Raw genomic sequence first — 72,089 nt, 5'->3', positions numbered from 1 at the left:
GAAGGAGGAGACAGCCCGGGTACCGCCTGGAATTCTGGGATACAGCCTAGGTAATATTCTGTATCTCAGAATTCCAGGCAGTACCCGGGCTGTCTCCTCTTTCCCCACGAACCGGGAAGGCATCAGGAATCAAATGCAGAAGGTTCTTCAAGGTTCAAGTTCGATAGAACCTAACATTTTCCGCTGTTCGATCATCTCTACTCCCAATAACTCGGCATATGACTCCAGTGGCTGGAGAAGAGGGATACAGCCATAGGTTGTATCTATGTTTTCCAGGCAGTGCTCGGGCTGCATTTATCTTGTCCAGGAAGCCAAATGACAATAGTTTGAGAGGTCGCCAACCCAAACTTACTGTAAGTTTGCTCGTCCCCAAAAAAAAAAAACAGGATAGCAGGTAGAAAATTCATCTCCTTTCATCCCAAATATTATAATATATAGACACTTAGGTGCCCATGTGTCAGCATTAGAGATGAGCGAACCTCGAGCATGCTCGAGTCAATCCGAACCCGAACTTTCGGCATTTGATTAGTGGTGGCTGCTGAAGTTGGATAAAGCCCTAAGGCTATGTGGAAAACATGGATATAGTCATTGGCTGTATCCATGTTTTCCAGACAACCTTAGAGCTTTATCCAAGTTCAGCAGCCCCAGCTAATCAAATACCGAACATTTGGGTTCGGATCGACTCGAACCCGAACCCGGTTCGCTCATCTCTAGTCAGCATGTTAAATCATGTGGACAATGTGCCTTTTGAAGGCACATTGGCTACATTATATAGTTTTACTGTTTATAAATGCAAGTTGGAATGATGATGATGGTGATGATGGTGAACATTTAATATTTTGCTTGGTTACTATATGACTGAAGCTGTCATTAATAATTACTAGATTTTGAATTCTCATTTTTTTACCACATTAGAATGAATTATTTTTAGAATAGTAGTTAATAAAACAACTGAAGTCTACTCTAGCGATTTCCCAAATGCTTTAAAATGTACTATTTATTTTGGCAATATATTTGGAGAAGAATAATGAGTACAACTTCCCAACGGCTAAAGAAAAAAAGAGCATTAAATTAAGTTCTTCTCCTTTCAATATTCATACCATATTGAATAATTGAATAATAATGTAACATATATTTCTTATGTATTGTACGTTCATAGATTTTTTTCCTTATGTGAGTGGAGCCATAAAAGTAATAAACTGGTCATACTTACAGTACCTACCCCAGTCCACTGAAGCTCCCATCTCAGCGACTTCCAGATCCATGCTGGTCACCACTTGTTGCTTCTTCTGAGACAGGACCTGCCCTCTCAGCCAATCACTGCCTGCAGTAAGTTTTACTTTCTCTCCAGTATAATATAAAGATATAGGATATAAGATTATAAATATAATATCTAGATAAAGATAGCAGAAAGTCTAGGATTACCAGACTAGGTTGCTGAACCACCTAGTCAGGTGGCCTCCTCAATTTTGAATCTATCTTCATGGAGACTATGGGGGAGATTTATCAAACATGGAGTAAAGTGAAACTGGCCCCTAGCAACCAATCAGATTCCACCTTTCATTCCTCACAGACTCTTTGGAAAATGAAAGGTGGAATCTGATTGGTTGCTAAGGGCAACTGGGCCAGTTTCACTTTACACCATGTTTGATAAATTTCCACCTATATGACAAGATGTCTTAGAATACTGTCCGCTAATTCTCTACCTATAATTCCATTTTGCATGGAGAATGAGATTTTAACATAGTTTATTAATGTTATCTTTCACAAATTTGAGGGGCAATTACAATGCTAAACTGTATGCATTTGGTTGTAGAGAGAGGCTAGGTTTAGTTTGAAGTGCCCCTAGTTAGCCTCTGTATAACCTATAACTGTTAACCCCTTGCCTTTACAACCATTTTCGGTGTTAAGGACATGGTTGTATTTTTCAAATACGACCGTCTGGTTTTATGAGCCATTAACTATGTGACACTTTATCTTATTTCAGTGATTCTGAGATTGTTTTGTTGTGACAAAATGTACTTCACATTAAATTAACCCTTGAGAAAAAAATGTCTCTAAAATGTCACAAAAAATTAAATAATATGTATTTCTCTAGGTTTGCAACACAAATTAGATAATGCACATTCAATTGGGTACAGTAACAGGAGCTTTGCTTTCGAGCAGTAACAGGAGCAGCGATCGCTTACACTAACAGCGGTGACAATCACACTAACATCGCTGAAAATCAGGTACACCAACAGGAGATCAGATACAGCAACAAAGGACGGGGATGAATATCAGGTACAGTAACAGAGGCGCCTATAGGTACAGTAATGGAGGACAATGGATACTATCATGTAAAGCAACAGGGTACAGGGTAGATTATCAGGTACAGCAACAGGGGACAGAAATGACTATTAGTAACAGCAACAGGGGATAGTAATGACTATTAATTACAGCTACAGGAGACAGGGCCTACTATTAGGTACAGTAAGGCTGCATTCACACGTCCCGTAAAATTGTCCGTAGTTGCGGATCCGCGATCATGGACAATTTTAGGTACTATTAAAGTGAATGCAGCCATTTACATGATCCGTGCTGTGACCCTCACCGTAAAAAAAGGACATGTCCTAGTGTGGATTGACAATGGATACTATCATGTAAAGCAACAAGGTACAGGGTAGATTATCAGGTACAGCAACAGGGGACAGAAATGACTATTAGTAACAGCAACAGGGGATAGTGATGACTATTAATTACAGCTACAGGAGACAGGGCCTACTATTAGGTACAGTAAGGCTGCATTCACACGTCCCGTAAAATTGTCCGTAGTTGCGGATCCGCGATCATGGACAATTTTAGGTACTATTAAAGTGAATGCAGCCATTTACATGATCCGTGCCGTGACCCTCACCGTAAAAAAAGGACATGTCCTAGTGTGGATTGAGGCACGAATCACCCCCTGCCGCCTGGCAGCAGAGATGACAGGAGCGCATGATGTGTCATAGCATCTACTACCTCACCTACTCCCCCTTGCTGACTGGCTTCATGTTCACCAGAAGTGGCCTGGACTACACTGCCTTCTCCAGGGAGCGTAGTCCAGGCCACTTCCGGTGAGCATGTAAGTCAGTCAGCACGGGGGGAATAGGTGAGTAGTAGATGCGTTGACAGGAGCGCACATCATGCGCTCCTGTCGTCTCTGCTACCAGGTGGCGGGCGGGGGATCTGTGCCGGGCAGTGGGTAGGCTCTGGCCAGGTGCTCCTCCGGATTGTGGCACTGACTGTGTAAATAGGGCCTAACAGAGGTCAGGGGATGACTATCAGATATATCATCAGGGCAGGGGCAACAATCAGGATAAGAAGGGATTAATCTGTGCTTTATACTTTACATTGCTGTGCCAGCTCTGCTGTTTTCTCTTGACTCTGTGCTCCTCCCACACAGGAGGAGATCATTGGCAGGAGCAATGTCAGACTCCAGCCCCTCCTCTCATCTTTCTATTCATCTGCTATTCATCTGCCTGTAAAAATGGACCAATCACAGTGATACCCCCCTGGGCTGAGCTGGATGCCACCGATGAGGTGTTAAAGGGGTTATCCCACAAAAAACAGTATGTTTGAAATATAAAAATTATTATAAAAAGTTTTTTTTGTTGTTATACACGTTTTTAACCTAATAGAGATGAAGATGGATTGAAACAAAATTGCATTTTTTCTTTATGGCAGTTATCTCATGTTTTAAATTTTTTTACTGAATTTACAAAAAAGAAAAAGTATTCTTATTAATGTAATGCAATGATAGAACACTGAAAGCAACCTCAACATACCACAGACACCCACCACACTATAATTACATTGCAATGAAGATGATTGTGGCATTTTAAACACGAACTATAAGAAAATAACATTCTTTAAAGTTTTTTTTTGTTTAACTAGACTCTACTGTCTTGTGTTAGACGATGCTATTTATCACTACTATTGCCTATTAATTTCTATTATTAGTTCCATTTCTTTAGGGAGATTCTATATTCTGTATGTGAATTATTTTAGCACTGTTCGCGATTATGAACTTTTATGAATATTTATCATACAATCATTTTTCCAGCTAGATAAACAGAGCTGCGATTATCTGTCAATCACTCCAGTGCTAACAGATGTGAGTGAACAGGGAATGCTCTTTCCTGACACACGGGAGCAATTACAAAAGAAGATGATCCGTCTTTAAAATGTGTTTTTGCTTTGGATGGTTCAGAGCTGCATCACTAAGAAAACCCAATACAGTTTTAACAGAACATAAATATAAACAAAGAAAGGTGCAGCGTGTTGTTGGCTGAAATGTAATTATATGAGAAACTGATTGTAACCAGATGTGCAGAAGAACGTAATGAAAATCTTGTAATGGAGCAAGCATTTGATCACGTTGCTTAAAAACATCCAATTCATACTATATTTCCAAATTTTTGTACCATTAGGCCTCAGCTACATGTCAAGTAGAAGTCTAATTGTGGGGAAAATCAATTACAAAAGATTTTGGTACATAAAAGGATTGATTAACCGGAGCTATTCTATTGAATACCAAATAATTGTTAAAAGGTTGGCAGTTAAATACCTGGGAAATGTGTGCACCTTAACAAAAAGTAGAGAAGAGGGTGGAATCCGCTCGTTGAAATAGAATAGAGATGATCGAACAGGGGTTCAAGTTCGTATGAATCCAAACCATTGGCATTTGACTCCCGCTGACATTCCGTTGCGTGGCCTAGGTCTCCACCTTCCCCACGGAACGGGAAGGCAGCGGGAGTCAAATGCCGATGGTTGGGGTTCGTACAAACCTGAACCTCGGCCCTGTTCTATCATCTCTAAAATAGAAAGAGAAAATAGAGAGGTGAACTATGGCTTCTCACTGGAAGATGCGGGAACTAGGTGTGGTGAGTACCCCCCTTTTGGATCCCTTGCTTTAGGTATTTTGTGTGGCTTAAAGGAGAAGTCTGTCTGTTTGAAAAATCTGGCAGCCGACAGGGTAGAATATGATAACAAGAATGATCTTACTTCTCCCCATGCCGGTGGGAATGGCCTCAGGACCCCCACCAGGCACCAAGATCTCCCAGATGATGACCCAGATGACTCAGCTGATAGAACGGCTGCTCAGCCAGTCAGTGACTGGGGTAAAACGTCGCTGATTGGCTGAGTAGCCAGTCCATCATCTCGGGGGAAAATGCCTTCAGGCTGGCACGGGGAGAGGTAAGTTCCTACTTGTTAACAGATTGCCCCTCCAAGCTGCCAGATTTTCAAAACGGCCGAACTTCACCTTTTAGTGGAACATGGTATATAGGTTTTCCACTGAATTTCTTGCAATGCTGACTTTTTTTAGTTTTAAAACTATCCAAAGATGATAGAGAAGAGGTAGAAAATGTCTTGCTAAAGAGACTGTAGAGAAGATGTCAACTTTTATTTGCCTCAACACTAGAAAAAAAAAAAAAAAAGTGTGCCACAAGCATAAAAGATGGAAACAATATTAATTTTTTTTCATTAGAATTCTAAACCGGGATGAGTTTGGGGACCTGGTCATTGAAACTTCTCATCATTGTTCCTGGCAGAAGTGACTTTTAAATTCTTGTGAACCTCTGTCCAAATGTCTCTGATATTCTGTCAGATATTTATAAAAAAAAAAGGCCATTGAGGTTGACCAGGGTTTGGCAGAGGCATATCCTTTATAGGCTGCCTCAAAATTTACTGGAGAAATCAGGAATATGAATGTTGCAATGAGGTAAAAGTAAAACAAATTCTTCTAGTCGCTCAGCTCAGTGAGTAAATACAGTATTTACAAGATGGTCCACCACTATCTAGATAAAAACCTGAAAAGGCAAATTTGTGATGAAATCCATAAAGATCTTGGTCTAAAGCTCAGTATGATAAGAAAATGTTTGACAGCAACCCAACTGTGCCAGTCTGAAGGTTTGGTATGAAGAAAAAACTGTGCAAGAGTGTCCAATGTTCTGTTAAATTGATTGAGGTGTTTACAGGTGCACTTGAGTAGTTGTCCAATATTTGTACTATCTACCAGCCTTGATAAAATTGCTATATTTTGCAGGTAGAGAATCATGGGATTATTAAAAGAGATTGCCTTTATTGCCAGGGGCTTTTAGACATTTTGGACCTTTGATAGCCAGGGAAATGTTCATACTTTTGACATGTACAAATAAAACAAAATATAAAAACTCACTAAACAACCAGACCCATATATTTTCTGAATGTAGGCACCTGCCACATTGTCTCGATGCCCCTCATCTCTTTAGACACATGAGCACCTTATGCTTTTTAATAGAAAATACATAAAACTGTATATTTGTGGGTAAAATTATAACACACAATACACAATACCTCCTAAAAGAAAAATAAGGTGTATAGACTTCATACATGCTACGTACACTATCTGTATAGAACTGTAGATACCAAAAATATGGTTTTTAAGAGGCACCAGTATTTTCTGTCCACCAGTACTGTACATAATATAAAATAGCTGTGCTGGTAATTACTTTATGATTATGTTCACGTAATGCTTTCTTCTGTCCGACATTCTGAGTAGCAAATGATGTCAGTCATTTCGCGGTTTTGGCACACATAATTACAATGACCGACCCTGGTACATTATTCTGGTTCAGGCCCTTTTGGGTGTGGTTGATTTTTGAAGGTCCATTGAATTTAGTAGTAAAGATGGTGATAGGACGGGTGCTGAAAAACTTCGGACCTGGACTGAAGAATCTGCAGTTGCCGTATATACGGGGGGAGCTCAAAAGAGGCCGCATCCCGCCATATGTGGCGACCATATTAAGGTCAGACCAAGCTGCAGGCGTCCAGGGTATGGAAAATGGTAGAGATATGGGGGGGGGGGGGTTATAAAACATGTTATAAAGTGAAACTGGCCCGGTTGCCCCTAGCAACCAATCAGATTTCACCTTTTATTCCTCACAGACTCTTTGGGAGGTGGAATCTGATTGGTTGCTAGGGGCAACTGAGCCAGTTTCACTTTACACCATGGTTGATAAATCTCCCTCATGGTGTGAAAAACACACCTCTGTCACCCATCTAGCCCGTCTTTGTATTCTACCGTTATTACTGTACCTTCTTTCCTGACTTTCAGATCTCCCTGCTGTCTGATGTTTTTATAAATTTTTATTTGGTGTGCTTTGGAAGAGGGGTAGTCTTATACGGGGAGTACATCCCAAACACTATAGTTTAACTGGAAAAGTCGGGGGTTGTCTTATACGAGCAGTCGTCTTATACGCCCAGTTGTCTTATAAGCCGGGAAATACAGCATGCAAAAAACTAAAAGTAATGTCTATTGTTTGCAAAATAATATCCTTGATTAATTGTCATGAACATTAATTTGACATTTGTGCAAAAAAAAAAAATATGTTATTAAATACATTATATGTATTTAACAGCCCTCATTCCTTTGACTTCAATGTGTTCCATTGTCTTTACATTATAAAAAAAAAAAAAAAGCTGGCACCTTTTCTCTTTTTTTATACAGTGTAAACATTGACTATTAGTGGCTTTCTTTTCAACATATGATCCCATTCCAGTGTCTTTCACCAAATGACTATGTTCACAATATGTCAAAAGAAAAAGAAGAGAGAAAGAGAGAGTGAGAAAATAGGCATCAGCTTTTTTAAATAGAGTCCGTTATTACCAAATTATAATTGAATGGAATGCGTTGAAGTCAATGGAATGACAGCTGCCCAATACACAGTGTATTAAATAACGGACGTTGTTTGCGTGGGCATCAAATTAATAATCATGACATTCATGACCACGCTATTTTTAGTTGTTCGCACACTTCTTTTTACTTTCCCTTTACCCTCTTTACTACCAAATTCAATGGACCTCCAAAAATGAACCATACCTAAAAGGGCCTGAACTAGAATAACGTACCGTCTTGTAATGTTGTGTGCCAAAAATGCCAAATGATGGGCGTCATTTTGAGAAAGAAAGAACTGACAGAAAAAAAAAGTCATGTGAATATATCCCATGTCTCATAGAACTAAATAAAGAAAATGACTTCCAGTCCAACCAGCAGGCACTTGGATTCTGCAAGATGGCTCGGCAGTCCCTTTGTGTCAGAACCAGATGAGAAAAGAACCAAAATCAATAATTTACATTAGGCACAAGGCATGAAAAAACATACTAAAGTGCTATCTTATGTTGGAAATTTTGAAAAAAAAAAAACACTATAATGCTTGTATACAGGAAATGCATGAAAATATACATTTTGCCTAAACTTCACACATACAAGCAAAGGTTTACACACAAAACTGTTAACAGTGTCTAAAATTCATGTATACTGAAGTCATCTACATCAACAAGAGCCTTAGCTCTCCAAAATGTTGAAATGGAGACTATTTGGCCTTCATCCACAAATGTGTTAAAAATATATACTGCAGACAGCTTTTACATTGGCAAAATCTACATACTTTGAGACCACACAGCATGTTGCGTATAAAATACAACTTAATTTATATATACATCAATGCAACTTTATATCAGTTCAAGCAAATAATGCAGAAATATTTGACTTTGTGACTAAAATGCATGCTTGGAACAATTATTCAAAATTTAAAAATAAAAAAATTCTAAATTCAAAAAATGTAAGGTGTGAGGACTCCATATATATAACAAACCTACATTAAGAGGGACAAGTGTTAAAGAAACTCTCATATTGCAAGAATGTGCCGACCAATTGTTGCCTTTAAATTAAATTGGGGATCATATATAGGACATGTTTCCACATAGTCTTTCCGTCAGTCTTTTTTCAACCAAAATGAGTAGTGGGTTAAAAACACAAATAAATGTTAAACAATATCCATTATAATTTTGCCCTGTCAGTTCCATGCCTGGTTTTGGTTGAAAAAATACTGACCAAAATATATTCGAAAATACTGTGTGAACATAGCCATAGATATAATATTCCATCTCCCATATGAACTTCAATCGTAATTAATCTTTACAAATCTCTAAAACTAGTCAAATGCAGTAAGGTAATTTAAAGGGGAAGTCTGGCTAGACCCATTTTTTAGCAAGTGCTGGGGAGGGGGAGGATAAAAATTAATAACATGCTTTTACTTCCCCCACTCTAGTTCTGGTGGCCACATACTACTGCTCCAGTGCCCAGGTCCTTGGCTACTTCTAGTTTGAGTGGTGACCCGGGTCGTGACGTGTGAGGTCTGCTCAGCCAGTCAGCGGCCGTAGTGATGTCCCACCTCGGCCGTTGACTGGCTGAACAGACCTCACATGCCACAACCCAGGTCCCTGCTCAGACCAGGAAGCGCCCAGCGACTGGAGGACTGAAGTGATGGTATGTGGCCACCTGCGCTGGATCGGGGGAAGTAAGAGCATGTTATTTCTTTAATTCTGCCCCTCCTATCTTGCTCAGACCAGGGACCAGAGTGGGGGAGGTAAGAACATATTATTTCTTTTATCCTCCCCAGCACTTGCTAAAAAAATGGGTCTGGCTGGACTTCTCCTTTAATAGACTGGGTATGGAAAAGATAGGAAAAGTATATGTATGAAGTTTATTGATGTGTGTATCCTGCAAGTGTTTGGTGAATTCTTTAAGTGTAAGGGTATGTTCACGCTGAGCAAATACGTCAGAATTCCGCGACTGATCTCTCCGCCGCAGTATCCCGCCATGCTCAGTGTCCCGCTGTAAGTGAATGAGAGGGCGCATGCTCCTCCGCTGCTGCCGCTCTCCGCTCAAAGAAGAGACATGTCACTGGAGAGCAGAGGCTGCAGAGGAGCGCGCGCTCTCCCATTAAGATGATATGACACACTGAGGCAGGCGTAATTATACCTATTTTACTCAGTGTGAACATACTCTAATAATCCATACGCTGGTAATAGCTGGGTTGTGGAGTCGAAAAAATGGCCTAATTCAGTCAAAAAAGGTGATTAGTTAAGCACAAGCAAATCTAAAAATAATTACCGTAAAAGCAGAAAATATATGCAGCTCTCATCTTATCTAACTGCCTTTCTAACTGCAATATAGCCTGTGCTTCAGCCTTTAGTAACATGGGCAGAATAGAAGGCTATTGTAGGCTAATGGAAAATCAAAACAGTTAGAACTGAAATGAAGAAACTTGGCAAGGAATAGGGCACACGTGAGAAGGGATCCATTTTTAGTAGTAGTACAGTAATATGTGTAGGGTGGATTTAAAGGGGTTATTCACTGATCACTGTTACAATGTACTGCACTACTACTGTAGTGCAGTGTATTGCCTATGTCAGCAACGAGCTGACAGGCAATCTACACAGCCATGCCTCTCATATGACTGTGTAGAGGATTCACCCTGGCCTTTTGATGGCCCCCGGGATAGCCATGAGAACAATCAGAGGCCCAGACCTCGCCCCAGGACTTTCGATCAGGCGAGTATAGTACCGCAGCTGATTGTAACCCGTTAAATGCCGCTGTCATGACTTGACAGTGGCATATAATGAGTTAAAACTACTCAGAGCGGTAAATTACCGCTCCAGGTAGTTGCAGCAGGAGATCAGTTGTCATGCTGATAGCTGATCTCCTGCGAGCGCCGGTACCATTTATTCTGTCCCCGCCGTAAAAAGCCGTCGGGGACAGAATAAAGCCCAGTAGCGACCATCGTAAAAAGCCGATGCGGCGCTCACTAAGGGCTTAAGAAAGATTATGGCCTTGTAAAGATGTAGGAAACAGTCCTGAAATACTCCACTAAAAAAATCTGAGCAGTAGTTTCCACTACAATATGTGGGTCTTTAAGAAAATGTTACGCAACGGAATCTGCGTGGAGAACTTGTCAATTCTTTGGGTGGACGGTGAAATCTGCCTGAGCATAGATTGGGGTCTATGGGACATAGGGAGATTAAAGTGGGAGCCCGCAGTGTGAACACACCCTAAGATGTCATTCATTTCACAGACCAGAATTCTCTTGACAATGTTTGATATCCCTTTAGATAAGACTTGAAGATTCACCAGATTGTCCATGTAGTCCTGCGTATGGATTGAGGCCTAACTATGGAGGTGAGGAGACTGAGCACTCTTCACGCCTACTTATTTTACATTACTCATCTGGTCTAAATCAAATTCCTGTCCTTTATCTATGAGGGATCCACACACTTTATTATATTCTATAATATGAAGTATATATACCAGTGTTAGTACATGAATCTCTCACTCATGCGCTTACAGGTTCTAACACAAAAAGTCAGCAAAGTAGACAATGCAATAAAAACACAGTAACAGCACTTAAACCATACAACAACCAACATATACTTTAGAAGCATGGTCTGCACTGGTCTTCATTTAAAGCCAGAACTGGGAACCTTCGGTGATAAGTATGCATTAGATGATTCATCTAAAACAAATTTAGTGTTTAGAATTCTTGAATTACAACTGCTGCAATACCAACTTTTGAAAGTTACCAAGGATCATATGTCGTACTAACCCAAACCTTCAGCATTTGAATCCTACTGTCTTCCCGTTCCATGGGGAAGGTGGAGACAGCCTGAGTCCCGCCTGGAAAAAAGGATACAGCCTATGACCTAGGCTCTATTCCTGTTTTCCTAGTGGGACTCGGGCTGTCTCTACCTTTCCCATGGAATGGGAAGACAGTGGGATTCAAATGCTGATGGAGCGGGTTCGGCCTGTTTCACTCATCTCTACTACTTAGAAGCATCTAATCTGCTGTATGTGTCTATAATGTACGGGCCGGTAAGAATGAAGGTGATTTTCTTACATACTACATTGTAGTTTATTAGATAAGAAAATGAAGCGGTTTGGTGCACTGGGGGTGGGACTACCGGCCTCAGTGCACCAATCCGATCTTGCCGACCCACCCTCCTAATGAATATGCATCCTCCATTCTGTAGTGATAAGTGCCTGAGTGATATCACCGCAGAGCTTTGCCCTAGATATTCATTAGGAGGGTGGGCTGGCCATGTAAGACTGATGCACAGACAGTCGGTAGTCCCACCTCCAGTGCACATTTATAATAGGTAATAAACTACAAAGTTCCTGAAAGTGACACTGATTGTTGCATTTTAGCCTATGGGACACAAGGTGGGATGTATGCAACAAATCATGTATGCATCCAAGAGCTCCCATCTGGAACAGTTCTGGGTCATGGGACATATGTGTGCAGACCCTAAGAGATGATGATAAAAAACAGTGGACCCCATCTGGTAACTCAAAAATCCCAAATAGGGTGTGTAGACTGGCTTTTCTAGACAACTCTTATTTTCCCCTTTATTTAAGAGTTTTAAATAATGAACAGAGAGAAAATTACTAAAACAAGGGAAACAATCCAGCGCCAAATAAATATGAAATCATATTACATAAGACAAACATTTCAGTTCAGGCTGACCCTAACATGGGAAGACCACACAACTACAGAGACCATGCTTACCTATAACCCCCCCAAATTTAACTCTTTTAATTAAAGGAGAAGTCCGGAAATTTTTTTTAGTAAAGTATTGTATTGACTCCCAAAGTTATACAAATCACCAATATACACTTATTACGGGAAATGCACATAAAGTGTTTTTTCCCCTGCACCTACTACTGCATCAAGGCTTCACTTCCTGGATAAAATGGTGATGTCACGACCCGACTCCCAGAGCTGTGTGGGCTGTGGCTGCTGGAGAGGATGATGGCAGGGGGAGACTGAGGGACACAGGGCACTGGAGGGACACTGAGCATCATTCTGCCATCATCCTCTTCAGCAGCCACAGCCCGCACAGCTCTGGGAGTCGGGTCGTGACATTACCATTTTATCCAGGAAGTGACATCACCATTTTATCCAGGAAGTGACATCACCATGTTATCCAGGAAGTGAAGCCTAGATGCAGTAGTAAGTGCAGGGAAAAAGCACTTTATGAGCATTTCCCGTAATAAGTGTATAATTGGGGATTTGTATACCTTTTGGGGGTCAATAGAATAATTTAATAAACATTTTCGCCGGACTTCTCCTTTAACTCACTTTATTTCAGAAAAAAATATATTTCATGTATTTTTGTTTTTTGTTTTCTAGAATCAGTCACGTAACTAAAGCATTACGTAAAACGTGTTATGCCTGCAATTAGCTACTTCATTCAGATGCGTACGTTTTAATTTGGGCTCCTTCATTCATCTTCGGAATTTGTTTCTATGTCTTGGGCGTAAAAAGCAGATGTCATCAATAACTGCTTTCCTTCCGTGCTGCGATTAGGCATGTGAATTATATACGCCTTTCAGTTAAAAAAAAAAAAAAATTAGGGAAATATCCCAGCCTATCCTGGACAATATCTGTTATTTAAAACAAACATTAAAACACCTCTTATTGAGTTGTTTAATTTGGGGAATTTGTGAAAACACAGCTCAAAACAGCTGTTCCAAACAATTCCGCTTTTTTTTTCTTCTTTTTTTTTAAGGACCTTGCAGACTACACAGAAAGTTATGAAAATAATCCTTCCAATTAGTGTGTGGTCAGTGCACCTGCAACAAAGATTGGTCCAAGGGAATGTGGCAGCTAATGTCACAGAGAACAATTCGTGAATTCATCAGAATGGTCTTGTTACAATATTACATTTACACAGATGTTAATCCCTAGGGTGCAAACAGCATACGAATAACCCCACTAAAATCTGAAGAGCATGAGAAACAAGAGTTCAGATCAGGAAAGCTGTTAATTTTCACGTATTACTGGTTTCACTGTTGAAGCTCCATTTTTACATGTGCAATAAATTTAATATTGCCTATCTCTCCATCTCTATGACATACGGCCCTGAGACTAACATCTCATTATTCTGATGAAAAATGACATCAGTCATTGAACGTGGAACTTGAAGTCGTATCCAGATGTAATTAAATGTATCACCTGCTTTTTTTTTTTGTTGCACTCATTAGCTAGTAGCCTAACACTTCCACTTGACTTTGTATGTCTTACAATCTATTCCTATGGGGGAATTGCTGTGGTTCAAATAGGACTACAGTACTTTAACAAGAGAAAAAAAAAAACTAACCAGATCAAGGATCTAGTGGGCCTCATTTTCAAAGAGTTCACTTCTCAGCATGTGTCTGTGGGGAAATGCTTTTGAAGAAATATCCTTAAGAGCTCACTTCATCTATACCTCTGGAACCTCGAAGATTTGATCTAATCTATGGTAGGACGTGAACATTATTTACCAAATTATTTGTAGCTGTGCTCAACATATAAGAGCAACATATACATAGGTGAATTTAACCCCTTAATGACATCGGGCGTAAATTTACGCCCCCGCGCCCTGGTACTTAGCGCAAATTTACGTAAATTTACGCCCGATGTTTCCCCGATCGCTGTTTGTTCACACACAGCGATCGGGGAAGAGGGCCTGCTATAATGTATAGCAGGCCATCTCTGCTCGTCGGCACGGGGGTTGATTAACCCCTCCAGTGCCGACAATCGCTGCTATAGGCTGATCAATACAGATCAGCATATAGCAGCTGAAAACAGCTTTCCGGGTCATCGGTGACCCGGTGACCCGGAAAGCACTGGCGATTGGTGTTGTCTGAGAAAGCACCAATCGCCATTAGTGTCCGGGGAAAAGATGGCGCCGATGCCACCCCCACGATCGCCGTGATAGGCCGGCCAGTACCGGCCGGCCCATCACGGCGATCAAAGCGTTATAAAACAATGTCCCCGGGTTCTGCACCCCACAGCTAGGTAGCTGAGGGGTGCAGTACAGGTGTGCATAGTGTAGGTGCACTATATTCACCAGATCTGGGCGTCCGGAGCGGCGATCGGGTCCCGCGCGTCCTCTTCTCTTCACTTCCGGGTTCGGTCGGGTCCCGTCGCCAATTTCCGACTCTTCGGGCTTTTCCGTGGCCCCTTTCTTCAGCAGTCTTCGGCAGCTTTTTTTTTTCCAATTTTTTTTTTTTTTTTACTTTTTATGCGCCCTAATGCCGCTGAGTGCTGATCAGCAACTCCTCCTTTTTGGCGTAGGGGCGTTTTTCCCCCCGATATCCTACCGCAACTGTCTGCTGATAAATGCCGCACATAAGTACGGCATTTATCAGCAACTACTTTCGTGGCGTAGGGATATTTTTTTCTTACTGTCAAAAAAAGTAAAAAACTCTACATTACACCACACTACATGGAATAAAGTTTTACACTACACCAGTACACATTTACATACCCCATATACTAGTCCCCATATAAAGATGGCCCCCAGGGTGTTTTCGGTGTCGGACGCATACGTTATTATTGCCTCCGACACCAAAACAGCCAATGAGGATGAATGGGGGGGATCCTTCTTTCCTCCATTCATCCTCATCATCCAGTGATGTGTCTGGGGGTAGCGTAGCGTACGCTGCCCCCCAGACACGTCTTTTCCACCAGTACCGTCCCCATAAGAGATGATGGTATGGCGTGAAATTCTCCAAACCCTTACAGATTTAGGGTACGTGCACACTGCGGAATGGCGAAGGATAACCCTTTGTGCATTCCGCAGCTGGCACCCGCTGGCGGACTGATGCAGACACGTGCGTCTCCATCCGTGTCATAGACTCCATTCTATGCATGGGCGGATTCCGTTGTCCGTCCAAAGAATGAACACGTTTATTCTTTGGACGGAGGGCAGAATCTGCCCGTGCATAGAATGGAGTGTGACACGAGCAGAGACGCGTGCCTGCATCAGTCTGCTGGTGGGTGCCAGCTGTGGAATGCACAAAGGGTTATCCTTCTCCATTCTACAGTGTGCACGTACCCTTAGAGTGTATGATGGAAGGGACACCCGAATCCAGCCCCCAGATGAACACCCCTCCAATCCTCGGAGTTAGTGGGAAGATCGTTCGGGAACTGATCTTCCCACTGCTGGATAAAGTTTACCACCCGTACGGGGATGACTTTTATACCAGCACCCCCTCTTCCGGTCCCTCGCTGCCCGAGCTACTGTAGCTTGCGGCACAATCCAAAAATATCAGAAGCAGTAATAAAGCCCTAATATTTAGCAGCCATGGAGCGGACCCAGCGCTTCTGGATATGAAGGACCCCGTATCGCACAAGGACAACATTTTCCAGGTGACGCCCCCCACACTGGAAAACAGGAGACCCCAGAAGAAGTGCAGGGTGTGGCAGAACAGGGCGATCAAGAAGGACACCATTTGTCAGTGTGGTACCTGTCCTGATCACCCGGCCTCTGCATACTGGATCGCTTCAAGGCGTACCACACGTCATTGGGGTTCTACATTTTCTAAATTCTGTCCCTTATTCCTATTTCAGGGGTCACTTTGATCCAGGGATTATTCTGATTGCCATTATGGAGTCAGGAAGATATTTTTCCCCTGTAATGAGGCTTCTGTTGTCTGCCTCACAAGGGTTTTTTTTGCCTTCCTCTGGATCAACACAGGTTGAATTTGATGGACACCTGTCATTTTCAACCTTATAAACTAATAATTGGCCTAATACCCCCAAATAAATTAGAATTGTCCCTTTTCTTCAGCTAAATAGGTATGGCCCCCATTCCCATTAGAGGCATGCCATGATGCAATTACAAAGCCTCTGTGCGGCGAGGACAGTAGAAACCCCCCACAAGTGACCCCATTCTGGAAACTACACCCCATAAGGAATCTAACGAGGGGGGCAGCGGGGATATGGCCCCCTGGTGACGGGCACATTTGTGCCATGAAATTCAAAAAAATTTTATTTTTTATTTTCACGGCACATGTTCTACACATGTGCCCATCACCAGTGGGGTCCATATGCTCACTGTACCCCTTGTTAGATTCCTTATGGGGTGTAGTTTCCAGAATGGGGTCACTTGTGGGGGATTTCTACTGTCCCGGCAGCACAGGAGCTTTGTAATTGCGACATGGCCTCCATCCTCCATTCCAGCCTCTAAATGGCGCTCTGTCCCTTTGGTGGCTTGCCCTGTGCCCATATGGCACATTATGTCCACATGTGGGGTATTTTCGTACTCAGGGAAAATTACCCTACACGTTTTGTGTTCATTTTCTTTTTTAACCCCTTGTGGAAATAGAAAAAATCAAGGCTAGACCAACATTTAGTGTAAAAAATTTTTAATTTTTACACTAAAATCATTGATCTTGTCTTGATTTTTTAATTTTCACAAGGGGTTAAAAGATAAAAAAAAAAAAATGTGTAGAGCGATTTCCCCTGAGTACGAAAATACCCCACATGTAGACATAAAGTGCCATGCGGGTGCAGGGTAAGCCTCCAAAGGGAAGGAGCGCCATTTGGCTTTTGGAGGCTGGATTTGGCTGGATTTGGAATGGATTTCGAGGGCCTTGTTGCATTTAAAAAGCCCTTGTGTTGCCAAGACAGTTGAAACCCCCCACAAGTGACCCCATTATGGAAACTACACCCCTCAGGGAATGTAACAAGGGGTGTAGTGAGCATATGGACCCCACTGGTGACGGGCACAAATGTGGAACAATGTGGCGTGAAAATGAAATATTAGATTTTTTACACTATAATGTTGGTCTAGCCTTGAATTTTTCATTTTCACAAGGGATTAAAAGAGAAAAAAAGCCACAAAATGTATAGAGCAATTTCCCCCGAGTCCGTAAATACCCCACATGTGGACATAAAGCGCCATGTGGGCGCAGGGCAAGCCTCCGAAGGGAAGGAGCGCCATTTGGATTTTGGAGGTTGGATTTGGCCAGAATGGATGATGAACGCCATGTCGCATTTACAGAGCCCTCGTGCTACCAAAACACTGGAAACTTCCCACAAGTGACCCCATTCTGAAAACAACACTACTCAAGGAATCTAACAAGGGGTGCAGTGAGGATATTTACCCCTGGATGACGGGCACATATGTGCCGTGAAAGTGAAAAAATGAAAATTTTCACTTTCAGGTCACATTTTTCTACATTTGTGCCCGTCACCAGTGGGGTCCATATCCTCACTGCACCCCTTGTTAGATTCCTTGAGGGGTGTAGTTTCCAGAATGGGGTCACTTGTGGGGGGTTTCCAGTGTTTTGGCAGCACGAGGGCTCTGTAAATGCCACATGGCCCTTGAAATCCATTCCAGTGAAATCCAGCTTCCAAAAGCCAATTGGCGCTCCTTCCCTTTGGAGGCTTGCCCTGCACCCAAATTGCGCTTTATGTCCACATGTTGGGTATTTCCGTACTCGGGAGAAACTGCTCTACACATTTTGTGGGTTTTTTTCCCTTTCATCCCTTTGTGAAAATAAAAAATTGAAGGCTAGAACAACGTTTTATTGTAAAAAATAAATTTTTCTTTTTTCACGCCATATTGTTAGGAAAATCTGTGAAGCACCTATGGGGTCCAGATGCTCACCGCACCCCTTGTTACATTCCTTGAGGGGTGTAGTTTTCTAAATGGTGTCCCTTTAGGGGTGTTTTTTACGTTTTGGCACCCCAGAGCCTCTGCCAACCTGAAGTGGTAAAGTCAGAAATGACCAAATATAATGGAGCCATTGAAATTCACTAGGCGCTCCTTTGTATCTGAGGCTTGTGGTTGTGTCAAATAGCGCAATGGGGCCACATATGGGGTATTTCTATAAACTGCAATGGGGCAGAAACGGGGCAATCAATATTGGGGTGAATTTTTCTGGTAATAATAATAAAGTTTATAAATATGAAAAATATTGGATTACAATAAAATCTCTGCACAGAAAATTAAAGTTTTCAAATTTCCTACACACTTAGATTTTATTTCTGTGACTCCCCTAAAGGGTTAAAAAACTTTCTGGGTGTGCTTTTGCAGAGTGTGGGGGTTGCAGTTTCTGAAATGGGGTGCTTTTTGGGGCTTTCTAACATACAGGCCCCTCAAATACACTTTAAACTTGAACAGGTCCCTAAAAATATCTGATTTTGAAATTTTACTGAAAATTTGGAAATTTGCTGCTTATATTTTAAACTTTCTATTGTCTAAAAAAAATGAAAGATCATTTAATAAATACAGCCATCATAAAGTAGACATGTTGCTAATGCTATTTAATATATAATTTATGTGGTATAACCACTTTCTGTATAAGCAAAAAAGTTTCAAAGTTGGAAAAATGCATTTTTTCACAATTTTTCACGTTATTTGGTTTTTTTTTCATAAAGATTCGTTATAAGTATCGACTCCAATTTACCAGAAATGTAAAGTACAATATGTCACGAGAAAACAATCTCAGAATCAGCCAGATAGGTAAAAGCATCCCGAAGTTATTAATGAATAAAGTGACACAGGTCATATTCATAAAATTTGTCTCTGTCATTAAGGCCATTTCAGGCTCTGTCCTTAAGGGGTTAAAGAACCCCTTCCCAACACTTACATTTTTAGGGACAGTGTTTTTGTTTTCTCCAATCTTGCTTTCCATGATCTTGTTCATTGCAGTGAGATTTTTTTAAGATATTAAAAAATGTTCAAGAATATTAAGTGGGGTAGGAGTAAAAATATTAAATCCCACCACTTAAAGGGTTGTTTTTTTTTTCTATTAAAGCGAATGTACCACTAGTTACAACACTTTGGGGGAGATTTATCAAAGGGTGTAAAATTTAGACTGGTGCAAACTACCCTCAAAAACCAATCACAGCTCAGCTTTAGGCAGTGCTGAAAGGAAAGAGGAACTGTGATTGGTTGCTGTGGGCAGTTTGCACTAGTCTAAATTTTACACCCTTTGATAAATCTCCCCCTTTGTTTTTTCTACATGAAGAGACCAGGGATGCTGATGTCGAAGCCTTTTTTTTTTAACCGCTGCTTGGTTCCCGCATACGTCGCTGATCTATTCCCGAGCACCAGCGTGGCGTACAGCATTGGGAGTGGGACATAACCCCTCCCCTCTGTGACGCGGCTTTATTAGAATCAAAGGAGCTACGTCATAGAGGGGAGGGGAAATTATCACACTAGAGACTGTTGGGCCCGCATGTGTCTGGGATCCAGGGAGGGCATATGCCACTCAGGCCCAATGAAGCGGTACACTTGCCCTAGTTAACACGACCTGGCTGCCCTGGGTTACTACCTTCCTACTACCAAGTAAAGGTTTGGGCCAAGCTGTTTTAATGGGGTAGGGAATCAAATGAAGATGACCCATTTTTAGGACGATCTGTTAAAGGGTCTTCAAAGGAAATTGTGCTATAAAGTGGTGGCCATAATTTGGAAAAAATTGCAGACCAAAGTCAATGTTACAACTTATGGATTAGGCATTTCAGTTGGCAGAAATATTCATGATGTCAAATGTTAACCCAGTGAAGGTCATGAATTTTTATGGCGGAGAAAAAAATCATGTCATCAGCAAATTAGCCAAGAGAAATTAGACATGCTTACAGAAAAACCAGGAGACTTCTATTAATGAATTGTTACAGGTGAAATCCACTAACACTGTGGATTTTAGCCACAGCAGTGTGCAACCTGAAGTGTTAGTGGAGTGCTTTTTGTGTTACACGTGGGGGTGTGGCTACCTCCTTTTAGCTTGCACTCCACCCATCTCCATATCCTGTATTCATAGTTTTGTAGACTTATAGTCCGAGAGAGGCTAGTATAGGCGCAATCTCTCTGAGGTTCACCTTAACGTAGTGAGAAGGTACATTCTGGTTGATCAAATGGTTTGCTATGAACTTTTAAAAAAAAAAAAATTTTTAATCTTTAGAACAGGGTTTTATTATGTGTACGACAGAGGATGTTCTGACACTTGCAGGTTGCTGCAGCCCTTTTTCTGTTTCTGTGTTTAAAACACAAAATACTGGCCCGCAAATTTCATAATTGTATATATTTTTTTATATTTTGCCCTACAAATAATTTTTTTTCTGGGTTTGTAATATAGTCTATGCAAAAATTATCCCCAAAAAAACATTAAGGAGAGGGGATTTATGAAGACATGCATGTTATACGCCAGAGCAGCAGCATGCAGGACTTATTTAGTTACACACCTAACTACATAAGTCTATGCAATCTGGAGCTCCCTGGGCACACTTGGTGAAATCTACACTAGAGATGGCAGCCATACTTATTTATAATTTACCCTGGCACAAATATTTACCATTATCTAGTGGACATGTATGCAATAGTTTAGGCCTCAATCACACGATCCGTGGTCCATATAAATTCATCCGTATTGCTTCCGTATCTGTTTCTGTATCCGTTTCCGTATCCGTTTCCGTATCCGTTTCCGTATCCGTAAAATGTGAATAGTACTAGTTCGCATATATCTGATCCGTGTTTTTCAAGGAAGGGCACGGATGTGACTTTCATGAAACAGAAAAAAACAGATCCCATAGACTTCTATTGGTAATCTGTACCGCAATGACAGTCTGCACTAGAGCATGTCCTTTTTTTTACAGAACGGAATACGGATCAAAATTAAAACGGACTGTGTGAATAGCTTCTCCTGGCAGCTATTTTAACAAGTGACTTCCCACTTTTATGCATTTGCAAAAAATGCAGAATATGGCCATGTTCACATTTAGTATAACACTGGCCGTTCTGTGACCCAGACTGACCACAGAACAGCTGGTGACACTGAAGATCATTCTGGCCGGTGCTGCAGTACCGGCCAGAATGATCTCCACTTCTGCTGAAATCGTCTGTGGGCGCACCAGTGTGCGCCCGCATCTGAATTCACCGCTGCACACAATGGAGCATGTGGCCAGAACCACACGCTCCATAGTGTGCACTGACATGTCTTCTGCAACCTCTATTTAATGAATAGCGGCCGAAAAAAACTGACATGTCAGTTTATACTATGTCTATACACTCCGGCCATGATTCCCTTTAGCTGCAGCACAATGTAAGTTAAGTATTAATCACGGCCGTTGTTGCAAATCGGCAACAACGGCCTCAATTAATACTTAACTTACCATGTGTGAACATGGCCTATGGATGCATTATGTATTTAATTTTTGTGGATTGATAAAAGGATCATGGATATGATAACAGCAGGATGATCACAGGAGTGTAAGGACAAAGTAATCATGGTGGGTGATGGTGGGGGTAACTCAAGGGAGGGGATCACAGGGAGAAGGTGGGGTAATAAGAGGTAAGGGAAGAATTACACTGATTAAAAAAGTATTTCAGTGACCTTCCAACACAACAGAGGATGTAATGTTGTGGGGTATAAGTATTGGAGGTAATCAGTGGATGGTGGTAAGGGTAGTATGCAGTATTTCTGTGCCTTGTAATCCAATGGAGTTTACGTGCATTTTCGTGACTTTTGGTGCATTTCCAAGAACTCAAACCTCCACATTAGAAGTTGATGCTGCTGCTAGTCCGGCAGTGACTGTGCTGACAGGTACCCATTCAATTCTGTAATTGATCTTCCAGCACTTAGAGGGTTATTGGCTAATGTTAGAGATGAGCGAACCAGGTTCGGGTTCGAGTCCATCCGAACCCGAACGTTCAGCATTTGATTAGCGGGGGCTGCTGAACTTGGATAAAGCTCTAAGGTTGTCTGGAAAACATGGATACAGCCAATGATTATATCCATGTTTTCCACATAGCCTTAGGGCTTTATCCAACTTTAGCAGCCACCGCTAATCAAATGCCGAATGTTCGGGTTCAGATCAACTCGAGCATGCTCGAGGTTTGCTCATCTCTAGCTAATGTCTATGAAAGCAATCACTGTGCCGTAGTGACGTCTTCATGCAATGCCGTAAGGGTGGCTTGCGTTAAGGACTTCCTTCCGTCAGGGTATATGTATGGCACAGCATATGAATGGGTTAAATAAACGTTTATGTAGGAAACTTAATAGATTGTTCGGATGTACATATGAAGCCTGTAAATGTAACCTCAATGCAAGATAAATTGTCTGAAGATTTACAATATTTTATCGTAACGTAGCTCAGCAAACACAATAAGAGAATAGTCGTATTGAACACATCACAAAGGTTTTTGTGTGGATGCCAAAGTGCTAAAGTGCTAAAGTGAATCCTGATTAGATTCTTTGTGTGCATCAAGATTTTTTAAAAACTTTTTTTGTTTTTCACATAACAAGTGAAAAAATAGAATACTGGGGTTAGGGGAGCATACTTGTTCTTCTCAGATGTTTGGTGAGCAGTAAAATCAATTTAGCCAGGCAGATATTTTCAGGTCAAGTGAGATTATATGAGGCTACCCTCATATAAATTTGGTAAAGTAATTAGGTGGAATGCAGCCCCCCAAAAAAGATTAGCAAGATTGGAGCTATTTAGTTTGGAGAAATGAAGGCTTTGTGGTTAATTAAATGCAACAGCGTCCACAGCATACTACGCCTCCCCCACTTTTCAGGGAAACACTGAAATGCAATAGTTAGCAAGTAGATTTAGTAAGCAGTGATATACTGAAATTAATTTCATATATAGGCACATAGGAGCTTCAGCAAAGTGATGCGTAATACAATGTACTCCAAAGCATCGGGATGCTTATATTTGGTTACTACTTTCAGAGAGGGTTAACTATCAGGAGGGGTTTCTTATGGGGAATGTTATGGGGGGGGATTCAAGTACTATATGGGTGCATAGAGGGGGCCTAACTGCTACATGGGGACACAGAGGGATCTAACTTCAATATGGGAGCAAAGAGGGGCTTAACTACAGCAGGGCGGCCTAATTACTATATGGAGAAAACAGAGGAGTACAACTACTATATGGAGATAAATGGACCTAAATGCTATATGGGGGCACAGAGGCCTAACTACTATATGGATTTCACAGAGGAAGCCTTACTACTATATGGAGACGTAGAGGAGGCAAAGTGAGGCCTAACTACTATATGCAGGTACAACAGGCCTTACTTCTTTACAGAGAGAGGAGCAAAAAACTTTTTAGGAACTGTCCAGAGTAGGAGAGGCTTTCTATAGGAATCCCTAAAAAAAAAATCTCCAGCTCTGGACAGTTCCTGTCTCGGCCAGAGATGTCAGCAGAGAGCACTGTGTCAGACTGAAAATAAAACATTTCCTACACGACATATAGTAGCTGATAAGAACGGGAAGACTTGAGATTTTTTAGTAGAAGTTAATTACAAATCTATAGAACCTTCTGACACTAGTTGATTTGAAAGAAAAAGATTTTTCCTCGACAACTCTTTTAAGGGCTCATTGTTGCAACCCACAACTCCCAGCATACCCTGAAAGCTTCATAAGTGTAAGGCATTCTGAAAGCTATAGTTTAAGTAAAAGCTTGTTCTTCTCAAGGGAGTTATGGACACAAATACAGATCAATCCAGGATTGGACCAGATCAGCATGTTGTGTCTTACTGTTTCTTCATTGTTGGTCCCAAAAATCTATTCCCCTTTTGGGTCTTAAGTTCTTCCATGTTCTTCGGAACACCGAAAAGCAACCAATTACAGCTTAGCCTTCATTTCTCAAAATGAGACGTATTAATAAATCTGGGCCATTATGAGCCTATATATGCAATTATTTTGAGTATATTACTGCTTACTAATGCAACTTTTTACCTGCATTTTGTATCTAGTATTTATGACCTTTTGACTGCTACCACTTATTCCTCCTTACTCTGCTCTCTGTTTGTAGTTGATAGTCAATAAAGCTGATTTGTCTATTGGGCTTTGTTCACACAACATTTTTTTAAGGTGCAAAAATGAAAAAAAACATGGCCATTTTTTAACTTTTGTATTCTGGTATGTTGAAATACTATACAGTTGACTGTGTATTCTAACATAGCTGGGGCTGTTAGGTCTAACGCTAAATACATTCTAAGCCCATGTTCCCAAAATGTCTTTTTAGGTAAAATATCATTTGTTATTTTATAATAGTGGCCATAGATAATGATCATAATAATTATAAACAACTGTCATTATCAATCAACGGACATTTTTTGCCTAAAAAGATGCTATGGGAACATAGCCTTATGTTTTCTTGTGTTAATTAGCCAACTAGCTAACTAATAGTGTTAAAGGGCATGCATTACCTGAATTTTCTTAACCTGATTAGAGCGAGATACTAAAAATAGTTCCTAAATTCAAATCTGTTTCTATTTTCTGCCTGTATTTTTTTTTTTATTTCACTTTTTGCACATTGTTATGTGAGCTGCCATCTTACCAGAGCTGTTTTAACAGCATTTAGTGACATGCTTTACCGCAAGATTCATGGACATAGACGACAAAATACATAGGGGGACATTTATCAAACTAATTGCGTCTGTTTTTAGTCTAATATATCTAGTTTGTGCTCAAAATAAATCTAATATGAATTTATGAAGCTTTTTTAGACAAGACTATCCAAATTAGATGCGACTTTTTGAATTAGATTTTTTGTTGTTAATTAGATTGAAAGTGCGCCAGAATTCTTTTTTAGCTAAATTTATTAACTGCGCAATTTTTAAAAAAGTTGCATATATTGGCGCATTGCTACGTCTGCTCCGAAACAGGTGAATTTATTAGACTAATTAAAAGACCCTTATTTTTAAGACACATTTACTATGCTATTAGACAATTTACATAAATTTGACTAAACACATTAGATTGGAAATTATGCTAAAACATCTTTGACAAAATTGTGTTTTTAGATTTGTTAGTAAATATCCTCCATAGTCTGTCCCCTTGAGATCAATGTGAAACATTATTGAGCGTAGTCTGTGTGAAGAGGTCATTCCACAGGGAGCTGCTATTGTCTCCAATTGGTGTCACATGTCGCTGCAATGCTGTGCAGATCACCTTACAGCAGCCTCCCCTTATCACCACAGACAAAGCAGGAAGTCTCAACGTAGTTTTAACCTCAGTGGTGAGAATGAAAACTTATCAGGATCATTTTAATAATATAGATAGAAAAATGGGAAATTTGAAAACATGTCACTAAAAATTCTTTTTAAAATATGTTTAACATAAAAACAGAAACATGTTTAACATAAAAAAGTAAGTCATTTTCTGATGACACATTCCCTTTTAAGCAGAGAGGCCAGTGTCAAAAGCAGAGTGTTCGGGGTTAGAGAACTTTGCCAAAATGTTTGGTTTCTCCGCTCAACGCTACTAACTAGATCTGGTGGGATGTTTTACTTTGTTAGGGTATGTTCACACTGAGCAAATTAGGCTGAATTCCGCAGCGTAACTTTTCGCCGCAGATCCCACCGTGCTCAGTGCGTCATTGCCCATCTCTGGGATAGCGTGCGCTCCTCCGCTGCCGCGGCTCTCCTCTCAAAGAAGTGACATGTCACCTCTTTGAGGGGAGAGCGGCAGCAGCAGAGGAGTGTGCGCCCTCTCATTCACTCACAGCAGGACACTGAGCAGGGCGGGATTCTGCGGCAGAGAATTCCGCTGTATTTGCTCAGTGTGAACATACCCCAAATGTGACCAATAATATTTCTATTCACAAGCAGCAAACATTCATCCTGAAATAGTGACTAATCCCAGCTAGAATTAGAATTTGCCTCTACTGTTTATTTTTACATTACATTCATAATCTCTTTAAAAAATTATGTGCTTTAAACCATTATTTTTTCAAAAAAAATTAGGCATTATTATTTTACTATTTGTCAGTGTTAAAATCTATAAATGATACCCATATATGTTGCTTCTATTTCAGAATACATATTAGCATCTAAGAAGAATGTTATAGCTGGATATGAAGCCATAGCAGCCTTTTCATCATTAATCAAGTAAGATTTTGGTGAATAATATCAGTTGCCTCAAACAATAACATTTGATGACAAGCATCATTAAATAAAACATTAGTGATGAAAAGCTCAGCATGTTTTACTGAGGTAGTCCAGACAGCTAGTTATTAACTGTTAACTAAACATTGTCTTGGCAGAGATTATACAATATTAGACTACTGTGGAAATGGCTAATCAAAGATATGACTGTTAAATCTTGATGAGATAGATTTAGTGTTCTTGTTCTGTGCAGCCAGGGTGAGAAAAGAAATAAATAGAATTACAGGTTTACATTTTTGGGATGAATCCCTCAACTATTTTTGATTCCATAAGACCTGGAAACAAACTCTATTAAAGGAGAACATTAACCTTTTGAGTGCCATTATAAGTCATGAACTGGATTTTACATGGACATTTAGAAATGAAACGTATCAAAAGTTTACATGGGTCCGTTCAACAGGTGAGGCAGTTATTGTCCTAAAAAAATAACTTTTAAACTTGCAGCCCTGTGTCAAACTGGCATGGCCTAGAGTGTCTGTGCATTAGGCTGGCACAACCTCTCTGTCCCTCCTCCCCGCCCTCCTCATCATTAGGAATGCTCCAGGCAGGTATACTTCTATTCATCACCTGTGTGAGCACTGCACATGGGCTGGACTCTTAAGGCACCTGTGCAGTGTTCACTACAGAGGAATAGGAAAAATCCTGCCAGTGGCATTCCTAATGATGAAGAGGTTGGGGAGGAGGGAGGGAGAGGTGGTGCAAAGTGAGAGCACAGACACTTTAGGCCACGCCAGTTTGGCACAGAGCTGCAAGTTTAAAAGTTGTTTTTTTAAGACAATAACTGCATCACCTGCCGAATGGACCCCAGGACAGATCTTGGATTATAACTATAAATAAAGTCCAACCGCATCCAGTTGTAGTGTCTAAATGTAACAATGCTTGGCGCCTCATGGTGGCGATCAGTTACTTACCCCCAGAGGTGCCGTCTGGGTCCTGCTCCTGTCTGCTTCTCTGTTGTGCTCCATCTTGATACTTGGCTGCTTGCTCGTGTTCCAGCTTCCAGCATCTTCTTTATCCTTCTGATCCCTGCTACAATAACACCTCCGGCCACTAGGGTGTGCACACAGGCACTGGATTTATTTCCACTAGCCACTGCTGTTTATATGCAGCAGTGAGGGCACCTTCCCACAATCCCTCTTGCTTGCATGTGAAGTGAAAACCAACTGCCAATACAAATGGCACAGATCATGTGACTGGGATTTAACTGAGCATGAGTGACCCAACCTAGTGTATGCCTAGCGGGACTTAATCAAGAGCAACAGTTTATGAAACAAAGCACCGATTGAGGGGATTCATGAGTCTATATCCCACAAAAAATATGTTTGATGACATGCTTGTAAACTTGAAAAATGTTTCATTTAACATAATGAATTCGTAAAGGACCCAGTAGTTTTCTTTGTGACACTGCCCCTTTAAGTCACATGATATTTTTGACTTTACGTCTTAAGGGGGAAAAAAGTTTTTAATATTTAAACACCATCTTCAGACTTTTTATATATACAGGCCAGCACGATTTTGCATGACGCAACATCATAGTGGTCTATACATTTCTACCACACAAAAACACACAGCAATGGCAAGATACAGACCCACTACAGACATGAAAATAGTTAAAAGCAGCCCCCCCAACTGCCAAAAAAAAACTTCCTCAAAAATAATGAGGCTCTTGGTTACCATTTGCAAATGGTGTAAATTACCCCACCACGTTACGGTGGCCTCATACCAGGGCAGATCCTACACTGTACTGTGGCCTCTCCATGGCATGAAATACGCCTATGCTCTGGGCATGGAAGATCCATCTTATACCGGCAAAAGTAATTACACCACCTGGGTGGGATGGGTGGAGTGCACAACCAAGTAGAGGCAGCCACTCCCCCCCATTTGTCCTTTTTTCTATACATTTCTACTACATATTGAAATAGGTAGAAATATCCCAAGAAACCTCTGTCTTTGCAAAATCAAAATAATTATTAAAATAATGAAGTACAATTTCTCATAGCTGCGCCATTTAAAAAACTGCTGCTCAGGTCCTGTTCACTTTAAAAAAAAACTCTGCTTAAGATAGAAAGGTGGCACTCACCGAGGTAGCAAAAAATATATAGTACTTTATTCCATCACCAAACAGGTTACATGTAGCAGATGAACTGAATAGACGACAGCTGTTTCGCACGTCACGCGCTTTCTCTCAGCCCTGATATCATCACGTACTACCACCCTTAAATAAGTAACCAAACATAATATATATTAAAAACATCAAAATATACAAATAGTAGTACAAAATAGTCATCATTACACAACGTAATACAGATATTACTTCTTGCTTAACCCTTTGAGGACCAGGCCCAAAATGACCCAGTGGACCGCGCAAATTTTGATCGTAGTGTTTCTGTTTTTCCCTCCTCCCCTTCTAAGAGCTCCAGCACTTTCAGTTTTTTATCTACACGGCCATTTAAGGGCTTATTTGTTACAGGAATAGTTGTACTGTGTAATGGCGTCTTTCATTTTACCATAACATGTATGATGGAATTCCAAATATATTATTTATGAAGATATAAATTGGTGAAATCGTAAATAAGAATGCAATATGGTATCGTTTGGGGGGTTCCTGTGTCTACGTAATGCACTATATGGTAACAGCGACATGACACTATTATTCTATAGGTCAGTCTGAACACAACCATATGCAGGTCTCACAGATTCTCTAATGTTATATATATTTTTTTTAAATGAAATCCTTTTTTTTGGCAATTAATTATAAATAAAATGGGACTATTGTGACGCTTATAACGGTTTTATTTTTTCACCTACGGGGCTGTATGGGGCGTCATTTTTTCCGCCATGATCTCTAGTTTTTATTAATACCATATTTGTGGAGATCGGACGTTTTGATCACTTTTTATTAATTTTTTTATATATATAATGTAACATAAAATCTGTAATCCGCACACTTTTTTCCCTCTTTTCGTCTACGCCGTTTACCGTTCGCAATGACGCTTGTTATATTTTAATAGATCGGACAATTACACACGCTACGGTATATTATATGTTTATCTATTTATTTATTTTTATATGTTTTATTTATATAATGGGAAAGGGGGGTGATTTCAACTTTTATTGGGGGAGGGGTTTTGGGGTAGTGTGTTAGTGTTTTTAACTTTTTTTTTTTTACACATTTGAAGTCCCTTTGGGGGACTTTTACATTCACTACTTGGATTTTTACACTGATGAATGCTATGCCATAGGCATAGCATTGATCAGTGTTATCGGCGCTCTGCTCATTGAGCCTGCCTGTGCAGGCTCAGTGACCAGAGCGCCGATCGGACCGCGCGGAGGCAGGTGAGAGACCTCCTGCAGTCCGTTTTACCGATCGGGACCCCCGCAGTCACACTGCGGGGGTCCCGATCGGTAAGTGACAGGGGACTACCCATGTCACTTACACTTAAACGCCGCGGTCGCGCCGCGATCGCGGCGTTTAAGGAGTTAATGACACGCGGCAGCGCGATCGCTGCAGCGTGTCATTACCGGTGAGGTCCCGGCTGCTGATTGCAGCCGGCCCCCACCTGCTGTGAAGCGCGCTCCGCTCCGGAGCACGCTTCATAGCCGGAGAAACACCCAGGGCGTACAGTTACGCCCTAGGTCGTCTGGGGACAGACTTCCATGGCGTAACTATACGCCCTGGGTCGTCTAAGGGTTAACACATTACCAGCAAGTACCATGTATGCCAGATCTATCATTTAGACCTAAAGGACCTAAAGCTTCTGATTTTATTATAAGTTCTGTCTCCTTCTGTAACAAACTTACTTCCCGGCCTCCACCTCTTGGTGATCGCTTAATCTGAATTAGACCCATAAAGCACAAGTCCGATACTTTTCCTTTATGCACTGTCTGGACATGTGAGATCAATCGTGGACAGCCTTTTCCAGTTCTTATTGACCAGAGATGTTCAGTAAAGCGCACATGCATGGGGCGAATCGTTTTAGCTAATAGAAACCGCAAGTTCAAATTATCGCATACACAACGTACTGCGTTCTACACGTAATAAAATTCCTAACTTCCCATTTTAAGCTACCCAGCTGTACATTTTTCCCATCATTTAAATATTCACAAAATTTACAATTGCGGCATTTAAAATTACTCATCTTACCTAACCACAGTTTAGATTTAATTTGTGTATCGGAAAGTCTTCCTCTTATAATCTCATTGCGCAAATTCTTGCTACGACGAAATGAAATTAGGGGGCGCTGTTCATTGAGCCCTCGCAAATCAGTGTCACTTTCTAATAAACGCCAGTGTTTCTGCACAGGTGATTTTATCACTGAATCCATAGGTGTATGTCTGAACGAGAAGACGAATCTGAACATTTTATCTTTTCTTTTTTATTTTAACAAGTTTATGTGGGGTATATTGCGAGCTTTCTCTCTAGCTTTATTTATCATTGCGGTTGGGTAGCCACAATCTAACAGACGTTGCCCTAGAGCCTCTGCTTGAGCTTTAAATAGGGAATCATTATTATTTATATGCCGCAACCTGAGAAACTGACCATACGACACAGACCTCTTTTCATGTGTTGGATGGTAGCTGTCATAACTAAGCAACAGATTTGTAGCCATAGGCTTCCGATAGCCACTTGTTTGTAAATTACCATCTACCACCTCCAAATGTACATCTAAAAGATTAATTTGTGTATATCCAAACTCTGATGTAAAGGTCATATTGTATGTATTCATATTCATGTATTGCATAAACATCTGAAAATCCTCTTTCATACCAGACCATACGATTAGCACATCATCGATATACCTGAGATATATTTTTATTAAAAAAAGTCCAGACATTAAAAATAATTACATCCTCCAACTCTTCTAAATAAAGATTTGCAAAAGTTGGGGCGACTGGCGTCCCCATCGCTGTACCAATTCGCTGATGTTACCACCAATCAGCAAACTGGAAGGCATTATGTTGCAGGACAAAAGCAAGTAACTCACAGGTATAACATACGTGCATCTTGTCTAGTGAGCCAATCCTCAGCAACTGACGCCGAATAGCCTGCACACCCGCATCCTGAGGTCTGCGGGTGTATAGGCTCTCGACGTCTATGCTGGCAAGTCTGAAATCCTCCCTACACTCAAAATCATTAAGGATACTTAATAGCTGTTTTGTATCTCTTAAGTAAGAAGGAACAGTATTTAAAAGGGGTCTCAGTATCCAATCTAAGTATTTGGAAATAGTTTCTGTAACAGACCCCCTACCTGCTACAATTTGACGATCTGGGGGTCTATCTTTTTTGTGTGTGTGTGTGTAGTTTTGGTATCCAGTACCAATATGGCTTTGATGAATTTTCCATTAAAAAATTTCTGCAAACTTCCTAGATATAATACCAAGCTCCACCCCTTTTCGCAACAGTGATCTAATTTTAGATGTGTACTCAAAGGTAGGATCCTTACTTAATCTCTCATAAGTTGCACTGTCTCCCAATTGTTGATCTGCCTCCTCTTTATAGTAGTCCTTCATAAGGAGGACAATGTTCCCTCCCTTATCTGCTGGCTTCACAATAATATCATCTCTAGACTTTAGCCATTTTAACTCTTTAAAGGGGTTGTGTGGCATTTAACATTTATTCACTAAATAACACACATTACAAAGTTATACAACTTTGTAATGTGTGTTATTTAAGTGAATGGCCCCCTTCGCCGTCCGTTGGCAGCCCATTGATCAGATAGTGATGGCCTATCCTGAGAATAGAGCATCAATGTGTGTGACTGGAAAACTCCTTTAAGATTTTATATTACAAAAAAAAGAGCAGGGTGCTAGCTAAATCGGAGGGGGCTTAGCTTGCAGTCATACGTGGGTCCTGGTGCTAGATGAAGCCTAAAGGCCCCTCTTTTATATCCCTTCTTTTGACATACGGCGGAATCTGCCTGTGCATAGAATGGAGTCTATGACGGAGATGCGTGTGGCCGTGAGCGGGGTAGATCTGTGGAATCCGCGATGGATGGTCTGCCTGGTTCCATAGTATGCACATACCCTTACAAAACAAGGCAGCAGTATTATGTCTATCATGTGCATTCATATTTTCAAGTACAATAAAAATTCTAATGAATGGATTATTTTAAATAGAAATTTAAAAAGAAATCAAGAAGCCTGTGCCAATAATCGGTATAAACCCCAAAAGCACTGTAATAAAAACAACATGTTGGTGACTTTAAATACTTCTAACGTAAATTCATACTTTTTTGGCTTCCACACTTAAGTTTGTTCTGCACAGACAACAATCGCCTGTTTTTCTCTAATTAAAACCAGTAATTACGCCTTTAACTATTTAGACTATAATCCTCTTTCACACTTAAAGTGGAAAACATTTGCCAGTAGATGAGTGCTGATTTCATGTTATATTTCAATTTCAATTAACATAAAGCTTCTTTACGCTCTATATGAGTAAAGCCATACTTTCAGAAGTGAGAAGTCAAAACTGTGGAGCTGTTTGTTGAAATGTACAAATGCTACAAGTATAATATTCAGCTACTGATTAAAAAAAAAAAAAAAAACCTCACACACGTCCATGGTACATTAGCCTCGCAATGGAAATCGGTCTGTTTGCTTATGGCACCTTTCCATCATTAACACTTTTGCAGTCACACTTAAAGGAGATCCAAGGGCAATAGGTACAGTCTGGATGTCTGCCTTGCTGAACTCTCAATATTCAAGTCACTTAGAGACAATATGTCTTTGTGAAGGTAAATGAGTTTGCACTTTAACCTTCAAGGTGGCATAGATGACTTCAGACAACTTACCCAATGTTTTTTTTTTAATACCCCAAATTAAGACATAATTATTAAGGGTTAATTTAATACCGAGAAATCACTCTACACGTGAATACAAGCAAATGGTTACATAATCTTTTTTTTTTCTTTCTAATATTAGTGTTATCATGTTTTGGGCTATTCAAGCTTGTCTGCAATTATAGCTGATCTTGTAACATCTCGTCAAGATTTTATTTCACATCGTAAATTTTTATGAACGTAATGTTTTTTGTTTTCTTTTCAAAATGAAATTTGATATTGGTACTTCTGAAATGCCTTAAAGGGGAACTATCAGTAGGTGCGTGATCCGGCCCACCCCTTCTAATGATAATCAATGGAGTGATCCCAAGGGTGCTCCGGAGAGGAGTTTACCCCAACTAACAGTGCAGAACCGCCACTGAGGAGGAAGGTAAGACACATACCTTCCTTCTCAGCATCTCCAGCACTCTAGGGGGCTATTAACAGGTTAGAATCGTCTAACCTGCTGATAGTTCCCTTTTAACTCTACTTTTGGGGGTGTCTCACAGGTAAGAAGTTGTTACCGACATAGAAGATTTAATACTAACCAAAAAAAATTATCCATTTAATCTTATCTCAACCCCTAGACAACCTAGGATGTACCTGTACACCCTGGCCGCCTGTCACCAGACGACCCTGGGCGTACTGGTACGTCCTGGGTGTTTATCCGGCTATGTAGCGCGCTCCGAAGCGGAGCACGCTTCATAGCAGGTGGGGGCTGGCTGCAAACAGCAGCCAGGCCCTCACTGTTAAAAACAGGCTGCAGCAATCGCACTGCAGCCTGTCATTAACCCCTTAAACGCCACAGCATAATCGTGGCATTTAAGTGTAATCAGTGTAATAGGCGCTGGGAGCTCCTCCTGTCACTTACCGCACAGCAAGAGCTCCGGACCGCCAGAGGTTTCTTACCTTCCTCCGTGCGGTCCGATCGGCAATCTGCTGTTAGAGTCTGCCACAGGCAGGCTCAATGAGCAGAGCGCCTATTACACTGATCAATGCTATGCCTATGGCATAGCTATGATCAGTTTATGCAATCTAATGATTGCATTTAAAAGTCCCTCAAAGCCCCTCCCCCAATAAAGATTAAATATTAATCTTTAATGATAATGATAAATTATTATATACCATAGCATGTGTAATTGTCCGATCTATTAAAATAAAATTGTGCTCCCGCACAGCAAACTTATACCCCATACAGCTCCTTAGTGAAAAAATAAAACCGTTATAGAGTCACAATAGGGCCATTTTATTAAAGATTAATTGGGGGGGGGGGGATTTTAATAAAAAAACAAAACATTAGAGAATCTTTGTAATTCTGCATATTGTTGTGTTTAAACTGACCTATAGAATAACAGTGTCATGTCACTTTTAGCGTATAGTGCATTACATGGACACAGGAACCACCCAAAAGTTACAATATTGCATTCTTTTGCCATTACAAAGTACGCCTATTCCTGAAAAAAATAAGCCTTTACATGGCCCTGTAGATAGAAAAATGAAAGTGCTGGAGCTCTTAGAATGGGAGTAGAAAAAAAATGAAAGCGCAAAAATGAAAATTGTCCCGATGCACCTGGTCATTTTGGGCTTGGTCCTTAAAGGGTTAATTTTTAGTAAATAGTGCCCACAGTGGCAGAATCCCAACACTCTTGTGTCAAGCCAGGTATGTGCTGCCACAACAGCAACCAGCAACAGCAGCCTCCTGCCAGATAAAATGTGCGGTAACTGGTGGGCTACACCAGTCTCAGAAGTAGAGGTGAGCTGGAACAAAGTGGTGGGGGCCATTGTCGGAGCTCACTACCTCCACTTCCTCACATGAAGGTGCTGGAACCTGAAGTAGAAATTTTTTTCTTAACACCCACCCCTGGACACACGGCAACTAGACCCTGGTTAGGAATAAGGCTATTACAGTGGAGACAATCCTGACAAATTTATCAACCTCCAGTCCATGTAATTTAAAATATGTGAGGTTAACATCTTAAGAATTAAAGAGTCTTTCCAGGGAACATGTAGAAGACATTACAGCTACATACAGATAAGACTGACGTTATATCCCTAACAAATTCCCAGACATTTCATAACACTGTTTCATAACAGTGACACATCAATATTGAAGGTCTGAAGTATGGATCCCATATTGATCAGTTTAAGAAGGGGTCAGTGGTAGAAGGATTTAGCTCGGAGGAAGGTAGATTTACAGGTTGAAAACCTATGGCATCCCACTCTTCTTGAAGGCCGGTCCCTAAGTTCATTGAGGTTCTGAGGTACAGAGTTACAAACCTCTACATGTCTTTTTATGGGATTAAGGTCTGGAGAAAGTAGTATGGGCTTGTCACTGTACCATTCACAAAGTGTATGGCAGCTCTGTATTGACTAGATACACCTGTCCACACTGTAAGGCTAGGTTCACACTGCAATTTTGCAATCTGTTTTTTTCATCCGTTTTTTTGCAAAAAACTGATGAAAAAAACGGATGCATTTGTGTGCATCGGTTTTGATCCGTTTTTCCATTGACTTCCATTGTAAAAAAAAAAAAAAAACGGATCCATTTTTTCCTACAGACACAAAAACGTAGCTGACACTACTTTTGTGTCCGTTAGAAAAATCCGTTTTTTTACAATGAAAGTCAATGGAAAAACAGATCAAAACGGATGCACGCAAATGCATCTGTTTTTTACATCCGCTTTTTGCAAAAAACGGATGAAAAATACGGATTGCAAAAACGCAGTGTGAACCTAGCCTAACACCATTAAAAATAAAAAATAAGCCCACATATAAAAATAAAGGTGTTTTGGTTCTTAGAAAGGAAGGAGGAAAAAAAAAAGAAAGCAGATACAATCTCTTTCAAAGCATTTTTTGTTTTTATTATGCTGTTTTATATATATTATTTTATTATATGTTGAATTAAAAAAGTATTTGTCAAATCTGCTTTCTCGTATAAGCATTTAGGGTTAGTTTATTGTTTTATTGGGAGGAGGATTACATATCATTATTTTTCTACTAAATATGATAATAGTAAGACATGAACTTTTTGCATGTAGTTCTTTGTCAGATGATAAATTCTGTTTTGTTAAGAGGGATGGGCCCATGTGAATACAGGAAAAGCAACAGCCTAGGGCATATCTTTTACAAGTTTTATCACTCAACACACTGCTGAAAGGAGTATGTGTTTTTATTTGGCCCATATTTTACAAAACCACACCTCAGGTTTTTAATTAAACTCAATTTACTGTAGGTAACAACATGTATCATGTATACATGATTAAAGCTCAAATCATTCTTATTACAAAACCACTGCCTGTGTGATGTACAGGTTCTTTATCACCAGGCTATTAGGAAGCTATGCTGACATATACCGCCCTGTACTGACAGCAGGCCTATTTAGTTTAATGATTGGTACATGGTCAACTAGTTTCTACATTCTGCCCAATTCCCATACAGTACATATGAATTTGCTTTACAAGACTCAAAAGTGCATAAAACTATGTGTGTAATAATAAAAATAAAAAAATTATAAATAAAAAAAATAAAAAAAACTGTGTAATAGGACATGTGTTACTGATGGCTAATAGCAAAAAAAAAGGCTGCACAATTGCGCATCTAGTGATTGTGCCTGGTAAATGGCCATTAAACTGAATGGGCCAGCTGCCAGTATGTCTTAGTATATATCAGAATCAGTGGGATCGCAGCTTAAATAGAAAAAGTCACACGTTATAGTGACATTAAAGTGATCAGGGTGCAGTTACATCCAGTAACTCACAGGGGATGTCTTCTCTCATCAGAGTCGTTCACGTTCTCCTTTCTTCTGCATTCAGTCTGGGCCATCATGAAGACTTCAGTTGTCCATGACTTGTCCCCACAGCATCTATCTGACAAATATTTTAGGCTACACACTTTTCAAGCACCCTCATCACCCCTATTCAATACCCCATCCATGGCACCCCAACATGAATGGAGCCCCCTATTTGACACCAAAACACAAAAAATGAGTGCCTCTAGGGATTACACTAGGTGGACAAGTATCCACACACCCAAAAGAAGGGCCAAAAGCCCAAAAACACACCTACATGGTCCCCAGATCTAAAATGTAACTTTTAATTGGCTTCTATTAAAATGTTGACAACTGTATATAACTGCTCGTTAAAAACACACACACAAAACTGTCCCTGATTAGTAATCGATACGTCCCTAGTAGGGATAAAGTGAATCAGATAGCTGCAGACTATTAACTGTTCACTACTAAATATATATATGTAAACGCTGGGACAGATTGAGGTATATTAAAACAAAAACCACATAGCCCCTCAACTACTTTCACCCAGTCATGGGCGTCATCAGGAGGAGGGCTTATGACATATGACATAAGCCTTCCTCCTGATGATGTCCCCCATCTCATAATCCCCTGTATCCCCCATCTCTTCATAATCCCACCTCCTGTCTCCCCATCTCCTCATAATTCCCCCCTTCCCCCCCATGTCCCCATCTCCTCTTAATCCACCCCTATTGTGTCCCCCATCTCCTGGATGGACATTTCCCAGTTCTGTGCCTCCTGTGTCCTTATTAGGACTGAGACCAGTCACATGTCAAAGAGGAGTCTAATGCTTCTCTGTTGTTGGAAAAGTTTTCTAAGGGTCCTTTTACACTATGCAATTTATCGGCCACAGGCAGCCGCAAACTAGTGCCAATCAGCAAGATCAGTGCTCATTTGCTGTGCCTTAACATAGCACGACAAATTGGCCACCTGGGCTTCATGAACGATCCTTGTATTGTTTGTCCAGTCCCAGAAACTGACAGCACTGCTCCAGCTGTCAATCATTCTGAAGGAGGAGGGGCCTGAAGATACAGCATTGGCCAGAGGAGAATAGCTGTTGTCAAATACTGATACAGATGATAAATGATAAATAGCTGCAATGGCAGTTTTAAAAAAAAACTGCTATTTGTCACGGAAGAATAAAGGGAGCTCTTTAAGACATTAAAGTATTTTCTGAGCAGGTAAAAATGATGTTAATTCATCCCAATCTCTGCCCTCCTGGATCTTTATTTATTTTTTATTTTTTTGCAGCCCACAAAATCATGGAACCATTGTCCACAAAAAGAATCCTCTGCAATGACAATCTGTATGTCATTCACAGTTGTAGATGCCCCCCCCCCCCAAAAAAAAAACAACAAAAGCAAATACTATACTATATATTGTCTTTAGTGAGACACACATATACAGAAATAGGAGAGAGGGTGCAGGGATGTCTTACATCTGCACATTAAAGCAAATCTTTCATTAGACATAAGAAATGAAAATTTGAACCCTTCCTGATCAGCTCCACCACACTGAATCCAAGAAGGTGCTTCTTTTTCAAATCCACTGCACCTTTCCCAAGATAATGTTGTTTTTTGTTAATATGCTAATTAGCCAGTTTGGTGCCCTAGAGGCGAGCCCAGCACCCCCAGTGCACCAATGTCCCCTCCTACAGACACAGCTATTCCTCTGCTTCTAAGAGGGATTGAGGGGTCCTGATTTTCTAACTGCTGTATATTAGTATGTGCCACATAGTAATACTGTTTCACACATTTGTGAAAATAAACATAAGGGGGTCCGTCAGAGGTGTACACTACGGAGAAGGCTCAGATTCGCCCCTTCTCCCTGACATACGCCTGCCGTATCCCGTGCTCACCTGGTGGGCTGCGGGAGGGCTGGGGGGGGGGGGGTCGCGGCAATGTGGCCTCCTCCCACGCTCTCGTTTATCATGATTTACGCCCGGGTTGCTGGAAGCAGGTTTAGATTTGGCACCCTGCCGTCCGGATTGACTTGGAGGCGTGCTCCTCTTAGTGAATTCGGCCAGAAAAATGGGACGGGGCCTAATTCAAGAGCGGCATACGAGTACACCAGTCTTCAGAACTCCCCCCCCCCCCATGGGATTATATTTGAATATTGAAGATCACATTATATTTAACACCATCGTTATATTCGTCTCTAAGACATTCCATTTATAGTAGAATTATATTGTTACAAGTAAGGATCCCAGCAGTTATCTGCCAACGGAAGGTTACTGTATCATCTCGTGTTTCACAATCATTGAAAAGGAACCGTTTTAATATAGCTTTATCGGGTTTGTTTTTTGTTACTGAACTAAGAAAGTAGCAACGCACATAAAAATAGCAAGTACTTTTGAAATATAAAACTAACACTGAGGTTCAAACCTTGGTGCCACAAGTCTTTCACCCACTACTATAAAAATATTCCGTACTATTTTCTAAACACAGCTCTTACCCTCACACAGTAAAACATAGAACTTGCAATCTTTTCTCGTTTTGCATATGATTGGTAGCATACCTTTAAGCTGCTGTAAGTAATAAAAATATATCTGTGCAAGTTGGCTGTAAGAAATGCCAAAGTTTCACCTAATAAAATTTTGGTATGCCTCAATTTTCAAAGTAAATTTGATTTATTTGAGCCACCAGCCATCTGATGACAGCTCTGTGTTTTTTATATGAGTCATGTCCCAAGGGGACTGGAGTATGCCAATAGTATACATTGGACTCAGTCCAGCGTCCGCAAACAGGTTTTCATTAGTCTTTGGTGCCATTCGCATTGGTTTGTAGAGAGGCTGCTGAAAACCAGCCTTAGTTTAGGATCACTCCTTTTATTTAAGAAGAAAAAAAAATAACAAAGATCTTTTTCTGGAGAATTTTAACGCCTCTACATTGTAGGTACAAGGTAATATTTAAAGCAACAGTAATCTGTTATTGCAGGTGGCCCTGCTTCAAGCACTTCCGTATTTTGAGAATGGATCAGACAAAGTGCAACAACTTTTATTGAAAAATTGCCGAATTTGTAAATTAGAAACACATTTCATTGGGACTTTGTTTAAGTTAGCTCGCCTCTCGTACATTCCCTTTTACTGTACATGTGATGTTCACATCCCTATCCATATAGAGCTGATTATACTTAGTGTAGTGTATTGTGTGTGTTTAGTATCCATTCATATATTCCCAAGGTATTAGTGTTCTATTTTAGTAATGCCTTAGCAAAGATAGAATAATAATAATAATAATAATAATAATAATAATAATAATAATTATTATTATTTTTACTAATACCATAATTTCTTATACTCCATCACTGCAGCATACATCTTATTTAAACTAGAGATGAGTAAATCACTCGGAAATTTGTTTCATGAATTCTCCAATATTCGCTAATCGCATACAAATTTTATTAAAACAGACAAGCTATAGTAGCTACAATACTGGGACTGTTACAGAGAAGGGATTTTTTTCAACAGCTGTTGCTGTGACAGTGTCAAAATTGGAAAAAGTCCATTCTTTTTAAAATGTCAGTCAGCCTGTCAATATTTCAATTTCCGCAATGAACAGTAGTGGACGTTGGTAGATCCGCAGCATAATATCAATGCTCTCCCAGGACAGCAGTGGACATTGGTAAATGAGCACCCAGTGAGGTATTAAGATAGACACTGTGATCACTGGGACTTCCTATAATGCACACCCAGCACCCAGTGACTTCCTATAATACACACCCAGCACCCAGTGACTCCCTATAATACACACCCAGCACCCAGTGACTTCCTATAATGCACACCCAGCACCCAGTGACTTGGTATAATGCACACCCAGCACCCAGTGACTTCCTAGAATGCACACCCAGCACCCAGTGACTTCCTATGATGCACACCCAGCACCCAGTGACTTCCTATAATGCACACCCAGCACCCAGTGACTTCCTATGATGCACACCCAGCACCCAGTGATTTCCTATAATGCACACCCAGCACCCAGTGACTTCCTATAATGCACACCTAGCACCCAGTGACTTCCTATAATGCACACCCAGCACCCAGTGATTTCCTATTATGCACACCCAGCACCCAGTGATTTCCTATAATGCACACCCAGCACCCAGTGACTTGGTATAATACACACCCAGCACCCAGTGACGGTATAATACACACCCAGCACCTAGTGACTTGGTATAATGCACACCCAGCACCCAGTGACTTGGTATAATACACACCCAGCACCTAGTGACTTGGTATAATGCACACCCAGCACCCAGTGATTTCCTATAATGCACACCCAGCACCCAGTGACTTCCTATAATGCACACCCAGCACCCAGTGACTTCCTATAATGCACACCCAGCACCCAGTGACTTCCTATAATGCACACCCAGCACCTAGTGACTTGGTATAATGCACACCCAGCACCCAGTGACTTGGTATAATGCACACCCAGCACCCAGTGACTTCCTATAATGCACACCCAGCACCTAGTGACTTGGTATAATGCACACCCAGCACCCAGTGACTTCCTATAATGCACACCCAGCACCCAGTGACTTGGTATAATACACACCCAGCACCCAGTGACTTCCTATAATGCACACCCAGCACCCAGTGACGGTATAATACACACCCAGCACCCAGTGACTTGGTATAATACACACCCAGCACCCAGTGACTTGGTATAATACACACCCAGCACCCAGTGACTTGGTATAATGCACACCCAGCACCCAGTGACTTGGTATAATACACACCCAGCACTCAGTGATTTCCTATAATGCACACCCAGCACCCAGTGATTTCCTATAATGCACACCCAGCACCTAGTGACTTGGTATAATGCACACCCAGCACCCAGTGACTTGGTATAATGCACACCCAGCACCCAGTGATTTCCTATAATGCACACCCAGCACCCAGTGATTTCCTATAATGCACACCCAGCACCTAGTGACTTGGTATAATGCACACCCAGCACCCAGTGACTTGGTATAATGCACACCCAGCACCCAGTGACTTGGTATAATACACACCCAGCACCCAGTGACTTGGTATAATACACACCCAGCACCCAGTGACTTGGTATAATACACACCCAGCACCTAGTGACTTGGTATAATGAACAACAATCACCCAGTTACTTGGGATACTGGACAATGGCTTCACTGCTCCCACAGAAAACCAACCACAATCCACCCTCCTCTCCGTCCCTCTCTCTGTATTTCTCTCCCTGCTCTAACTGCCTGCCGCAACCTACTCTTCAATATACACAGCCGACTGGCCGCCTCCAGGAAGCCAATCACCTTATAAAGAGGGGGAGGTGCTGACATTAAAGTGGGGTTTGCAGCTGATTGGATGGGTGCAAGGGATTATGGATAATCCCTTGCTCCCACTAAAAGACATGTGCGGCTGTCATTGTGGCCGCCATGTTTAGTGAATTTGCAAAGCGAATCTGGCAAATTTGCAAATCACTACGAAGCGAATGTAATGCGAAACAGAATTTTTTTTTTAATTATTGTGGCCAGGATAGTGTTATAGAGGTATAACCTTAAGGTGCCTTAAACTCTAGAGTTGCATTACCTGTGTGTTCTGCATGCCTGCTCCCTGCATAATGAGGAACACATAGAGTTTGGTTAAAGCCCGGCCCAAATCTCACACTACTATGCCACAGTGAGGTGATGAAGCACTGAGTTATCTTTCTTGTGGCAGTAGCTTGATGGGCCACAGCTTCATGCCATAAGGGTATGTTCACACTGAGTAATAAAGGCGAAATTCTGCAGCGCCTACCTCATTGTCTCTGTGGGATGGCTTATGCGCCTCAGCTCCCGCCGCTCTCCACTCAAAGAATTGCTCCATCCCATAGAGACACCGTGCGACACTGAGGCAGGCGATATTCCGCCTGTTTTACTCAGTGTGAACAGGCCCTTACTATGCCTGCACCATTATTGTATAGCACAGCACTGGTGTAAGAGTTGGCTAGGAGTAACATTAACCAAGCCCTGCATGTACCTCTTTATGGCACAGAGAGGCGGTACAGTCCTAGGACACCGTGCACCATAGGCCATGCCTTTATGACACTATCATGGCCCCAATAAATGCGTTTTGATTTTTAATAATGTATATTGTAATGCATCCTGTTTAATATCAAGCTTGGGGTTGACAGATTTGCTTTAAGGTTATACAGTCTACAACACATTTCTGAAATGCCATACAAATTTTTCAAATATTTTGTCATTTTCGGTTTCTTTTTGCTTGTTTGTGTGTTTAATTTCCTATATATGTCACTGCATTGAAATGTCATCCACTACATTCAAAAAATTCTATAGCTGCACCCTTTCATCAGCAGGGGGCGCACAGACTATGCCAGTCAAAGGAATCATTTTTATTTTCCCTGTGAACCGACCAACCACAAGCAATACAAAACACAAACTAAAGGAACATACAAATCCATACCCTGTGACATACATTTCATTGGCATGATAGACTATGCGAATGGAGCTCCACTGGTTTAGGCTTTATTATAAAGCTGGGCCACTAAGTGTACAAACAGTGCTCTGTGTCCTACACAAGGTACATTGACCCAGACTTACCAAAGATTTGTTTTAGACAGATAACAACCAACCACGTCCATTTTACGAAAGGATATCTGAGCTGTGATTGGTTGTCTGAGATGTGTCCAATTGATAAATTGACAGATTGATAAATCTCTAAGTGTTTTCCTAAAACCTCCAGTTCCTATTGCAATTGTTTTTTTGTTTTTGTTTTTTTCACTACTTAGCTGCCTTTTGGTCCTTTATTAGGCAACATCTGTCATGTGGCTTCAACACTACATATTGTACAGTCTGTTGTAGTCTGGAATCTACTTCTATTGTGCTTAGTAATTATACTAAGGGAATGTATCCTGAGGCTATGTTCTCACACAGTAAAATAAAATAAAAATGCGTCTGTAATTTTGAGGTTAAAATACAGGTGCATTTTCAACATAATAATGCGCTCCATTCAAGTCAATGAGAAATTTAAATTGGCCAACATTGCATCCAATATATTGAACATGCTCATTATTAGCCCCTGCTTTTGCAAAATACACCTGTTCTTTTTTTGTTTTTTTGTCGTTTTTGTTTTTCATCTGTTCACACATTGTTTTATTTTTACTCAAAGTTAAATCCGTATTTAGCTTTGATTTTACATTTATTTAGTTTATTTTTCCATTTTAGCCTTAAAATGAATGATCACAATAACGTAGGGAAATGTCTGGAAATGTTTTGTAAAATGAAAGTCAAGATTAACAATGGAATAAAATCATATTGAACAAAACCTTGCTCCAAATAATTTGAAATACCTTCCAAAAAATCAACGGTGGATTCAATTTTGTAAGGAAAGCTGCAGAGGTCAATCTCAGAGATAACAACTTGTTTGAAGCACACTATGATGACAAGTTCAAGGCCTCTTGCTAAACAATACGAGTTGAAAATTCTCTGAGAAACATCTGCTTTTTCAAAGATGGAGAAAGGAAAAATTGCAGTATTGAAGAGTATAATTTTTAACCAAAATCATGTTTTTTGTATGTTTAGCAGTGCGTAAAGAGTATCTATTGTTTCAGGTGACTTTTCAGAATCAGTGATTGTGGTTGTGTTGATAAATAAGACTGGGTTCACACTACGTTTTTCTTCATACTTTTTTGTAAAATGGAGTGAAAAATGGATGCATTTATGTGCATCCGTTTTTCCATTGACTTCCATTATAAAAATAAAAAAAAAAGATCAAAACGCATTAAACGCATGTACATTGAAAAATCAGATGCTTTTTGATCTTTTTTTTTTTATAATGGAAGTCAATAGAAAAACAGATCAAAACGAATGCACACACATGTTTGCAAAAAACTGATGGAAAAAAAAACATTGTTTGAACCCAGCCTAACACTATTCCTGACCAATACTAATTAGTATCTAGTATTTTTAACAGTTTTTCCCTATGAAGGCTTCATACCTAATTGTCAATTTTCCCTCAACTTGGCCCCAGATGGGGCAGAGATGATGGTGTCATCTGGGTCTGCTATTTAGGGACCCCTCCATCACACTCCAGTGCACGGTTACAGTACGGCACGGATAACTGGGAGAAGATTTGCTGGCCTCCAGTGTGATGATCTCCCCTCTGTGGGGGTTTTGTCACACTTGGGGTCGGTGGCCCAGCCCCCAGTTCTCTGGGGTGGGCCGGTGCTTGGTAATAGACCACTCCTATGCGTGAGAATCAGCCGAAGGTTCAAAAAAAGGACCGCAGCACTGGCATCCCCGCGCCGGCGCAGGTCTGTTTTTGTAATAAACCCAAAGCGATGTACCTAGTGGTACATTCGCTTTAAAAAAAATATACAAATTCTCTATTGCTGTAATTATACTAATTCAGAAAATAAGTAATTTTTTTTTTACATTGAGACAAAAATACATTTTTGTTCATTACCCTGCTAAAAAGTATACAATATAAACCCCAAAGTGCCATTAAACTTGCAACTCACAAACATTTAAACTCACAGAAAAGCAAGCCCTTATATGTCTGTTATAGCTCTTAGACTGTGGTGATGACGAAGAAAATGAAGATAAATGGTTGGGAAATGTTGGGAAAGGTAGATGTTGTCCTGGACTTTTTAGTGATTTTTTTTATTGTACATTTTACTATCGATATTTTAATGACCAGGGTCATTAATGACCGGATGTCTATGTCACAATGAAGCAGTGTCACCTCCTCGCCTTCTAAGAGCCATAATGCTTTTATTCTTCCCCCCACAGGGCTGGTTGGGGGCTTATTTTTTTGCGCCATGATCTCTAGGTTTTATTGGTATCATAACAGTGTAAAAGAAAAAATTTTGATCACTCTATATAAATTTTTTCCATGCGGGAAAATATTTTAATAGATCTGACAATTCCACGCGCTACGATATATAATATGTTTATTTTTTTATTTTAACATGTTTTTTTTTTGTAATGGGCAAGGAGGTTATTCAAATTTTTATTGGAGTATATTTTATAAAGGATTTTTTAAAAAAGGTATTTTTAAAGTTTAGATTTTTTGTTTTTACACTTTTTTTTTAAACAGTTTTCCTTTACAGTTAAACATGCAATCATTAGATTGATCTATGCTATGCCATAGCATAGCATAGATCAGTACCATGGGCGATCTGTACATAGAGTCTGCCTGAAAGCAGACTCTATCTACAGATTGACCATACGACAGGACAGAGGTAGGTGGCTTACCCCTGCCTGTGGGTACAAGTAATTGGGACCGTCCCAATCAGTCAGTGACATATTCTTAACTTGTTTAACCCCTTAGCGACCCATGACGTATCTGATACGTCATGGTGCCGCTCGGGGTGTTCAGAGCGGGGTCCCGCCGGGACCGCGCTCTGAACGGCGCTGATCCCAGCTGACACGTGCAGCCGGGCAGTGCCTCTATTAGCCGGCGCGGGTCCCGTTGCCGCGCCGGCTAATTAAGCCTCTAAGTGCAGCTGTCAAACCTGACAGCTGCACTTAGAGGCACTGCGCCGCACGTCCCTGGTGTCTAGTGGGACGGATCTCCCCCCCGCGATGCGATCGCGGGGGGGAGATCCGTTCTTCTGCCCGTGCCGGGCCTCAGCGTCGGAATGACGCTGATCCCGGCTCGGCAATAGATTGCTATGGCCTGCAGCAGGCCATAGTAATCTATGACCGATCTAATCGATCTTTGCTGTGTATATACACAGCATTGATCTCTATGAGAGATCAGTGCTGTCTATATACAAGTCCCCCAGGGGGGCTTCTAGTTACAGTAAAAAAAAAAGTAAAAAAGTGTTTTTATTAATAAAAAAATCCCCTCCCCTAATAAAAGTCCAAATCACCCCCTTTTCCCATTTTATAAATATAAATTAATAAATCAATAAATAAATAAACATATTTAGTATCGCCGCGAGCGTAATTGCCCGAACTATTAATTAATCACATTCCTGATCTCGCACGGTAAACGGCGTCAGCGCAAAAAAATTCCAAAGTGCAAAATTGCGCATTTTTGGTCGCATCAAATCCAGAAAAAATGTAATAAAAAACAATCAAAAAGTCGTATATGTGCAATCAAGGTACCGATAGAAAGAACACATCATGGCGCAAAAACTGACACCTGACACAGCCATAGACCAAAGGATAAAAGCGCTATAAGCCTGGGAATGGAGCGATTTTAAGGAACGTATATTTGTTAACAATGGTTTGAATTTTTTACAGGCCATCCGATACAATATAAGTTATACATGTTATATATCATAGTAATCGTAACGACTTGAGGAACATGCGTAACAAGTCAGTTTTACCATAGGACGGACGGCGTAAATGCAAAACTCCCCGAAATCAAAACAAATTCGTTTTTTTTTTTTCAATTTGACAGCGCAAATGATTTTTTTCCGGTTTCGCAGCATATGTTATGGAAAAATAATGCCTGTCATTGCAAAGTACAATTGGTTTCGCAAAAAATAAGCGCTCATATACGTCTCTAGGTGAAAAAATGCAAGCGCTATGGACTTTTAAACTTAAAATGGAATAAGCAAAAGCGCAAAAACGAAAATAGGCTTTGACCTTAAGGGGTTAAACGCAGTGATCGCTATGCATTCAGCATTTGAGGGGTTAATGACAGGCAGCTGTGAAACCGCATTATCTCCATCCCCACAATCGAGCGGCCCCGCACACATTTACTGTATATCCCCATCAGTGCAGGAACGTAAAAATACGTCCCTACTGCACAAGGTATGTGCAGTAGAAACCTATATATACATATTACTGACGTTATGGGGGGGTAAAAGAATTCTGTATTCTTGCTGCTTAAGCCTAAAGCTAAGCTGACACTTCCTGCTTTATATGTAGTGATAAGGTGGAGACTCCTGGAAAATTAATAGAGACAAGAGCTAAAGCTTACAGCTCAGTCTTCCCCTTCCTGTGGAATAACCTCTTCAAGGGTCACAAAGTGACAAGTCCTGTCTATTGTTGTCTATGTCCATGGGGCTTACTGTTAAGCAAATCACTAAATGCTGTTAAAAACAGCTCGGAAAAGTTGACTGGCCCCAAGATATTGTACAAAAATAGAAAGTAAAAAAAATAAATAGAGAAAATAGATACAGATTAGTAAAAAAAAAAAAAAAAGAACTTGTTTCAGTATCTGGCTCTTATCAGTAAAAGAAAAATCTAGGTGATGCATTCCATTTAAGAAAAGCTCTTTGGTGCTGAAATGTTGCATATTAGATGCGATCTCAGAAACAGAGTGCTCCTGCTCTCTCTTTTTTCTACTTGCAAGACTAAGGACTAAGATGAGGTATGCACCATATAATTTCAAGCATCTAATACATTTGCTGTGTAGCTATATTACCTCACATTATTCAGCATTTGTTTACCAGGGCCTTGGTACTGGCATCTTGGGACAGTTTTTGTGTGGTTTTCATCCTGTTTTTGACCCCAGCCTGGCTATTTTTTCTACTTACAACTTCCTATACCCCAATTTGCTACATCTATTACCTGTAAGACTACTGTTGGTTCCGACTCCCGGCTATACCATTAGCCTTTGCCAAACTTATGGCAGCATGAAGAGTACACTATAACGAACACGACCATAACAGTAACCATGTGGGGTCTGTAGGGTGGGGTCCAAGAAAGATTTCATCTAGTGACCCCAAGGTCCTCCAGTCTGACACTAAATCTACGCTGGCATTCTTCATACACATCCATTGTTCCTTTAGCCTTATATTCTTGTTATTTGTACAACCTTGGAAAACAGATGAAATTATCTACATGTCTGTTCATCATCCTTATCTATGAACGGTTCAACAAAAATTAAACTGTAAGCCTCATTCACACGTGTAGTGATTTTTTTCTGGGCCGCAAAAACTCCTGCTATTTTTTCTCCACGATCCATGGAAAATTGGCCATATTTACATCCGTAATTGCATCTGTTTCCGAAAAATTGGAACAGTACTAGTTTGCATAGATTTGATCCATGTTTTTTGCGAACGTCAAAGATGCGAGATCCTTGACGTCCGTAAAAAAGTATGGATCCCATAGACTTCTATTGGTAATCCGTACCGCAATCACAATCCGCACTAGGACATGTCCTTTTTTTTTTACGGAACGGATTACAGATCAAAATTTACACAGACTGTGTGAATAGCCCAATATAAATCGATGTGCTCTAAGTTGAACCGTGATTACGGATCCAAAATTAGAGATAACTTTATGTGATGTGTGAATAAGGATTAACTTAGTGAGGTCATGTTCACACAACATATGACACCGGCCGCTCTGTGAACCAGCCGTGTCACAGAAAGGCCTGGCCGGTCTTGCATTACCTGCCGGATGAACTTGATTTATTTAAAAAATTTTACGCCCTCATCCCAAATAACCATAGCACACAATGGGAGGTCCGGCTGGAGCCGCACTTTCCATTGTGTGAACTGAGATACAATGAATAGCGGCCGCACAAAACTGACATGTCAGTATTCACTGTGGCGGCTGGCGATCCTGGCCGGAGTGTATACTATGGGGGAGATTTATCAAACTGGTGTGAAGTAGAATTGTCTTAGTTGCCCCAAGCAACCAATCAGATTCCACCTTTTATTTTTAAAAGATTCTGTGCGGAATGAAAGGTGGAATCTGATTGGTTGCTAGGGGCTACCAAGACGATTCTACTTTACACCAGTTTGATAAATCTCCTCCTGTGTGTATACACTCCAGCCAGGATCCCATTGACTGCAGTGCGGTGTAAATTTGCAACAACGGCCGTGATTAATAGAAAATTTACGTTGTGTGAACGTAGCTTCAATGTATTTTTCTCTGACCCCGTTCCCAAATTGGCACTGCATTATCGGTATGGTATTATTAGCAGGACCTGTTTCTATTTTTTTAACAACCTCTGTGGAGAAAGATACCACATGGAATCACTAAACACATCAATAGAGAGGGTTTCACAAGCAATTTGATTTCAGAGGGGCATGTGGCATAGTGAACAGAAACATTTGCTTTGATTACGCTTTTATGAACTACAAAGTATAGTGTGAAATCATAAAGCATTTCATCTTACATCAAAAGCATAAAATAAACCTACTTTATGATATGCGCTATATAGAATACTTGTGATGCTGCTTACATTTTCATCTATGTTTCAGTTAAAATGTGTCAGATGGGGTAACTTCTTATTTCCTAAATAGTATTTAGGTTAAACAATCACAAATGTTTTTTTGTTTTTTTTTTTTTTTTATGGGGGGGGGGGGGGTAATATCATTTTCCGAAAGTACATCTTTTTCCCTAAGATTTTTTTTTTTATCCTCATTCTCTTTTATTTTTCATACCCAATAAATCTTTTATCGTGTTCTACGAAAACTTGGACTGGTTTTAAAAAGATCTTGTGGCTGGTTTTATAGCCATCCATTTTAAGATGACACATTCCTTCTGTGGATATTTTAATGGTCTGCAAGATGTGAACACTCTGGAATGTTATGAATAGAAGCATTAGCAATCAACTTCTTTGTTTATGGTAAACATGCAAAAAAAATATTTTGCATATTTTGCCAGTATGGCTGGAACTGTTAAAACATTGCAGTCAAACGCATTTAAGTCACACAAAAGCAAGACTGAATGGGGGAAAAAAGGTGGCTTCGTGTAAGGTTAAAGGGGTTGGCCACTTTATAGTAAAATTGTTCAGTGTACTCACTGTATATAATGACAGCAGCTCCCTGTGTACCTAATAGAGCTAAGATCAGACTCCCCTTCTCCAGACTGTGCTGTCCTGCTCTGGGGTGAGTCTGTCTATAAGATGGCCGACATGGAGGAGCATGTGACTATGCCAAACACACCCCCAGTGTCCACCATAGGAATATACAGTCTCAATGTTGGACACTGGGGGGCGGGGCATGGTCACATGGTCCTCCATGTCGGCCTCCTATGGACAGACTCACCACAGAGCAGGGCAGCTCAGAAGGGGAGTCTGATTTTAACTCTATGAGGTACACAGGAAGCTTCTGTCAGTAAGGGCAGTGAGTACACTTAATACTGTACACTGAGTAATTTTACTATAAAATGGCCAACCCCTTTAAGTTCCTTTACTTACCAGAGACACCTCAAATAAAGATAGAGGAGTTCCTCCCGGAAAAGGGGTCATACCTCTTTTCATAATAAATTTGGTACAAATCATGTAAGAATTCTGGTGCATTTGAAGTAGTAAATCTGCCCCTATGTGTAAAAAATAGGGGCATCCCAAATATTTGTACAATTGCTTTAATAGACGTTGCATAGATGAATATTGTGAGCGAATATAAGAAACTTTGTAATATATCTTATCAGGTAAAAATACTTTCACCTCCTGTTATTAAGCTTCGCTCTAACCCTCTCCCTGCTAGACTGTCATCCACTCTGTAGATCAGAATATAAAGGACTTTAGTTTGCTTGTCATGACTTGTAGCTAGCTCATGGATCAGATTTCAAGCCCTACACTTTTATGAAAGGTGTGGGGGTAGGATGTCTTGATATATACTCATGCTGCAGAGAGAAAGAAAGTCAGTTAAAAAAGAAGTCCAGCGAAAATTTTTATTAAAGTATTGTATTGCCCCCAAAAGTTATACAAATCACCAATATACACTCATTACGGGAAATGCTTATAAAGTGCTTTTTTCCCTGCACTTACTACTGCATCAAGGCTTCCCTTTCTGGATAACATGGTGATGTCACTTCCTGGATAACATGGTGATGTCACTTCCTGGATAACATGGTGATGTCACGACCCGACTCCCAGAGCTGTGCGGGCTGTGGCTGCTGGAGAGGATGATGGCAGGGGGGACACTGAGGGACACAGGGCACTGGAGGGACACTGAGCATCCCTCTGCCATCATCCTCTCCAGCAGCCACAGCCCGCACAGCTCTGGGAGTCGGATCATGACATCACCATGTTAGCCAGGAAGTGAAGCCTTAATGTAGTAGTAAATGCAGGGAAAAAAGCACTTTAGAAGCATTTCCCATAATAAATGTATATTGGTAATTTGTGTAACTTTTGGGGGGCAATACAATACTTTAATAAAAAATTTTGCCGGACTTCTGCTTTAAAAGAAAACTTGCAAAGGAAAAATCTGCATAATACAAGATAAGTAATGACCAGATATAGTGATACTCATGTATACATGGTGTGTTTACATATGATGTTTATACAAATGATGACAGTGACATTTAAATGGTTTTTTAAATGCTTCCCTGGTAGTCCTATGGCAGGAATACCCCCAATGTGATCCATCATACTTACCAGGCTGGGCCTCAGCGACGTAGTAACGTTGGCCGTAACCAGGGGTTGCTAGGTGTTCTTAGCAGTGGGCTAGGTGTTGGTGTACCAATTAGGCATTTGTCACAGTGGCCAGGAGGGGTATGCCCACCCTCTGTATACTAGCACTAGGCATTGAAAGGTGAGCACAAGTGTGGGTGTAGGTGCAAAAATAACTAAAGGTTTCAGCACTTAAAGGGGTTGGCCACTTTATAGTAAAATTGCTCAGTGTACAGTATTAGTAAGTGTACTTACTGTATATACTGACAGCAGCTCTTTGTGTACCTCATAGAGCTAAAATCACACTCCCTTCATCCTGGCTGGGCTGCCCTGCTCTATGGTGTTTTGGTCCATAAGATTGCAGACATGGAGGAATAAAATGAAGAGTCAGTGTCTCTTTGTTCTATCCAGTGGCATTGCTACCATAGAGGAAAAGCAGGCAGCTGCTATGGGGCCCTGGGGATGAGGGCCTGGGGATGCACAGGGAAAATAAGAGCCGGCCTGTGTCCTTAACCCTTTATCTACTGAAGTGTGTAAGTGACCCAGTGTTCACTTACATGCTGCAACACAAAAAAAGGTTAAAAAAGCACAAGAGAAGGAGATCTCTTCTTCACTGCTCTGATAATTCCTGACCTCTTGTCTCCGGCTTCTGCAATCAAGTAGGAAAATGTACGGAGGGGCAGAAGCAGAGAAGCAGAGTTCTCCTTGTCTTGTGCTTTTTAACTCTTTTTTTTGTGTTGCAGCATGTAAGTGAACATTGGGTCACTTACACACTGCAGTACATAAGGGGTTAAGTAGAAGGTAGTCTGCTCCTGCACCTATATATTTACCCATAAGGGCTCCTTAAGCCCATAAGCTCCATAAGGGCTCCTAATGGGCCATTAGGCTCTCTGCTCTGCCAGTCACTTTTGTTGCCTGCAGCCAGGATTCTGCCTCTAATATATATATATATATATATATATATATATATATATATATATATATATATATAGGCAGTGCTTTGTATTATGCGTAGGGGAGGGGGGGCCCGTACAGTTTTTTGCTATGAGGCCATGAATCCCAACTACACCCCTGATTCTATCAAAGTACCACATTTAACTGTCAGCACTGATAAGAACGCGATTACATTTAAAAGGGCTAGGCACAGCAACCAGAGGCCAAGTGGGCATCAACCCTAATTTAGCGCTTTTTTAAGTGCTGCCTTTCGGTAGGTGGAAAGCCTACTATAATAGACCCTGGTCATTCACTGCTCTGCCATCTATTGGTATAATATATATAGGAAAGTAAAAAAAAAGTAAGTTTCTCATTTACCCAGAAAATGCTACTTCCCATAGCTTAGAAGACTATTTGCCTTCCTCCTCCGATGAAACGAGGCAGTTGTTTACTTAGATGCAATATTTACCATGTTCATCTTCTTCAACACATCTGATTCTATTAACTTTAACTAAATATTAAGTATTTATCTGGTTAAAAAATGCATATTTAAAGATTATTGTGAGCTTTTATACACACTACAGTCTTCGAGATTTTAATTGCTATTTCCTCAATAAAACTTTTGGAAATCATCCATGTTGCCATTAGCACATGCACAAAAACTGTTAACAATATGTTATCCAGACACAGAGACTTTATAATTAATGTTGGAAAAGTCTTCAAAGGCTAATGACTATAATTTTTACCTATAAAATTACTGGATTTCATTCAATGCTGCTCTGTTTCTTTTTTGTCATAAAATAAACTTGATGAGAGGGAGTTGAATTTATTTGGTTTCATAGAAGAAAGTGTGATACGTGCCTTTTAAAATAGCCATTTTATTTTGTTTACAAACCTTTTACAACTACCAGGAGTTTATTTCTTCCAATTTTCACCTATGTATTCCTACAGTTTCGGTTAGCTGCTGTTAAATATAGACAATTCCAGAAAATAGACAGTAGATTAAAGTAAGGCAACTACATAGTTATAGCTTTTTTGTTGTCGCTTTACTTGTCGATTCACTTGAGTTTTTTAAAGCTTAAAGAAGTATTCTGCTGAATATGATTAATTTTTTTATTCAATAGTATGCAGCAAACTTTGCATGTAACGTGTTGTAATAATGGCCTCCACTTCATCCCTGTGCACTTGCGGCTCGATGTCAGTCTTTCTTCTGTCCCCCCTCCAATGCGAGATGTGGATCATGTGCCTCTCTGCTATGGTTGTAAGTGGGCGGGGAACCTGACAAAGCGGACGGTTACCTGTTGGCTGTGGTAGCTCTGGCGGTGTTGTGGCTGCTAGGTGGGCGGGGGTCACTTGGGCACTTGTCACGGTAGCCTGAAGAGGCGTTGGTACCCCCAGGTGCTGACTCTGCAGGTTTGGATGACCCACTTGTAGCCTGGTGTGTAGGTACAAAAATGACCAAAAATGAGTCCAGTAGCTTAATCAAAAATAACATCCGTTTACTGAGGTACTTTTTCAGTTCAAATACAGAACAGAGCTTCAGTGACTGCAGGTGCAGGTGAGAGGTATAAGAGGTTATAACAGCAAAAAGGGAGAGTAGAGAAGCGTGTTGACGGCCCTGTCCAATGTAGTGTTGTATTCTGCCATGATAGCGTGGTTGAGAGAAGAAGAGAAAATACTTGTACTCATGTTTCTGACCACCTAATGCCCTACACCTGATACCCATTCTCAGGGGCGGTCTTGGCATTTCTGGGGACCCAAGCGAAGTCATGTCCGGGCCCCCCCCCCTCGACTTGCGCCCCCCCTCCAGTAGTCCTCTTATAACTCTCCTACTTTGAACAAAACAGGAAGATATTACCAATGATACCATTACATAATACTGCCACACCATGACCCCTATCACTACAGACCCTATAAGAGAGTGCAGTTACAGCCAGTGACTTACAGGAGGCGTCTTCTCTGATCAGCGTCTTTTACTTCTTTTTCTTTCTCTCTCCATCCAGCGTGGGCCACCTTGAAGTCTTTCTCCCAGCTGTAAATCTTCTCTCCAGAATCTGTCAGAGAAACATTTTAGGCTCCAACACATTCAGTAGTTAGGTCCCCCGTACCCCTATATAGTAGTTACACCCCTCTGTGCCCCTATATAGTAGTTACACCCCCCTGTGCCCTTATATAGTAGTTACACCGCTCATTGCCCCCACAGATTTAAGGTGTCCCTGTGCCCCCACTTAATAATTAGGCATCTTCTGTGCCCCAGTATAGTAGTAAGGTATATAGGCACCTCTGTGCAGTCCCAATATAATATAGACCGCTGTGTGCTGCCCTCAGTAGTATATACTCCTTGTGTGCTGCCACCAGTAGTATATACCGCTTGTGTGCTGCCCCAAGTATTATATACTCCTTGTGTGCTGCCCCCAGTAGTATATAGACTCCTGTGTGCTCCCCCATTTATATATAGACCCCTGTGTGCTACCTCCAGTAGTATATACCCCTTCTGTGCTGCCCCAGTAGTATATAGACCCCCTGTGTGAGCCCCCAGTTATATTGTATATACCCCCTGTGTGCTCCCCCCAGTTGTATATACCCCCTGTGTGCTCCCCCACTAGTATATAGCCCCCCGTGTGCTCCTCCACTTGTATATAGCCCCCCTGTGTGCTCCCCCGTTTATATAGCCCCCGTGTGCTCCCCTCATTTGTACAGACCCCATGTGCTTCCCCCCATTTATATAGACCCCCTGTGCTGTCCCCTAAGTATATAGACCCCCTGTGCACTTCCCCCCACCCCGTTTCTATAGCCCCCTGTGTGCTCCCCCAGTTATATATAGACCCCTGTGTGCTGCCCGGGTTATATATAGCCCCCCGTGTGCTCCCCCCATTTATACAGACCCCCTGTGTGCTTCCCCCCATTTATATAGAACCCTGTGCTGTCCCATAAGTATATAGACCCCCTGTGCGCTTCCCCCCACCCCGTTTATATAGACCCCCTGTGCTCTCCCATAAGTATACAGACCCCCTGAGCGCTTTCCCCCTGTTTATATATACCCCCTGTGCGCTCCCCCCCTCCGTTTATATAGCCTCCCTGTGTGCTCCCTCACCCCCGTTTATATAGACCCCCGCTGTGTGCACCCCCTCACATATAGTGTATAACACAAAAAAAAAAAACACACATACTCACCTGGGTCCGGGCGTCTCCTCTTCTCTTCACTCTTCACTCTTCTCTTCACTGTTTTCCCTGCGGTCACAAGAGGCCGCTCTCCCGTTGTCATGGCACCGGCGCTCCAGTGACGCCTCGAGCGCCAGCCCCAGGGACACAGAGCGGCCTCTTGTGAGGGAAAACACTTCCTTCCTCTCACCCTGTCAGTGCCGCAGCTGCCTGTAACTATGTGTGCTCTTTATGAGCGCACATAGTTACAGTTAAGATCGCAGCAGCGGGACAGCGTTCTTGGGCACCAGAGCGGGGGCCCCCTGGATGTCGGGGGCCCCACGCAACTGCGTGGGATGCTTGGTGCCCAAGACCGCTACTGCCCATGCGCTAGGTAAAGCAGACTTTCTGAATCCTTTAAGGAGAGCCATGCATTACACAGTAGAATACGTAGGCTAGTTGCAACTTTTTTCTATTGGGGTTAGTGTCTAAGTGGATACAGGTCAACGCCCTGTACTGTGTTGAGAGTATCCCTGGCCTAGACAAGGTGATCATCAAAGGACATCCTTTCCTCCTTAAAGGTCGAGCAGTGCATGCTAGCGGTAATTGCTGACTTTGATCACTCTCTGAACTGACTAGAGAACTCCTCCCAGCAGGAACTATCCCTTCTTATAGGGTTCCTATAGCTAGCCTGTTATTGGTGGGGCTGTGTAGTGCAAAAGAAAGAAGAGAAGAGATAGGCAGACCAGACAGTTTAACCCAGTGTTTCCTTCAACCATAAGGCATACAAAAACACAGTAGTGACACCTAGTGGGGAAAACACAGAGCAACTCTGACCATATCCCACTGTGAGAACCTTAGTGGCACACCTGTACTGGGACACTACATAAGCAATAACCCAGGACAGCTGATCCAGTTCTCCAATGGGAGGGGGCAGATGAAGGAGTTAATGTCTTTATTTACATTATTTATTTAATGTAAATATGCATTTGCTATGTTAATGGCTCGTTTAATTCCACAGTAAATAAAATCAAGCATTTACTGTGCAGCATAGACACGAGCAGAGCCAATGGGGGACAGGAACTTAAAGATACATATTTAGATAAAAAAGGCGGGTGGCATGAGGGGAGATGCAGTTTCCTGGCCAGCGCCATCTTAAATATAATACCTAATTTATGGAAACTTAGAACGGAGAGCAACAGGGAGGGCTGGAAACGCGGGAGAGGTGTCTAAAAACTTACATGATTGCTGCAGTGGGGTTTGGAAGACTTTCTTTGGGGAGGACATGGGCAGAATAACCCTTTTAATCCTTTTAATCGAAATCTTATTTTGAACATTCTGTAGATTAATAGTTCTCCACTTGGAACATCCATTACTGTCATTTCAAGTAACTTTTCACTTGTTTGAGGACAAATCAAAAGCTGTTTGAAATGACATGTTAATGTTTTGAGTTGAAATATTGTTATTATATAGAAAACGATCAGGGCAGGCAGCAGACAATCTGATGGAGTGAGCTAGGTTAGTAATGAAGTAGCCAGAATATATCCGCTATCATAGCACAGGAACCAAATAAGCCATTATTAAGTCCACAGGGGTCCCTTAAAGCCACTCTGTACCCACAATCTGTCCACCCCAAACTGCTTTTACCTTCAGATAGATGCTTTTATTTCAAAATCTGTCCTGGGGTCAGTTCGGCAGGTGATACAGTTATTCTCCTAAAAAACAACTTTTAAACTTGCAGCCCTGTGTCAAACTGGCGTGGCCTAGAGTGTCTGCAGTTTAGTGTCTTCAGTTGATCTTTAGCTCCGTAGAGTTCGGATGCAGGCGCATCAATGCGCACCAGCATCAGAACTCCCCAATGCACACTATGGAGCGTGTGGCCGGAGCCGCTTGCGCCATAGTGTGCACTGACAGGGTTTTCTGCGGCCGCTATTCACTGAATTGCAGCCGCAGAAAACTGACATGTCAGTTTTCTACGGCGCCACAAGAGATCCCGGATGGAGCGTATACTTTGCAATCGGCAACAACAGCCGTAATTTTGCGAATATATACGTTGAGTGAACATAGCCTAGTTCTGTATCTAGTAAGGATGTTTAGAGCACTAGAGCCCCACCCCAGAGCACCGATCCACCCCCAGTTTGCCCGCCCCTTCTAATAATTATCAGTGTAACAGGCTAGCCGGGGGCAGACCAGATGAGTGCCCTGGGGGCTGTAGCACCTCCCCATGCTCCAGTTGGCCTTACTAGATGCAGAATTAAACTACATACCACAGAAATGGCGCAGAAAATAAATGGAGGTAAGAGACTAATCTTTATCCCCAGTGCTCCGCGCGCAATAGGGAGCTATGAAAAGAAGGATGTCCAGCTCCGTCTTTTCCTGTCTCCTGAACGGCTGTAGCTAAACAGCGTTACCGTGCATCGATCTGGGTCTCTCTAGGAAAAGGGTGAGCTGTGCTTTCGTATTTTGAACCATTAGGGAGCTATTAGCAGGTTAGATTTGTCTAACATGCTTAAGATTTGGTTGTTCTTGTACCTCTATCTACCTTATATTTACTAATATGTTGTTAAAATGGAGCAATGCCAGCAAGGATACAGTTTACTTTGCTAGTAGAATGAATGCAATAATAACATGGCATAAAAATAAAAGTAACAGTAATCAGTAGTTTCAGAATTAGGGATGAGCGAACTTTTGTAAAGTTCGGTTCGGTTCGATCCCCCGAACTTTCCTGAAATTCGGGTTCTGACGAACCGAACCGAAACCGAACCTTGCAATAACGGCTGAATAATTGCAGCTACAATAGTGGGAGTGTGATAGGGTATAGTTTTGTGTAGTTGCAGTTGCTATTACAATGAAAAAAGTGGAAAAAATCAAAGTGCAAAAATAGTGGAAAAAAAAAAATAGCCGGAAAATCGGCAATAATGCCGAGCTGACTCCCCTAATGGTTAATATATTTAATTAATAGAACATATTTTCGTTGTAATAAAGTCACTTTCGTTGTTCAATAATTTAATTAAAATGATTCCATCATTGTGCAATTAAATATACTGTTAAAATAAATATATATATAAATAAATGTATATTTATATATATATTTATTTTTTTACAGTATATTTAATTGCACAAGTATAGATTCATTTAAATATTAATTATTACAGGAAGCTCTATTAAGCCGTTAATTCATATACCCAGTAATAGAGCAAACTGTAATAATCAATACTTTACTTTAATTAAAACATCAAATGTTTCTTCTAATTATGTTATCACAATAGCATTATTAAAAGAAACATTTTGAATCATATGTGCGCTCAGCTGATCAGCTGATCGGCTGAGCGCACATATAATTAGCGGGTCCTCACCACAGTGACTTCATTGTGCTGCGGACCAGCGAAGAGGACACATGGGGACATCGGATGGTGAGTATAAAGCTCTCCCCACCCCCTCCCCAGCACTGCACCCATCCCAGCAAGGAAGGGGGGTCACTTAACCCCTTCCTTGCTGGGATGGGTGCAGTCTGACATCAGTCTGGCCCCCAAGGGGTTAAGGGGGATGCAGTGCGTCCTCCCTTAACCCCTTTGGGGCCAGACTGTAAGCAGCGATCTGTAAAGATGCTGCATACTGTAAGGTGCACAACACCGCTCACAATGATGGGTGTTGTGCTCCTGTTTGTGTGTTTTTTGTGCGTTTCTCCCTTTTTGTTTTTCAGATATCGGTATCCTGTGGATTATGTCAGATTCCATGGACTACGTCGATGACCAGCGGTTGTTTGGATTTTTTTTTTTTTAAATAAAATGGTCAATGAGGGGTGTGGGTGTGTTTTTATTTGAATAAAAAAAATTTCACTTGTGTCTTGTCTTTATTTCTTTACATTATAGACTTAGTAGTGGAAGCCGTCTAATAGACGGAATCCATTACTAAGTCGGGGCCTAGTGTTAGTCGGTATAAAATGGCTAACACTAACCCCCCATTATTACCCCAGTACCCAATGCCACCAGGGGTACTGGGAAGAGCCGGGTGCCAGTGGTCCCGGAGCGTCAAAATTGGCACTCCTGGACTGGGGCAGCAGCAGGCTGGTAATATTTAGGCTGGGGAGGGCCTAAACCAATGGCTCTTCCCACCCTGGTGTTACCAGGCTGCTGTCGCTTGGTTTTTAACCCGTTTTTTTCGTTAAATAAATAATTAAAAAAAAACGCGTAGGGTTCCCCCTATTTTCATAACCAGCCGGGTACATTTTTTTATTCAAATAAAAACACCCCCACACCCCTCATTGACCATTTTATTTAAAAAAAAAAATCCAAACAACCGCTGGTCATCGACGTAGTCCACTGAATCCAACGTAATCCACAGGATACCGATATCTGAAAAACAAAAAGGGAGAAACACACAAAAAACACACAAACAGGAGCACAACACCCATCATTGTGAGTGGTGTTGTGCACCTTACAGTATGCAGCATCTTTACAGATCGCTGCTTACAGTCTGGCCCCCAAGGGGTTAAGGGAGGATGCATTGCATCCCCCTTAACCCCTTGGGGGCCAGACCGATGTCAGAATACACCCATACCAGCAAGGAAAGGGTTAAGTGACCCCCCCCCCCCCTTCCTTGCTGGGATGGGTGCAGTGCTGGGGAAGGGGTGGGGAGAGCTTTATACTCACCATCCGATGTCCCCATGTGTCATCTTCGCTGGTCCGCAGCACAATGAAGTCACTGTGCTGCGGACCCGCTAATTATATGTGCGCTCAGCCGATCAGCTGATCAGCTGAGCGCACATATGATTCAAAATGTTTCGTTTTCTTTTGCTATTGTGATAACATAATTAGAAGAAACATTTGATGTTTTAATTAAAGTAAAGTATTGATTATTACAGTTTGCTCTATTACCGGGTATATGAATTAACGGCTTAATAGAGCTTCCTGTAATAATTAATATTTAATTAATAAAACACATTTTCGTTGTAATAAAATTAATTTTGTTGTTCAATAATTTAATTTAAACGAATCCATATTTGTGCAATTAAATATACTGTAAAAAAATAAATATATATAGAAATATACATTTATTTATATATATATTTATTTTAACAGTATATTTAATTGCACCATGATGGAATCGTTTTAATTAAATTATTGAACAACGAAAGTGACTTTATTACAACGAAAATATGTTCTATTAATTAAATATATTAACCATTAGAGGCATCTGCATTACTGCATAGGATCGCTAACCCCGTAATGCCGATTCCTCTAATACTGTTTCCCTGCTTTCCCAGATGCATTCCAGAGGTGTTTGCATCACTTTTTAAAGATGTCTTTGATTTTATTTGTTATTGTTATTTTAACCAGATTCGTTACGAACCTTCTCAATGTTCGGTTCGGTGACGAACCGAACTTTTTGCAAAGTTCGTAACGAATCTGGTTCATTACGGTTCGGTTCACTCATCCCTATTCAGAATCATTATATATCCTTATTTTAGATAAGTTACAGATCTCAAAATTTTGCTACTTTAGTTATGAGAATCTTAATAAGCAGGTGCAACACTGTAACTAAAATTTAGTACACAAAAATTAACATAGCTTAGCTTGCTAATGATATCTGTACTGAACTAAAGAAATGTGGACTAGCCAATGCATAGCTAAAAGTACACTGGTCAGAGGGTATTACTTTCACCATGTTTGTGCTTTCAGATTCCCCGAGCTATTAAATTTCTGATGACAAAAGTCAAAAAGGTGGTGATGGGGGGGGGGATCTAGAGTGCATAGTATAGTGTATGGTTTACATGTCAAATTCATGCATATTCATTCTATGTAAAGAAAGTTTATTTTTAACATTCAAATGTTTAATTTCATTACAAGCATGTAGACTTTTTTGATCCCTTTAAATCTCCTTCAAATTGCATCCCCATTGGGGGGGGACAGAGTGAAAAGTTTGGCCCCCAGGGGGGTTAAGTGAAAATGCATAGCATCTCCATTTGACCCCTTGGGTGCTAGAATTAACAGTCAGGCCCCCAGGGGATTAAATGAGGTACATAGCATCTCCATTTAACTGTCTGGCCCCAGGAGATTAAATTAGGATATTATGCATCTCTACGTAACCCCTTGGGGTTCATGTTGAACAGCCTGACCCCCAGAGAGTTAAACAGAGATGCATAGTATCTCCCTTTAACCCCTTGGGTGCCAAACTGAACAATCTGGCCCCCTGAGAGTTAAGTTAGGAGGCTATGCATCTCCCTTTAATCTCCTGGGGGCCAGGAGGCAGTCTGAACAGTCTGGCATCCAGGGGGTTAAGTAAGGTGCATGGCATCCCAATTTAACCCCTTGGGTGCCAGACTTATATAAACCACATATAATAAAAAGTGACATATCACTTATTTCATGTGGAATCTGTGGATTTCACATCAGTTATCCAAATCAATGACATTGAAAGGCTAACATTGTGTTCATACTTGTGGATAAGATGCAACAGTAAGAAAGATTAAGAGTATGTTCACACAATGTTTTGATGTTGTTTTTGGTCTGTATTGTTTTGAGACAAAAATACAGAATTATGTCCGTTGCGGAATGGCTCACCAAAATGGACTTCCTATTCCGTATGGAGTCCCTGATGGCGGAAGATCATGTCTGGGGGTCTAAAATTAAATGTTTTTTGGCTCTCCTGGTCTTCTTACAAAGATAGGCCTGCCTTTGCACTGCGTCTTGCATAATCAATGCTGGTGCGCCTTCGCTTACTCCATTTGAATGATACTCAGTACTCTTGATACAGTCCTTTTTCCCCACCTCCCCTTTCTCCCCCCCTGGTAAATATGGCTCCCTCCCATCTATACCTGGAGGGATAAATCGGGAGGGATGATCAGCAGTGTGGCCATTGAGTCTGCCTAAGGCAGACTCTGTGCAGAGCGCCTATGTCACTTATCAGTGCTATGCAATGGCATAGCATTGAACAGTGTATACAATCTATAACAGTCCCCTAAGGGGTTGTAAAAAGTATTTAAAAAAAAAAAGTAAAAAATATGACATAGCCCCATGCCCCAAAAAAGGTTTAAATCACCCCCTTTTACCATTTTATGTAAAACATTGTAAAAATAAATAAATATATATATTGTAGCTTTCACAATTGTCACATCTTTTAAACTATATATATCTATATAACAGAAAAAAAGGTTTTTAGCACAGGTTTTTATCGTACTACCAGTGGGAGTATGTACAGTAAGCCCCTGCACCTGAGCGTTGCAGTTGCACTTTTTTTTTTTTTTGTCTGTACTTAAGCTATACTATTCCTATACAGTTAAGGCTAGGTTCACACTACGTATATTTTCGTAAAATTACGAAATGACATTGTTCTGATGTGGAGAGTTCTGATGCGGGCATGCACAGATGGCCCGCATCAGAACTAAGCAGCGCTAAAGATCATTCGCCCGGTACTGCAGATGATCTTTTCTGAGACCGGCCGATCTCTTACAAGGTCTGAACATGGCTTAATGGCGTAAACGAAAATTTAAAACATGATAAAAAAAACTAAAATTATACTAAGAAATACTAAAAATCGTGGCACAAAAACTTCGCCCCAACTAGCCCTGTAGGTGATAAAATCAAAGCACTACGGCTCTAAGAAGGTGAGGAGGAAAAAAGCAAAACCACAAAAATTTTAATTGACTCTGTCCTTAAGGCCAAAATTAAATGTTTCCTTAAAGGGTTAAAAAAAATTAAATGAAAAGCCTTCCCCTCTCTCTCCCCATATTTCTGCTGGATATCTTTAAAATAATGCGCAAACATGTACACTTATTTTGTTTTGTTTTTTTATAGCAGCAAATAAAGCAAATAAAAAAATGAATACTTCGCCAGATTGACAAAAACACAGTGTGAAACCAGACCAATATAAAACGTGTTAATATATCAAATGCAACTCGATCCTTGCCCAAGAGCAAAAACTGACACATTACTTACAGAGCTGTACTGTCAGTTTCAAGTATTACCCTGAAATATAATTTAACATAAAGAGGAAGTCAGCTTTATTTCAGAAGTATATGATGCACATAGCTTTTGGCAGAGGTATAACGCAGCGTATGCTTGGAATGTAATAAAGCTTATCCGGCATGGAGAAAAATGAGTAGGATATTAACTAAATTAGAACTAGATCTCTAATGGAAAAAACATACCCTATTCATATCTGACCTAATTTCATAGTGTCGATATAATGAAAATAACACTTACAGCTCAGCAGAAACATCCAGCAAAGGAAGAAAGAGAGTTTCTACTGTTTAATCACATTAAGGCCATATACTGGTGTGACTTTAATAAAACAAAAATACAATGTGCGAGCTTCTAATATGGGTCTAAGTGAAATGCCTTCAGAATAAGGTGCCTAGAGCATGATTGGTTTACAGTTACACATCTAACACATAGATCTATTCCCCTCGTCTCTGGCGTGATTTAATACGATTACTGTATTTTAATTTAGCTCAGAGGTAACACTTATATTGGGTGACAAATAAAATAACCGAAGTCAGAATCTTTGACTGCTTTCCTGTTACAGCTAACAGCTCCTCACTCAAAGGCATCCAGCTAAAAGGTGGATTTCAAGGGTTTCTTCAGCTCCGCTGTATCAAAATGTAGAAGATTGGTCTCGAGAAAATGTTAGCTTTTCTTTGTTACCGACACGTTCCTTGCCAGATGTCAGAACATGTTTTTTTTTTCATGTTTGCTATTCTTTTTAGTTTTTTTTTTTTTCTTTTTTTGTCATTAACAAATTCATGGATTATCTTTAACCCTTTCACGACCTGGGGTCATTGATGCCTCAATGCCCGGGTCGTTTTAGGATATCAGCTTATGGGATCATAATGATCCCATGAGCTGATGTCCCTGTGTCTGCCCCCTCTCCTCTGTCCCCTGCTGCTGTTACAATCTTGTGACAACGGCAGGGGAGAGAGGGGAGGGGGCAGAGCTCACGACCGCGCGCCCAGCGCACGCCCTGCCTTCCCTCCCCCCCGCCGGCCTCCGTAGCCAGGAAACCCGGAAGCCTGAGGCTTCCGGTTTCCATGGCTACCATTGGGGCTCTGCAATCACTTCGCAGAGACCCAATGGACACTGGCAGAGAATTCTCTCTCTGTAGAGTTACTGTTACTGTTTCTTCAACTTACCTATCTACCTGTTGGGGTATTATATTGATAATTTTTGCACTAAGTACTTGAGCACTGTTTGTAACTGTTCACACTAAGATACCCTCTTCAAGTAAAGTTTACAAGTTGTTTAAAGTGGGAATCATCTCAGCTGCCACAACTGCACCTACACTTAGCACGTCACACTTGTTCTAACTAAGGTCTGGTTGCCGTGTCCGGAGGAGGGTGTTACTGCTTCTGGCCACCGTGACAAGTAGCCTCCAAAACACCAGGCCCACCAGCAGGCCCAACATCAGTTTCAGCAACCCGGGCCACAGCATGTGGTATTTACATGTAAGTATAATTTGATCTAACACTTAACATAAATCACCAAGTATTTCTTCAATTCAGGTAAAAATGCATTGACATCATCCAGTTGTTACCACATTGTATGCTTGCTCAGAACTGTCAGTATACCTTTACCCTTCCACCTTAAAAGACCAAGTAAATAAGTAAGATTGTGTAAAATAGAAATTGGTGTAGACTTCCTATAGCTAGCAACCATAGCTCAGCTTTCATCTCTGGTGAAATGAAAGCTGAGCTGTGATTGGTTGCTGTGAGCAGTTAACACACATTTGTATTTTATGTAGCTCGATAAACCTGGGCAAAAATCTCTAATGTTTCGCTGTGCCGATACAGGATTAAATCAATACAGGAAAGACCATGAACAAGTAAGTATGCAATGTCAAAACCTATTAGTAAAGAAATAACAGTTCCCTGACGGTGTATTGGTTCCCCAAAGTGAACTGCGAGTATTCTTTCTTCTTTTTTATTTTTAACAATATCTATTTTTATTTTCATATTTGTTATATATTGTATGTGTTTGTTTCTGTATACAGTAGCTATTGTTCTAAGCTGCAAACAACTGCTCTATGGATTAACATACAGCAGACACTTGTGTGGTGTCCCACTAGGGGTGTTGCTGCTGTTCACACCCTTCGTAAAAATCTGTACTTTTTGTGGTCTTATTGAGGTCAAAGTAGTATTTAAAGACGGCAACTAGATGCTATATTATGTGTTTAAATGTGAAAGCTGCACAGCTGAAGGGTTAGTGTGCTCTTGCACCAGAATCTGCTAGCTAGTAGGATCCCTGTTTTGTTTTGTCCTATCACCTCTTCTCTCTCTTCTCTTCTGTTACACTCTTTCCACCCAACCACAGCGCACCTTGGATTGGAAGTTAGTCCCTTGGGTAAAGGAGGAGTCTTAGTCAGGATTCTGTGGTGGAAGCACGCAGACCAGATAGCTCTCCATAGTGGTTCTACTTGGGCCCTGGCCCTCTGCTAAGTCCCCCCGTAAAGAGTAGTCTAGTCTTAGTAAGTGCGCCGCATGGGTAGGACGCAGAACAGTGCTCCGCTTCAAACTTTTCACTTAGCAAGTATACACAGCACTATGCGGTGTTAAAGCCTCTTAGTAGAGGACCAGCCTACAGATCATCTCAACCCACGCCGTGGACAAGGAGTTACAACCGTGCAAGACAGTATCCACTACAACAGTCAAAGAGCTAGGAACTGATCCGGGTGGAGAAAAGTTACTAGAAAGTCTATGAACTCCATCTCGCAGCGCGAGTGTCAGCAGGAAACCTTCAGCACTCTGCTCAGCCCTGGTAACTAGATCTGGGGTCTGTGTCACATATTAGTACGGTTCAGCCAACGCTAGTGGGCATAAAGGTGGTGTTAAGGCTATAAGGAAGTCAATACACAGACACAGGTTTTCTCATTCTTTTTCTTCTGAAAGTATTCTTCTCTACACTCCAACATCCTGGCAGAGCACATTACTACTTGGGTTGAGACTCTCACGGCACTCTCCTCTCCACTATGCTACCTCAGTACAACTCCACTAACTCTACTACATCCTACCCAGATCTGGTGGTTCTTTGTTATTTATTGGAACTTTATCAAGTGTACCTCTCATCTGTATTACCTGTTGCACCTTTGCCAACAGTAAAGCCAAGTCAACGTCATATAAGGAGTCTGTGATTATTCACTACCACCTGCAAAGCATATACACTGCAACCTTGGGACATCTCTCCTTTCTGTGGGTGGCAGGTCCTACTATTCGTGAGGGTCACTACACCGCTCTGGCCACCTGTGATAACCACATCCGTGACAACACTATCCCAAGGGATCCGGTAGCAAGCAGACAGAACACCGACCACAGAGGAAAAGGGTACAACCGGCCTTACTCCTTAAAAGAAGGAGTGCCATCACAGCTGTGTGCCCACCTGGCACTGCCGTCAAGTGACAAACCCTTAAGGTCCGGCTGTATCTCGGCCATCCACCACAAGAAGTGGCGTCACACTTCCATCTAGCAAGTGACTGGCCGTCTCACCGCTATAACACCATCTTCGGGCTCACCACACTTATGTATGAGAATAAGGGTGTAGCTGACCCTATTTTCTTACACAGCAGTCTGTATGGAGCTTGCTCCCTCCTCTCCTGTTCTGTGGAGGGAGGACCCAGCAGTGGCCTTTTGGGTATACCTGGCCCTGAACGTTGTTGCAAGTTTGTCTAAGGGACGTATTTTATGACTTAATCACTAATGTAAACGATCAATGCTCGCTTACTGAGCCTATTACATGTCTCGATAATCGTGTAGCAAGGGCTGCACAGACATCGTAAGCAATATCCATGCGGCCCTCGCTGTATATAGTAAATAATAAAGTATATAAGTTACCTCTTTCCACACTCCCGGTGTTCTTATATTTTCTGTGGACTCACGGCAGCCGCAACTGGAACTTCAAAGCCGGTGTCTGGAGTAACAGGCTGCTCAGCTAATCACTGACCAACATGGGACAGAGATACGGTAAGTAATTGGGTGAAGGGCCTGTCACTTCAAAGACCGTTGTAGAAGCTTCAGCAAATGAGCAGAAGCGATAAGATCTCCAGGGAGTATGGACGGTATGTATAGGGTGTGTGCCACATTTATGAATTTAGTACAAAAAAAACCCTGACACAACCTACAGCATTACTGCTTAAAATTGACGCATTGTTAGTGTGGTGTCCCACTAGGGGTGTTACAGTTATATACACCCTTCGCAAAAGTCTGTATTTTTTGTTTTCTTATCGCGGTAAAAGTAGTACTAAAAGTTAGCCACTAGATGTTGCTGTATTATGTATGTATATATGGAGGCTGCACAGCTGAAGGATCGCAAAGGGTTATTGCGTTTATGTGTCACCAAAATCTGTAAACCAGTAGGATTTCTGTTTTCTTCTTTCCTACCATTTCCCTCCTCTCTTCTTCTATTGCACTCTTTCCCCCAATCACAGCGCACCATACACGCTGTAGAGGAAGTTAGTCCCATGGGTGGGGGAGGAGCATGGTCATTCGTACTGGACGTTGTGGAGAAAGGACGCAAGCCAGATAGTTCTCCACAGTGGTCCTATCTGGGCCCTGGCCCTCTGCCAGGTGCTTAAAAGGCCATAGCACTTGCTTTTTTTAACCTAGAAACCCACATAAGCCCTTGTTTTTTGCGTCACTAATTGTACTTTGCAATGAGAGGCTGAATTTTTGCATAAAGTTTACTGCATAACCAGGAAAAAATTCAATGTGTGGTGAAATTGAAAAAAACAAACAAATTTTTTTTATTTGGGGGGGTATTTGTATTTACGCTATTCGCCCTGGGGTAAAACTGACTTGTTATGCATGTTCCTCAAGTTGTTACGATTACAACGATATGTAACATGTATAACTTTTCTTGTATCTGATGGCCTGTAAAAAAATTCAAACCATTGTTAACAAATTGCTCTATTCCCAGGCTTATAGCGCTTTTATCCTTTGGTCTATGGGGCTGTGTGGGGTGTCATTTTTTGCGCCATGATGTGTTCTTTCTATCGGTACCTTGATTGCGCATATACAACTTTTTGATCGCTTTTTATTAAATTTTTTCTGGATTTGATGCAACCAAAAATGCGCAATTTTGCACTTTGGGATTTTTTGCCGCTTACGTCCTTTACCATGAGAGATCAGGATTGTGATAAATTAATAGTTGGATCGATTACGCACGCGGCGATAGCAAACATGTTTATTTATCGATTTAATTATTTTTATTTATAACATGGGAAAAGGGGGGTGATTCAAACTTTTATTAGGGGAGGGTTTTTTTTTATTAATAATAACACTTCATTTTTTTTATATTTTACACTTATACTAGAAGCCCCCCTAGGGTTAGGGTTATTCCCGACGGGGTTAGGGTTATTTTCCTTGGGGATACCGTTATTCCCCCTGGGGGACTTCTAGTATAAGCACACTGATCTCTCTGAGATTAATCACACTGAGATTAATGCAGTATAGTTAAACTGCATAGATCAATGAGATAAGCGATCGATCTGCTGCAGACGAAAACAATCGAGTGCAGAGCCGGGATCAGCGCCATTATGGCGCAGAACCCGGCCAGTGCCGGAAGCAAAGATCGTCATTCCGTGACTGAAGTCAAGGGTCAATACACAGGCACAGGTGTTCTTCTCATTCTTCTTCTTATCCTTCTCACAAGTATTCTACCTCATCCTCCAACATCCCAGCAGAGCACACTACTACATGGGTTAAGACTCTCACAGCATCCTCCTCTCTGCTACTCTACCTCTTGTATTACTCTGCACAACTCAACCAACACGACTTTATCCTACACTGCACTTATCCTACAGATCTGGTCGTTCTCTTATTACGTGTTTGTTGGAACTTTGTCAAGTGTATATCACTGACCTTCAAGTAGTGAACCACCTTCAAGTAGTAAACTGACCTTACAAGTAGTAAACCAACTTAGCTTTATTTCAAGAGTCTGTGATTATTTGCCACCACTGACAAAGCGCACACCGCAACCTTGGGACATTCTCCCTTTTCTGTGGGTGGCGGGTCCTACTATCCAAGAGGGTCTGGCCATCCGTGACTACATCATCCGTGACTACATAACCCCAAGGGACCCGGGAGCAACCTGGCAGGACACTGACCACAGGGAAGAAGGGTACAACCGGCCTTAAAAAATAAAATCAGGCGTGCCATTACACCTGTGTGCCCACCAGGCACTGGCATCACGTGACAACATCTCAAGGTCCGGCTGTATCTCAGCCATCCACCATAGAAGTGTTGTCACACTACAACACCCAGCAAGTGACCGGCCGCTCCTCCGATATAACATCACACCGGGGGTACACCACATTAGTAAATGATGCTCTATAGGTTTCAAGATGATTGTTGAATTTTCAAAGTCCCTTTGACGACTAGTTCATATCATGGGGGAAAAAGATCAACAAAGACTATAGGGGTTTTGTTAACAACTTGAATGAATGGTGATGTATTATCCTAGTGAGAACAGGAAATGTACTTATTGCACTCATATCTGTCATGATCCTTTAGTTTAAGCCAGCCAATGACAATGATCGTTTCTTTAGGTCCAACACCAAAATTATCGGCCGCTGATACGTGTTATAGCTATGCATGGCCAATGGCTAGTAATTAAATAAACTGTTAATAAATTAGCTTTCCACACTTCCGATCTTCTCCTGCCCTCTGATTGCTTACCGACACCGCAGCTGTAGCTTCAAAGTGGTCTCTGGGTTAGTGCTCTGCTCTGCTAATATTAGTCAGGAGGGGCAGGGCGGCTGGAACGGGTCCGTGTGTGGTGAGCCCCCGGATGATGTTGAAGCGGTGGGACGGTCGGTCACTTCCTAGATGGAAGTGTGATGCCACTCCTGTGGTGGATGGTCGAGATACAGCTGGACCTTAAGGTTTTGTCACGTGACGCCAGTCCCTGTTGGGCACACAGGTGTGATGGCACACCTGCTTTTAAGGTGTACGGCCAGTTGTACCCTTTTCCCCTGTGGTCGGTGTCCTGCCGGGTTGCTACCAGGTCCCTGGGGATAGTGTAGTCATGGATGATGTAGTCACAGGTGGCCAGAGCAGTGTAATGACCCTCCCGGAAAATAGGACCCGCCACCCACAGAAAGGGGAAATGCTTGTCCCAGCTGTTTGACTAGCCGCTCAGCCAATCAGTGACTGTAGCAGCATCCCACTACAGTCACTGACTGGCTGAGCAGCCAGTCCAGCAGCCGGGTCACAATGTGTACATCCCGCAAATGTTAGAGACCAGCAAGGGTCCCGAGGCCAGTCCTGCAGCTCACTGTAGGCACGAGGAAAGGTAAATGCTTTTTAAAATGGCCGGACTTCTCCTTTAAGAAATTATTTTCTTGAAAGTTGTTTGGGGAAAAAATATGTATATATATTACTATTTTGAAAACATTTAATCCAAAACAGTAACTTTAAACAAAAATGTTAAAGAAAAGAGCAAAATACATTAAATACATTAGTGATTATTCCATCATTTTTTGAGTATCAAGCTCTTCCTATGCTGCGCAGGCAACGCACATACTTCCAGTAATAGTCTTTTAA

The sequence above is a fragment of the Dendropsophus ebraccatus genome, chromosome 6 (assembly GCF_027789765.1).
Source record: "Dendropsophus ebraccatus isolate aDenEbr1 chromosome 6, aDenEbr1.pat, whole genome shotgun sequence".
Lineage (NCBI taxonomy): Eukaryota > Metazoa > Chordata > Amphibia > Anura > Hylidae > Dendropsophus > Dendropsophus ebraccatus.
The sequence above is the reverse complement of the archived record's forward strand: the minus strand, read 5'-3'. Positions refer to the sequence as shown.